Source organism: Hypanus sabinus, chromosome 21, assembly GCF_030144855.1.
Source record: "Hypanus sabinus isolate sHypSab1 chromosome 21, sHypSab1.hap1, whole genome shotgun sequence".
Taxonomy (NCBI): Eukaryota; Metazoa; Chordata; class Chondrichthyes; order Myliobatiformes; family Dasyatidae; genus Hypanus; species Hypanus sabinus.
In genome coordinates this window covers 66692541-66759474 of record NC_082726.1, presented here as the reverse complement: position 1 = coordinate 66759474, position 66934 = coordinate 66692541, and the positions used below count along the sequence as shown (strand labels likewise).

The window sequence follows — 66934 nt, the reverse complement described above, 5'->3', positions numbered from 1 at the left end:
ACTGGAGTAGCTCAGAGAGAAGAGCTGTCCTCACTGCGGAGTCTAGGACCAGAGGGCACAGCCTCAATATAGAGGGTCATCCATTTAGAACAGAGATGAGGAGAATTTCTTTAGCCAGAGGGTGGTGATTCTTTGCCACAGGCAGCTGCGGAGAACAAGTCATTGGGTATATTTAAAGCAGAGGTTGATAAGTCGATGGTAAGGATGCAGTGAAAGTGGGGTTAAGAGAGTAATAAATTGGCTATGATCAGCACTGTGACGGACAGGAGGGCTCTACAACTACCCAATGCATTAACGGCACAGGCACACCCGCCATCAGGGATATATACACAGAAAGGTGCTGGAAAAGAGCCAGTAACGTCGTAAAGGATCCCATCCTCCCTGAAAATAGTGATTGTGATTGCTCCCATCAGGGAGAAGGCTACATGGCATCCATGCCAGGACCACCAAACTCAAAAATATTTCAACACGTACAACAAGCTGGAGGAACTTTGTGTCAAAAATACTTCCTTTCCCCAAGCTGATCAACACCTCAACCCACTAACCCACTTCGCACCCCCCACACCCCAACAACTACTACTTTATTCTGTCAGACTCACCTTATGTACAGACACTTCTGTGCCAAGTGTCACTTTATGGACAAACAATCAATCTACATTTATAAACTATCTTCCAGTACATATTTATATTTATTGTGTATTTTTATTTTTGTGTTCTTTATCTTATTGTGTTTATTTTGGCCTGCATTGGATCTGGACCAACAATTATTTCATTCTCTTTACACGTATCTACTGGAAATTCCATTAAACAATCTTGAATCTTAAACAAACACTCTGAAGCCTGGGCTTTCTCTTTATTTAGGAAAACTTTCTTCCTTGGACAAATATCAACATTTGCTGCTGTTAAACACACTCATGTTCTCAAAATGTCAAAGGCCTTACGTAACGAAGGATAAACAAGCAGTTTCTGATAACGTTGTACAGCAGATATTCAGCAACACAATGTGTATATTGTGTGGGCAGGTACAACTTCCTGCCAGCCCAGCCTAGATACTTATCAGAATTCCTTGTTATTTTTTGCTTTTTGTTGGGATTTATTAATTTGGTACTGTTATTTTGTTTGTTTGTTTGTTTATTTATTTAGCGATACAGCATTGAGCGGGCTCTTCCGACCCAACGAACCACACTGTCCAGCAGCCCACCTACTTAACCCAAGCCTAGCCACAGGACACACAAGCAGACGCTGGAAATCCAAGCAACACACACAAAACGCTGGAGGAAATCAGCAGCCCAGGCAGCAGCTATGGTAGAGAGTACAGTGACGTATAGGGCTGAGTGTTTGCTCTTTTCCATAGATGCTGCCTGTTCTCCTGAGTTCCTCCTGCATTTCGTGTGTATTGCTAATCACAGAAAATTTGCAATGACCGTTTAGCTTACTAACCGGGCTCTGGACCGTGGGAAGAAACCGGAGCATCCAGAGGAAACACACGCGGACACGGGGAGGAATGTACAAACTGCTTACGTAGACATCAGATTAAACTCTGAACTACGCCCACCAAGCTGTAATAGTATTACACTAACCACCGCACGACTGGCAGCAGCCATCTTGTTTCAAAGTACATGATCATTTTTAAATTGAAAGGCCCGCTGTTAATTGTGATTGAAATGTGACTGCATGGTGGAGCAGTGGGTGCAGTTTACAAAGCTCACACTGCAGGATGGTACTTTGGAAATGTGTGAATACTCCACACTTAGTTTTATAAAATACTCGGCTGACAAAGTAGCTGTGGTTCAGGCCATCGACAGGTTGGAGAGACTTTGGCTGTGCTGAGCTCCTGTGCCTGGCCAATGTGCTCCAGTCACTGGGATAGCTGAAGCCTGACAAAACTAGATGATAGGGTGGTTAAGATGGCACACACACACAGAGTCAAAAATACCCAGTCCCAATAAGGGTCTTGGCCTGAAATATTGACTCTTTATTCCTCTTCATAGATGCTGCCTGACCTGTTGAGACCCTCCTGCTTTTTGTGCATCTTACTAAGTAAGTGTATGTTGTGTTGGTCTTCATTAGTCAAGGTACTGGTTCCAAGAGCCATGAGGTAATGTTGCAGCTTTATAAAACTCTGATTAGACCACATTATGTCCAATTCTGGTCGCCTCATTACAGGAAGGATGTGAAGGTGGGAGAAAGGATGCAGAAGAGGTTTACAAGGAAGCTGCTGGGCTTAGAGAGCACATTTTATGAGCATAGGTTGAGTGAGATAGGACTCCTCTCTTTGGAGCATTAGAGGTGATAAGATGATAAGAGGCATAGTTAAAGTGGACAGCCAGAGACTTTACCCCAAGCTGGAAATGGCTATAATGAGGGGACATAATAGCCATTTATGGGTTGCCACAGTAGCACAGTGGTTAGCATGACACTATTACAGTTGGGTTGTTCTGGAGTTCGGAGTTCAACTCCAGCGCCATTCTGTAAGAAGTCTTTGTACATCCTCCCAGTGGAATGCATGGGTTTTCCCCAGCTGCTCTGGTTCCCTCCCACAGTCCAAAGATGCAGCATGTTGGTTAATTGGTCATTGTAAATTGTCCCGTGATTAGGTTAAGGTTAATCAAGGTTGTGGGGTTGCTGGGGTGGCATGGTTCAAAGGGCTAGAAGGGCCTGCTCTGTGCTGTATCACTAAGTGTGTAAAATAAAATAAAATAATTCTCAGATGATCAGAGGAGGGTATAGGGAGAATACTGGAGGGAGATTTTTTTCTACACAGAGTGGAGGATGCGTTGAGTGCTCTGCTGGGGTAATGGCAGAAGCAAATACATTAGAAGCATTTAAGAAACTCTTAGATAGGCACATGGATGAAAGATAAATGGGGGGCTTAATCTTACAATAAGTTAAAACAACATGGTGGGTAGAAAGGCCTGTACCATCACTGTGATGAGTTACCGTGTCCAGACGATGTGTCTCAGTCAGTGGGATACCTGTCACAGATCACTGAGTTACCGTGTCCAGACGATGTGTCTCAGTCTGTGTGATTCCTGTCACAGATCGCTGAGTTACCGTGTCCAGACGGTGTGTCTCTGTCTGTGGGATACCTGATGCCTGACAACAAAATGGGATCCTTGGGATTTTTGCCAAGATTTTCCCTCATGAAGATTATGAATCATGAAGATTATAAGGCTACTAGGAAGAAGCTTAAGAAGGAAATTAGGAGAACCAGAAGGGGCCTTGAGAAGTCTTTGGTGGGCAGAATTTAGGAAAACCCCAAGCCATTCTACAAGTATGTGAAGATCAAGAGGATAAGATGTGAAAGAATAGGACCTATCAAGTGTGACAGTGGGAAAATGTGTAATGGAACCAGAGGAAACAGCAGAGGTATCTAATGAATACTTTACTTCAGTATTCATTACAGAAAAGGATCTTAGTGATTGTAGTGATGACTTGCAGCAGACTGAAAAGCTTGAGCATGTAGATATTAAGTAAGAGGATGTGCTGGAGCCTTTGGAAAGCATCAAGTTGGATAAGTCTCCGGGACCGGAAGAGATCTACCCCTGGCTAATGTGAGAGGTGAGGCAGGAGATTGCTGAGCCTCTGACAATGATCTTTGCATCAATTGGGATAGAAGAGGTTCCGTAGGATTGGAGGGTTGCGGATGTTGTTCCTTTATTCAAGAAAGGGAGTAGAGATAGCCCAGGAAATTATAGACCAGTGAGTCTTACGTCAGTAGTTGGTAAGTTGATGGAGAAAGTCCTGAGAGGCAGGATTTATAAACATTTGGAGAGGTATAATATGATTAGGAATAGTCAGCACAGATCTGTAAAGGGCAGATTGTGCCTTATGAGCCTGATTGAATTTTTTGAGGATGTGACTAAACACGTTGATGAAGGAAGAGCAGTAGATGTAGTGTATATGGATTTCAGCAAGGTACCCCATGCGAGGTTTATTGAGAAAGTAAGGAGGCATGGGATCCAAGGAGACATTGCTTTGTGGATCCAGAACTGGCTTGCCCACAGAAGGCAAAGCGTGGCTGTAGACGGGTCATATTCTGCATGGAGGTCAGTGACCAGTGGTGTGGCTCAGGGATCTGTTCTGGGACTTTTACTCTTTGTGATTTTTATAAATGACCTGGATGAGGAAGTGGAGGGAGGGGTTAATAAATTTGCTGATGACCCAAAGATTGGAGGTGTTGTGGATAGTGTGGAGGGCTGTCAGAGGTTACAGTGGAACATTGATAGGATGCAAAACTGGGCTGAGAAGTGGCAGATGGAGTTCAACCCAGATAAGTGTGGTGGTTCATTTTCGTAGGTCAAATATGATGGCAGAATATAGTATTAATGGTAAGACTCTTGGCAGTGTGGAAGATCAGAGGGATCTTGGGGTCCGAGTCCATAGGACACTCAAAGCAGCTGCACAGGTTGACACTGTGGTTAAGAAGGTGTATGATATATTGGCCTTTATCAATCTTGGAACTGAATCTAGGAGCCAAGAGGTAATGTTGCAGCTATATAGGACCCTGGTCAGAACCCACTTGGAGTACTGTACTCAGTTCTGGTCGCCTTAGTACAGGAAGGACGTGGAAGCCATAGAAAGGATGCAGAGGAGATTTACAAGGATGTTGCCTGGATTAGAGAGGATGACTTATGAGAATAGGTTGAGTGAACTCAGCCTTTTCTCCTTGGAGCAACAGAGGATAGGAGGTGACCTGATAGAGGTGTATAAGATGATGAGAGGCATTGATCGTGTGGATAGTCAGAGGCTTTTTCCCAGGGCTGAAATGGTTGCCACAAGATGCCACAGGTTTAAGGTGCTGGGGAGTAGGTACAGAGGAGATGTCAGGGGTAAGTTTTTTACTCAGAGAGTGGTCAGTGTGTGGAATGGGCTGCCGGCAACAGTGGTGGAGGCAGATACGATAGGGTCTTTTAAGAGACTTTTGGATAGGCACATGGAGCTTAGTAAAATAGAGGGCTATGGACAAGCCTAGTAATTTCTAAGGTTGGGACATGTTCAGCACAACTTTGTGGGCCGAAGGGCCTGTATTGCGCTGTAGGTTTTCTATGTTTCTGTGTGTGCCTGCCTTTGTTTATCATCACTCATGTACCCAGATACTATCCATAGTCAGGATTAACCAGGTGACTCAAAGCAGTTTAACGGTTAGCGTAATACCATTACAGAGAAGGGCGCTGGAGTTCGGTGTTCAGTCCCAGTGTCCTCTGTACGGTGTCTCTGTACGTCCTCCCTTTGGAATGCATGGGTTTCCTCTGGGTCCTCTGGGTCCTCTGGCTTTCTCCCGCAGTCCATAGGTGTACTAGTGACTAATATAATTGGTCATTGTAAATTGCCCCATGATTAGGCTAGGGTTAAATCAGGGATGATGTCGTCATGGCTTGAAAGGCTGGAAAACCCTAGTCCACACTGTATCTGCAAATAAATAAATAGTCACCGTACAAGGTTACAGATTATGAATCAAAGTCTAAGTAGACAGTCGACCTCCGACTGGACTGAGATTGGGTGGGATGGGGGAGACGGGGGTGAGACTGTTCACCTCAGACTGGACTCTGAGATTGGGCTGGGGGATGGGGGAGATGGGGGTGAGACTGTTCACCTCAGACTGGACTCTGAGATTGGGTGGGGTTGGGGAGACGGGGGTGAGACTGTTCACCTCAGACTGGACTCTGAGGTGGGCTGGGGGATGGGGGATATGGGGGTTGGACAGTATACCTCTGACTGAGATGGGCTGGGGGATGGGGGATATGGGGGTTGGACAGTATACCTCTGACTGAGATTGGGTGGGGGATGGGGGAGACGGGGGTGAGACTGTTCACCTCAGACTGGACTCTGAGATTGGGTGGGGTGGGGTTGGGGAGATGGGGGTGAGTGTTCACCTCAGACTGGACTCTGAGATGGGGTGGGGTTGGGGAGATGGGGGTGAGTGTTCACCTCAGACTGGACTCTGAGATTGGGTGGGGTTGGGGAGACGGGGGGTGAGTGTTCACCTCAGACTGGACTCTGAGGTGGGCTGGGGGATGGGGGAGATGGGGGTTAGACAGTCTACCTCTGACTGAGGTGGGCTGGGGGATGGGGGAGACAGGGGTTAGTCTGTCCACCTCAGACTGGACTCTGAGATTGGGTGGGGGATGGGGGAGATGGGGGTGAGACTGTTCACCTCAGACTGGACTCTGAGGTGGGCTGGGGGATGGGGGAGTCGGGGGTTAGACAGTCTACCTCTGACTGAGGTGGGCTTGGGGGATGGGGGAGACAGGGGTTAGTCTGTCCACCTCAGACTGGACTCTGAGATTGGGTGGGGGTGGGGGAGACGGGGGTGAGTTTGTCCACCTCAGACTGGACTCTGAGATTGGGTGGGGTTGGGGAGACGGGGGGTGAGTGTTCACCTCAGACTGGACTCTGAGGTGGGCTGGGGGATGGGGGAGATGGGGGTTAGACAGTCTACCTCTGACTGAGGTGGGCTGGGGGATGGGGGAGACAGGGGTTAGTCTGTCCACCTCAGACTGGACTCTGAGATTGGGTGGGGGATGGGGGAGATGGGGGTGAGACTGTTCACCTCAGACTGGACTCTGAGGTGGGCTGGGGGATGGGGGAGATGGGGGTGAGACTGTTCACAGACTGGACTCTGAGGTGGGCTGGGGGATGGGGGAGTCGGGGGTTAGACAGTCTACCTCTGACTGAGGTGGGCTGGGGGATGGGGGAGACAGGGGTTAGTCTGTCCACCTCAGACTGGACTCTGAGATTGGGTGGGGGATGGGGGAGACGGGGGTGAGACTGTTCACCTCAGACTGAGATTGGGTGGGGTTGGGGAGACGGGGGTGAGTGTTCACCTCAGACTGGACTCTGAGGTGGGCTGGGGGATGGGGGAGACAGGGGTTAGTCTGTCCACCTCAGACTGGACTCTGAGATTGGGTGGGGGATGGGGGAGACAGGGGTGAGTGTTCACCTCAGACTGGACTCCCAGGTGGGCTGGGGGATGGGGGAGATGGGGGTTAGACAGTCTACCTCTGACTGAGGTGGGCTGGGGGATGGGGGAGACAGGGGTTAGTCTGTCCACCTCAGACTGGACTCTGAGATTGGGTGGGGGATGGGGGAGATGGGGGTGAGACTGTTCACCTCAGACTGGACTCTGAGGTGGGCAGTTGGGTGAGGGAGATGGGGATTAGCCTGTTCACCTCAGACTGGGCTCTGAGATTGTGTGTGGGGTGGGGTAGATGCGGGTTAGGCTGTTCACTTCAGACCAGACTCTGAGTTGGGGTGCGGGAGATTGGGGGAGATGGGAGTTAGACTGTCTACCCCAAACTTTAACTCCTGGGATGGGGTGGGGTCCAGATGGGGGAAGGACTATCCACCCCAGACCCTGACTCCTGGACTGGGGTGTGGGGGCCAAATGGGGGTTGGACTGTCCGCCCAAGACCGGACTCCTGAGATGGGGTTAGTTGGGGGAAGAGTGATGGTTCAAACATAAAAGTAAGATAATGAAATTCCCAGTAATGAATATTCCCAGATATCTGCTCACTCCTGTACCTAATAAAGCAGCCACTGAGGGTATGTTCATGATCTTCTGCTGCTGTAGCCCATCCACTTCAAGGTTTAGTGTGTTGTGCATTCAGAGATGCTCTTCTGCACACCGCTGTTGTAACGTGTGGTTATCTGAGTTACCATCACCATCCTGTCAGCTTGAACCAGTCTGGCCATTTGCCTCTGACCGCTCTCATTAACAAGGTCTTTTCACCCTCAGATTTGCAGCTCACTGGATATTTTTGTTTATTTCTTGAATCATTTTCTGTAAACTCAAGAGACTGCAGTTTGTGAAAATCCCAGGACATCAGCAGTTTCGGAGATACTTAAATCACCCCATCTGGCACCAACTATAATTCCATGATTAAAATCACTTGGATCACATTTCTTCCCCATTCTGATGTTTGGTCTGAACAACAGCTGAGCCTCTTGACCATGTCTGCATGCTTTTATACATTAAGTTGCTGCCACATGATTTGCTGATTAGATATTTGCATTAATGAGCAGGTGTACAGGTGTACCTAATAAAGTGGCCACTGAGTCTATGTTTTCCATTGTGTGTTGCTGGAATCCTCCAGAATTTTCCTCGGAATTAGAGAACATTTTCTGTCAGCAATGCAATTACTCGGTCAGGAAGAAACTGCAGAATAGCTGTAAATCTGTTGCCAGCTCCGCGTTGTTTGCCAAACACCATGCTCAGGTCTGGAAAACTTCCCATTACAATTTATGTCCCTTTAACCAACTGTTGGCAGGGAAACAAAAACACAGTGCATCAGGAGCAAAATAACATCTTTACTAAAGCATGTTCAAAAAGACATTTCCTGCAACAGTCAGCAGTTGGCAATGGGAACTTAATTCCAATTTTGTTTTTAAATCTATTTGTACCTTTTACGCCAGTTTCCTTTACGATTTAAGAAGAACAATAAGGCCTGTTTTAAGTGCAGTCTATCTCCTATCAAAAGTCTCAAAGTAATTCTCAAAACAGAAGTTAACATCTTACTGAGCACTCCATACAGTTTTTAAATTTTCAAATTCCCGGTGGTCAGTTTTCTTACAATATTCATCTACCATGTTGCATTAACATTTATTTTTAACTCAAACAGACAGGTGGTCTTGAAATCTTTCAACTGCTTGCAAGCGCATCAGGCAGATACCTGTTGAATGTAAGTCACAGTAACTGGTAACATCAGTAACAAGATCGAGATCTCTAATTTAACAGAGTGCATTTAAAAAAAATCCCTCTCACTGGTAACAGTGAGATGTTTTAATCTAACCCCCAGTGCTTGCTCAGTGGAAGATAAGAGCCCATGGAATTATGGGAAATTTACATACATGGATAGAGCGTTGGCTGATTGGCAGGAAACAGAGAGTGGGAATAAAGGGATCCCATTCTGGTTGGCTGCCGGCTACCAGTGGTGTTCCACAGGGGTCCGTGTTGGGGCTGCTTCTTTTTACGTTGTATATCAATGATTTGGATTATGGAATAGATGGCTTTGTGGCTAAGTTTGCTGATGATACAAAGATCGGTGGAGGTGCCAGTAGTGCCGAGGAAACAGAGAGTCTGCAGAGAGACTTGGATAGATTGGGGGAATGGGCAAAGAATTGGCAAATGAAATACAATGTCGGAAAGTGTATGGTCATGCACTTTGGTAGAAGAAATAAACAGGCAGACTATTATTTAAATAGGGAGAGAATTCAAAGTTCTGAGATGCAATGGGACTTGGGAGTCCTTGTGCAGGATATCCTTAAAGTTAACCTCCAGGTTGAGTCGGTGGTGAAGAAGGCGAATGCAATGTTGGCATTCATTTCTAGAGGAATAGAGTATAGGAGCAGGGATGTGATATTGAGGCTTTATAAGGCACTGGTAAGACCTCACTTGGAATACTGTGTGCAGTTTTGGGCTCCTTATTTAAGAAAGGATGTGCTGACGTTGGAGAGGGTTCAGAGAAGATTCACTAGAATGATTCCAGGAATGAGAGGGTTAACATATGAGGAACGTTTGACCGCTCTTGGACTGTACTCCTTGGAGCTTAGAAGAATGAGGGGGGACCTCATAGAAACATTTTGAATGTTGAAAGGCATAGACAGAGTGGATGTGGCAAAGTTGTTTCCCATGGTGGGAGAGTCTAGTACCAGAGGACATGACTTGAGGATTGCAGGGCGCCCATTCAGAACAGAGATGTGAAAAAAAATTTTAACCAGAGGGTGGTGAGTCTATGGAATTTGTTGCCACGAGTGGCAGTGGTGGCTAAGTCATGGGGTGTATCTGAGGCAGAGATGGATAGGTATCTGAGTAGTCAGGGCATCAAAGGTTATGGTGAGAAGGCGGGGTAATGGGACTAAAGGGGAGATTGGATCAGCTCATGATGAAATGGCGGAGCAGACTCGATGGGCCGAACAGCTGACTTCTGCTCCTTTGTCTTATGGAAGAATAAGCCAGACCAGGAAGGTGGGCTATGTTACTTCTTCTCTTTGTGACTGTACGTCTTTCTGAAATTGTAATCAGATGTGCTATTTGTGCTGTGTGCTGCTGGTAATGTGATTTGCACCTTGGCCCTGGGTGAGCCCTGTTTCACTTGGCTACATTCATGTACGGTTACATGATAATTAAACTTGAACTTGAAACTTCAAGTAAGCCATAGTCTCAAAGAATTTTAAAACACAGACATGTGCTCTTTTAGCCACCTTCTTTTGCACATTGGATGCTTGTCAGATTTTGTTTGTTTTTGTATAATTTCTTTTTAACTTACTTATTAAGAAATGCAGTACAGTAGCAGGTCTTTCCAGCCTGCCAAGCAGCAGTGTCCAATTATACCCATGTGACCAATTAAGCTGTTAACTCGCATGTCTTTGCAATGTGGGAGGAAATCAGAGCACCTGGAGGAAACCTGCATGGCCACAGGAAGATATTACAAACATTATAGCAGCAGAAAATGAACCCAGGTCACTGGTGCTGTAATAGCATTATGCTAACCACTACACCAACATGCTGCCCTTAACTTTGTTCGCATTTCTTTTTCACTATTAATGCCTGCAAGAAAATGAATATCAAGGTATTGTATAGTAATATACACATATTTTCATATTAAATGTATTTTTAACCTTGTCCGCGCTATGTGGTGGGCTTTGCATCATGATGTCTATCTACACAAATCCAAAATCCCTCTACATCTTTATCATCTAAATGCACCTTAAATGTGTTTTAAATTTACTGCTTTTCCCTATGGTGTGTGACCAGAGCATGTGCCCCACTCTAAGCTGGGTGGTGATAGGTGGATCCAGGTGAGGGAGAAGGCGGGTGGAGGAGGGGGTGAAGTGAGAAGCTGGGTGGTGATAGGTGGATCCAGGTGAGGGAGAAGGCGGGTGGAGGAGGAGGTGAAGTGAGAAGCTGGGTGGTGATAGGTGGATCCAGGTGAGGGAGAAGGCGGGTGGAGGAGGGGGTGAAGTGAGAAGCTGGGTGGTGATAGGTGGATCCAGGTGAGGGAGAAGGTGGGTGGAGGAGGGGGTGAAGTGAGAAGCTGGGTGGTGATAGGTGGATCCAGGTGAGGGAGAAGGCGGGTGGAGGAGGGGGTGAAGTGAGAAGCTGGGTGGTGATAGGTGGATCCAGGTGAGAGAGAAGGCGGGTGGAGGAGGGGGTGAAGTGAGAAGCTGGGTGGTGATAGGTGGATCCAAGTGAGGGAGAAGGTGGATGGAGGAGGGGGTGAAGTGAGAAGCTGGGTGGACTGTTGAAGAAGAAGGAATCTTCATGGACAGGAAAGTTGACCATGGGAGAAAGGGAAGAAGGGGAACCGGAGGGAGATGATGGGCAGATGAGGATAAGAGTAAGAGGAGAGCCAGAATGGGGAATGGAAAAAGAGAGTGGGGTGGGGGAGAGGGTGTGAGAAATTACCAGAAGTTAGAGAAGTCCATCTTAACGCTGTGCAGCTCTGCAGAGTGATTTAGAAAGGAGACTTGTGCACCTGGAGCAACAAACAGTGTGATGGAGGAACTCAACGGGCTGAGCAGCGTCTTTCAGAGGAAAGGAATCATTACATTTAGGGGCAAACATCTGCATCGGGACTTTGAGCCAAAATGTCAAAGCTTTCACACAGGTGTAACTGAGCAGAGCAGGTTCTGTTACTGCACTGGGTGGTGTGGTATAGTAGTGTAATGCTGTTACTGCACTGGGTGGTGTGGTATGGTAGTGTAATGCTGTTACTGCACTGGGTGGTGTGGTATGGTAGTGTAATGCTGTTACTGCACTGGGTGGTGTGGTATGGTAGTGTAATGCTGTTACTGCACTGGGTGGTGTGGTATGGTAGTGTAATGCTGTTACTGCACTGGGTGGTGTGGTATAGTAGTGTAATGCTGTTACTGCACTGGGTGGTGTGGTATGGTAGTGTAATGCTGTTACTGCACTGGGTGGTGTGGTATGGTAGTGTAATGCTGTTACTGCACTGGGTGGTGTGGTATAGTAGTGTAATGCTGTTACTGCACTGGGTGGTGTGGTATGGTAGTGTAATGCTGTTACTGCACTGGGTGGTGTGGTATGGTAGTGTAATGCTGTTACTGCACTGGGTGGTGTGGTATAGTAGTGTAATGCTGTTACAGCACCAATTCCTGCCGCTGTCCGTTTAGAGTTTGAATATTCTTCCCACGACCATGTGGGTTTCCTCCAGGAGTCCAGTTTTCTTCCACATTCAAAAGATTAGTAAACTCTTAAACATGTTTATGCTGGGTAAGTGCAGATCAGTGGGTTAGTTGGTTGTTGCTCCAAATTCTAGCGCCAGCAGACTCTCACATCTCCTGTGAGCTCAGCAGCCCATGAGAGTGCGGGTTGACAGATCCTTGGACTCTGAAGATGAGTGTACAAAGGCTGATCTTCAGTGTGAGTCCTGCACTGGTGTTGTCTCAGTGCAATGGCGCTCTCCCAAAATGTAGTTCAACCGCCCCGTGCTGGATACTGGAAAGGAGGTTCATCAGAATTGTTCTGGGAATGAAAGAGTTAATATATGAGGAGTTTTTGATGGTTTTGGGCCCGTACTCACTGGAGTTCAGCAAAATGAGGGGGTGGAGGGGATCTGATGGAAACCTGCTGAATACTGAAAGGCCTTGATAGAGTGGACAGCAGAAGAGGTTTCCTATAGCAGGAGAGCCTAGGACCAGAGGGCACAGCCTCAGAATGGAAGAATGTCTCTTTAGAATGGAAATGGAATAGGAATTGCTTTAGCCAGAGGATGGTGAATCTGTGGAATTCATTGCCACGGACAGCTGTGGAGGTCGAGTATGTTTCAAGGAGAAGTTGATAGACTCTTGGTTAGTCAGGATGTCACAGGTTATGAAGAGAAGGCAGAAGAATAAGGCTGAGAGGGAATATTAAATCGAACATGATCAAATGGTAGAACAGACTCGACGGGCCAAATGGCAGATTCTGATCCTATGTCTTATGGTCTTGCGGGTCTAAGACTTACACAGCAACTAGAATGGTGTGCGTGAATTCAGAGTCAGATCAATGCTGCCCTGGTTTGGGATCACCACACAGAAATTTGTACAGACTTGGGACTCCTGTGTTTGAGGGAGTATCATTGGAACCAGCCTGAGACTTCAGACTGATGAGAGTTCATTGCATGGCACTTGAATGAAGTGTATTCCGTGTGAATTTGCTAGCACATTGATGGCATTACAACAACTGAAGTGAGGCCAGTTCAGTTGTATCGGGAGACATGGCCACCTGGAAATCTTTAGCACACAATCTGTTACTGGAATTATGCTCTGTACCATAATCAGCAGCAGCAAACCGCTGGAGATGTGAACTGCTCCCCCGCTGGACTGTTGTGTAAGGAATGCGACTCACTGAAGCTGATAATTGGTCACTTAGAGCCACCGTATCCTCAGGGCAGCCATGTGCTACTCTGCCTGGGTGTTTCAAAAGAAAACCACTGATGTAAACTTTTACCGGCAAGCGCACTGCAGATATTTTACATGGATCTCGAGTATTGCATAGAGTCCTGGTCGCCCCTTTATAGGGCGGATGTCAAGGCTTTGCAGAAGGTGCAGAAGAAGCTTCCCAGGATGCTGTCTGGATTAGGGGGCATGTGCTAAAGACCAGAAAGTATAGGAGAAGAATTAGGCCATTTGGCCCATCAAATCTGCTCTACCATTCCATCATGGCGAATTTATTATCCCTCTCAACCTCCTTTCTCCTACATTCTCTCAATAACCTTTGACATCCTGACCAATCAAGAAACTATTAACCTCAGCTTTAAAAATACTCAATGACTTGGCCTCCTCAGCCATTCATGGCAATGAATTCCACAGATTGACCAACCACTGACTAAAGAAATTCCTCCTCATCTCTGTTCTAAATGGACGTTACTCTATTCTGAGGCTGTACCATCCAGTCCTGGACTCACCCACTGTAGGAAACATCCTCTCCAAATCCTCTCTGTCTATGCCTTTCAATATTCAATATATTTCAATGAGATTCCCCCTCCCCACCACGCCCACCCATTTTTCTCAACTCCAATAAGTACAGGCCTAGAAACAGGAGAATGAAAAAACTTGGGTTGCTTTCACTGGAGCGGCCGAGTCTGAAGGGAAATCTGATTAAGGTTTTTAAGATTATGAGAGGCATAAAGTAGACAAACGGTATCTTTTTCCCAGGGTCAAAAGGTCTAATACTAGAAGGTATATTTCAAAGGAGATAAGGGCAAGCTTTTTTTTAATAACACACAGCGTGGTGGGTGCCTGAATGCACTGCCTGGGGCGATAGGAGAGGCGGATATATTAGGGACTTTTAGAGGCGTTTAGATGGGCACATGAATGTGAGAATAGAAGCTGGGGACCGGTTTGGCTGGCCATTTGATCACTAATTTAATTGGCTCGGCACAACATTGTGATCTGAGGGGCCTGTCCCTGTGCTGTACCGTTCTGTAGGCAGCACAGTAGTGTAGTGCTTAGCACAACGCTTTACTGTACCGACGACACAGGTTCGTCTCCTGCCACTGCCTGCAAGGAGTCTGTACATTCTCCCCGTGACCGCATGGGTTTCCTCCCGCAGTCCAAAGCTGTACCTGTTTGGTAGGTTAATTGGTCATTGTCTCACGACTAGGCTAGGAATAAATCGGGGCTGCTGGGCGACAACGGCTCAAAAGGCTGGAAAGGCCTGTTCCACACCGAGTCTCAATAATCATTTCATCAGAGCTGCTGAAGGGTCTCAGCCTGAAACATCAACTATTTATTCCCCTCTACAAATGCTGCCTGACCGGCTGAGTTATTTATTTATTTGTTTATTTAGTGATACAGCAGGGTAACAGGCCCTTCCAGGCCAACGAGCCCCACTGTCCAGTTGCACCCATTGACTAATTAGCCCACTAACTCATGCATCTTTGGAATGTGGAGGAATCTAGGGCACCCGGAAGAAACCCATGTAGTCACAAGGAGATCGTACCAATACGTTATAGACAGTGGGGGAAATTTCTCCAGCGTTTTCTGTGTTGCTCTACATTTCCAGCGTCTGCTGAATCTCTGAGGTTGCTGATCTGGTGACAAAACTGTTATGTTATTTCAAATACATATTCTGATATTGACTTAAATGTTTCAAAAGTGGGTGTCCACCAAATAAATTGTTAGAAAGGGGATATTTGCTGCTTTGTACTTGTGCTTCAGTTTGATACACAAAGGGTTAATTTGGTTGACACATACTGAACTCTCACCAGTCTGGGTTCGATCCAATTACCCTCTCTGTTATTGCAGCTGGATTCTGATTGTTAATTACACAATGTCTCACCCGGCGAACATGTGCCTTCTTTTCCCCAACACCTTGGCCATACTAACAACATCAGAAGGGTGTTGGAGGGGCACAGCGAGTAAGAGGCTTAAACTGGTTAATGCTGGTAATCCCTAACAATACATTAATAATATATATTGACTAATCGATCAGTTAGTCCATTGTTGACCCCTGATCCCCATATACGATGTGATATATGAACCAGTCAAAGGGCACCATTATTTGCAGACATTCAAAGGTGCTGGATGTTTGGAACTCACATCTGAGAGAAGAGAGAGGCAGAAACACAGAACCTAGAACCGTGCAACAGTAACTTGGAAACAGCACTTGGATGTGGATTTGAAGATTTTCGATCTGCAGAGATGTGGACTCAATGCTAGTGCAAGCCTTTGTTAATCATCACAGACACAATGAACATGGAACATCACAGCACACTACAGGCCCTGTCACCCACTCTGTTGTGCTGACCTTTAAACACACTCTAAGACCAATCTAACCCTCCCCTCCTATATAGCCCTCCATTTTTTTTCATCTATGTGGTTACCTAAGAGTCTCTCAAATGTCCCCGGTGAATCTACCTCTACCATCACTCTGTCAGCAGATTCCATACACTCTTTGTAAAAACCCTGCCAGCACCCCTCCCTATACTTTACTCCAATTATCTTAAAAGTATGTTGTCTCACATTAGCCTTTTGCACCCTGGAAGAAAGGCATTGACAGTCCATTCTATCTATGCCTCTTATCACCTTGTACATCTCTATCAAACCTCCTCTCATTTTCCTAAGAGAAAAGCCCTCACTCACTCAACCTACCTTCATAAGACTTGCACTCTTATCCAGACAGCATCTTGGTAAATCCCCTCTGCACCCTCTCTAAAGCTTCCACATCCTTCCTATAATGAGGTGACCAGAACTGAACACAATACTCCAAGTGTGGTGTAATCCCCTCTGCACCCTCTCTAGATTTTCCACATCCTTCCTATAATGAGGTGACCAGAAATGAACACAATATTCCGAGTGTAGTTTAACTAGTTTTATAAAGCTGTAACATTACGTCGTGGCACTTAAACTCAATCCCCTGACTAATGAGAGCCAACATACCATACGCCTTCTTAACCCGCTGTCAACTTGCATGGCTACTTTGAAGAATGTATGGACGTGGATCCCTCTGTTCCTCCACACTGCTCAGAATCCTGAAATTAACTCTGAATTCCGCCTTCAAGCTCCACCTTCCAAAGTGAGTCATTTCACACTTTTCCTGAATGAACTCCGTCTGGCACTTCTCAGCCCAGACTGGCATTCTGTCAATGTCCCACTGTAACCTACAGCAACCATCTACTCTATCCACACAGCTTCAGCATTCGTCCATCTGCAATGAAAGACTGGTCTCATGTCATTAATTCCCACGGCTCCTGCAACAGCTCACACGCTGAAGTGATAGGGGTGAGGAATGTGGTTAATTGGTAGGTTAGGGTTCCTATGCCAAGTGACCTATCAAACTTTTTTCACCATTTATAATCTCGGCCAGCTCCATCACTTGCACAACCCTTCTCAGCATTATGGACGTCTCCAAGAGGCAGTGCCTCAGGAAGCAGCATCCAACATTAAAAACCCTCGCTATCCTCTTCTCATTGCTACCATCTGGAAGGAGGTACATTTATGAACAGCTTCTTCCCATCTGCCATCAGTTTCCTGAATGGTCCTTGAGCCCACAAATACGATCTCCTCATCCCTCCATTTACTTATTTTTGCATTTTATACTAATGTTATACTTTATACTAATGTCTTTGCATTTTATACTAATGTCTTTTACATTTTATACTCATGTCTTTGCACTGTACTGCTGCCACAAGACAATACATTTCACACCACCTAAATCACTGATAATGCATCATTTTCATCAGCAACTAACACACTCTGAGGATGTGCTGGCGGCCCACGACTTCCTAACCCTTACCCAGATGTCTTTGGACTGTGGGTGGAACGAGAGCACCCAGAGGAAACCCACATGGTCACAAGGAGGACAGGGTAAACTCCTTACAAACTGTGGCAGACATTGAACCACAATCTCCCAATCACTGCTAATGTGCCACCTTTACTAATAATGAGATATAATAAAACCACTCCAAAGATAAGTTACAATGTAAATACTTGTTTATAAAAACAAAAAAAGAAATTACAACAGAAGCAATTGTACAAGTTAATTTAAGCGCTAATATTGCCTAAAGTAAAGACATCAAGAATCAACTAGATTCCCCCACGCACCTCTCATACAAACTCTTCCCCCTCCTGCCATCTGGGAAAAGGCTCCGAAGCATTCGGGCTCTCACGACCAGACTATGTAACGGTTTCTTCCCCCAAGCTATCAGACTCCTCAATACCCAGAGCCTGGACTGACACCAACTTACTGCCCTCTACTGTGCCTATTGTCTTGTTTATTATTTATTGTCATGCCTGCACTGTTTTGTGCACTTTATGCAGTCCAGTGTAGGTCTGTAGTCCAGTGTAGTTTTTTTTTCTGTGTTGTTTTCACCTAGTTCAGTGTAGTTTTTGTACTGTTTCTTGTAGCACCATGGCCCTGAAAAACATTGCCTTAATTTTATTGTGTACTGTACCAGCAGTTTTGGTCGAAATGACAATAGAAGTGATTTGACTTGACTTGACTTGACTTTATTCATATATACATTTACATGTATTAGGAATTTGCTGTGGTGTGTTGGTCAATATTCAATTATAAGGAATACAGAATTCTATAAAAAGTAAACTTTGGATAACAGTGATCATACAGGCTGACATCGGTGTGATAGGCTAAATGCACCATTTTTGCACCTGAGTTCCTGTTATAGTCTTCTTCCCCACAGGGCTAATTCCAAATCACCATCGGAGACCCAAGTCCAGATCTAATTGGGCAAGGTGTCCAGTGGATAACCCTTCAATCTTCACGTCGTCACATAAAGCAACGTTAGAATTGCCAACAACACCCACAAAATGCTGGTGGAACAACAGCAGGCTAGACAGCATCTATAAGGAGAAGCACTGTCGACGTTTCAGGCCGAGACCCTTCGTCAGGACTAACTGAAGGAAAAGGTACTAAGAGATTTGAAAGTAGTGGGGGGAGGGGGAAATGCGAATGATAGGAGAAGACCGGAGGGGGTGGGATGAAGCTAAGAGCTGGAAAGGTGATTGGCGAAAGTGTTACAGAGCTGGAGAAGGGAAAGTGTCATGGGACGGGAGGCCTCTGGAGAAAGAAAGTGGGGGGGAAGCTCCAGAGGGAGATGGAGAACAGGCAGAGTAATTGACAGAGAGAGAGAGAAAAAAAACAACTAAATATGTCAGGGATGGGGTAAGAAGGGGAGGAGGGGCATTAACAGAAGTTAGAGAAGTCAATGTTCATGCCATCAGTTTGGAGGCTACCCAGCCGGTATATAAGTGTTGTTCCTCCAACCTCAGTGTGGCTTCACTCCCCTTCTTACCCCATCCCTGACATATTTAGTTGTTTTTTTCTCTCTCTGCCCATCACTCTGCCTGTTCTCCATCTCCCTCTGGTGCTCCCCCCCTCCCCCTTTCTTTCTCCCGAGGCCTCCCGTCCCATGATCCTTTCCCTTCTCCAGCACTGTATCACTTTCGCCAATCACTTTTCCAGCTCTTAGCTTCATCCCACCCCCTCCGGTCTTCTCCTATTATTTTGCATTTCCCCCTCCCCCCACTACTTTCAAATCTCTTACTATCTTTCTCTTCAGTTAGTCCTGACGAAGGGTCTCAGCTCTAAACGTCGACAGTGCTTCTGCCTATAGATGCTGCCTGGCCTGCTGTGTTCCACCAGCATTTTGTGTGTGTTGTTTGAACTCCAGCATCTGCAGATTTCCTTGTGTTAGAATTGCCAGCTTTCCACAGATGTTGTCAACTCTCTGACACTTGAACCAGCAGCCCTCCCTCACCTATCAATATGTCTGTGCCAAGGATTTTGTTCTGTCCATTGTCCACTCACTGACCACAGAGGGAGCTGGTTCAGCAGTCAAGATCCAGGATCAGGACGGACTATTTACATTTCACTTGAGGGACGACGCTGTCAGTTGAAGTGCTCCCATTGGTTTTGAGGTGAAATTAATCAATTCAACACAGCACAGAGATCAAATTAAAACTTCCAATAATTTGTCTAAGCAATACCAACATAAATTAGAACAATTTCCAAGATTTATACACAATATTGAATAAATATACTCCAAGCCAAGAACCTTGCGGTTGGTGCTGTTTTGATAAAAAGATCTAGCTCTGTGTTTTATTACTTGCTGCCTGTTGTCTAGCACTGCCGGTATTTTTAATTTCAGCTTGAAGTGCATGAAAACAAAGGCTTTCCTCACTTAAATAGTTACCCCTCCTCCTTTTCTAAGCTTTTGCAGTACCCCAGTGATGCCAAAAACAACATTTGTCAAAAATGTAGTTACCTCAGTCTCCTCTTGGAAATAAATTCATCTGACCCTCCTTGAACCTGCAAATAACTGCAATTTGAGAAGCTCGGATCTGATTGCACCCCCCCCCCCACCCGCCAAATGAGCTCCTTTCCCTCACTCAATTCCAATGCAGTGTGAAGTTTTGTACCTTTACTTGATGACTAAGCCAATCACCCTCCTGGGCACAGTAGTTGACCAGAATCCTCTGTCCTGAGCCAGTCTTTCACGTTATCCCAGGAGTAGCCCACCTTCTCCTTCCTCTCCCAGGGATGAGGTCATTGGAGCTTCTGTTGGCATTTCTGTAGCACTGGAATTTTATGGGATGGGGTTGCCAGCCCTAAACTCAACCCTCCTCCTTTCACAGCTGGGCTTGGGACAGAGTTAGTTCTGTGCTCACCTTACACAGTTACTGGTGATTGCTTAGCTCCTGGAGCCATTTCATTTCCAAATATTTGGCTGGTTCTTGTAAATAAAGACAGATGTTGTTAACAAGTGATGGCTGACCCAGAAACAACTCCCCGTCAGTGTAACAGAGACACATGAAGACAGAAGGCAAACCACCTGCTAGAAAGGAGAGCCGAGGACCCTGGCACCTGCATAGAATATTCTCAATGTCCCTCTCACACAGCTTCCAATTACACACTATCTCATCAAGTTAGTAAGCAATGCATAACCAGAATCAGAATCAGAAACAGGTTTATGCCCATACACTCACTGGCCTCTTTATGAATTACCACCTGTACCTATTTAAGTGGCCACTGAGTGTACTTTTGTGGTTTTCTGCTGCTTTAGGCCACCCACTTCAAGGCTCGACATGTGTGTTCAGACATGCTTTTCTGCACACCACTGGTTACTTGAGTTACTGTGGCCTTCCTGTCAGCTTGAACCAGTCTGGCCATTCTCCTCTGACCTCACTCGTTAATGAGGCATTTGCACCCACAGAACTGCCACTCACTGGATTTTTTTTTGTTTTTCACACCATTCAAGTTAAACTCGAGACTGGGAGTTCCCAGCCTGGGGTCCACTGACCCTTTGGTTGATGGTAAGGCTCATTGGCATAAAAAAAGGTTGGGAACCCCTGCTCTAGAGACTATCGTGCATGAAGATCCCAGGAGATCAACAATTTCTGAAATATTCAAACCACCCCATCTGGCAACAACAATCATTCCAGTCAAAGTCACTTAGATCACATTTCTTCCCCATTCTAATGTTTGGTTTGAACAACAACTGAACCTCTTGACGATTTCTGCATGTTTTTTCTCACAAGCACGGATTTGGTAGCATAGTAGAAACGGCAATTGCGCTTGTGAATTTGCACATGTAAGCTAATTATTATTTAATCATGATAGTATTTAATTCCATACTTGTCACCTTGGTGCTTGTCGAGACTTGGACAGAGCACAACAACACTTCATTGCCTGATTGCTTTTGACCTTCCCTGAGAAATTGGAGTTTCGAGTCAACTGGCTCTGAAGATTAGCAATATTCGTTTAGTGTTTAGATTTTCTTTTCCTCCAAGACAGAGATCACAGGATCATCGGGTGCAGCAGGGATCTTCACAGCTCTGTAAACACAAAGTACATGGCAGATGCTGCGGTCAAATCAACACGAACAACACGCTGGAGGAACAGGTCTCGGCCCAAAACGTTGACTGCTCGTTTCCACGGATGCTGCCCGACCTGCTGAGTTCACAGCTGTAGTTACATTCAAAGCAAGCAGAGAAGGCGTTGAGTTCATCTGGTAGTGAAGTATCACTGTCATTCATGTTCATGCTGTTGGGTTTTGCTTTGTAGGAAGTAATATCTTGCAAACCCTGCCCGATTTGTTGTACATCCAGTTGAACTCAGTTTGCTGGCGTTGTAATAGTGTTACGCTAACCACCACCCTCCCATGCTCCCCTGAAATATATCATGAAATTTGTTCCTTTGCAGTTGAAGTACAGAGCAAAGACAAAATTACAATGAATTAAGGAATCAGTAAATAGATCCAAAAAGGGAATAGCAAGGTAGTGTTCATGGGTTCATAGACCATCCAAAAATCTGATGGCAGAGGCGAAGAAGCTGTTCCTGAAACGTTGAGTGTGGATCTTCAGGTTCCTGTGTTTCCTTCTTGATGATAGAAATGAGAAGAGGACATGCCCTAAATAGTGAGGGTCCTTGGTGATTGTTGGTATTTTCTTGAAGCACCACATCTTGAAGATGTGCCTGATGATGGGGAGGATTGTACCCGTGCTGGAGCTACAATCCTCTGCAGCATAAATTAGTGTGTAAAGGCCACCTCCCCTGAGGTGTTATTAAATCCACATCTGTCAATACTTCAGCTCCAGCCAGTCCCTGCCTGACCAGGTTAACGTAAAACAGCATCATCTGGTGAGCACAAAGGAGCTTCATTAATCCCGATATTAACCATGATCTCTATGAAGTCACCTCTCATCCTCATCCACTCTGAAAGGAAAATCTCTCGCTCACTCTGCCATTCCTCAGCCTATAACCAGTGACTGAGGGCTTCTCTCGCTTTGCCATTCCTCAGCCTATAACCAGTGACTGAGGGCTTCACTCGCTCACTCTGCCATTCCTCAGCCTATAACCAGTGACTGAGGGCTTCACTCGCTCACTCTGCCATTCCTCAGCCTATAACCAGTGACTGAGGGCCTCTCTCGCTTTGCCATTCCTCAGCCTATAACCAGTGACTGAGGGTTTCTCACGCTCACTCTGCCATTCCTCAGCCTATAACCAGTGACTGAGGGCTTCTCTCGCTCACCCTGCCATTCCTCAGCCTATAACCAGTGACTGAGGGCCTCTCTCGCTCACTCTGCCATTCCTCAGCCTATAACCAGTGACTGAGGGCCTCTCTCGCTCACTCTGCCATTCCTCAGCCTATAACCAGTGACTGAGGGCTTCTCTCGCTCACTCTGCCATTCCTCAGCCTATAACCAGTGACTGAGGGCCTCTCTCACTCTGCCATTCCTCAGCCTATAACCAGTGACTGAGGGCCTCTCTCGCTTTGCCATTCCTCAGCCTATAACCAGTGACTGAGGGCTTCTCTCGCTCACTCTGCCATTCCTCAGCCTATAACCAGTGACTGAGGGCTTCTCTCGCTCTGCCATTCCTCAGCCTATAACCAGTGACTGAGGGCCTCTCTCACTCTGCCATTCCTCAGCCTATAACCAGTGACTGAGGGCTTCTCTCGCTCTGCCATTCCTCAGCCTATAACCAGTGACTGAGGGCTTCTCTCGCTCTGCCATTCCTCAGCCTATAACCAGTGACTGAGGGCCTCTCTCGCTTTGCCATTTCTCAGCCTATAACCAGTGACTGAGGGCTTCTCTCGCTCACTCTGCCATTCCTCAGCCTATAACCAGTGACTGAGGGCTTCTCTCGCTCACTCTGCCATTCCTCAGCCTATAACCAGTGACTGAGGGCCTCTCTCACTCTGCCATTCCTCAGCCTATAACCAGTGACTGAGGGCTTCTCTCGCTCACTCTGCCATTCCTCAGCCTATAACCAGTGACTGAGGGCCTCTCTCGCTCACTCTGCCATTCCTCAGCCTATAACCAGTGACTGAGGGCTTCTCTCGCTCACTCTGCCATTCCTCAGCCTATAACCAGTGACTGAGGGCTTCTCTCGCTCACTCTGCCATTCCTCAGCCTATAACCAGTGACTGAGGGCTTCTCTCGCTCACTCTGCCATTCCTCAGCCTATAACCAGTGACTGAGGGCTTCTCTCGCTCACTCTGCCATTCCTCAGCCTATAACCAGTGACTGAGGGCTTCTCTCGCTCACTCTGCCATTCCTCAGCCTATAACCATTGACTGAGGGCCTCTCTCGCTTTGCCATTTCTCAGCCTATAACCAGTGACTGAGGGCTTCTCTCACTCACACTGCCATTCCTCAGCCTACAAGCAGTGACTGAGGGCTTCAGATGAGGGCTGTGTGTCATGGAACATAGAACATAGAAGAGTACAGCACAGGAACAGGCCCTTCAGCCCACAGGGTTGTGCTGAACCAATTAAATTAGTAATCAATAGTCATGTTGTCTGGTATGATACGTCACTCACTGAGCATGGCAGGCAGGTTCCAGACCGAGAGGGTTCGGAATCAGACAGGATCAGGTTTATTATCACTGACATGTGTCATGAAATTTGTTGTTTTGCAGCAGAAATACAGTGTAATACATAATAATTTTACAAAACTAAAATTTTTAAAAACCTACAGTTAATTGGTCAACCTCCACTTTAAATATACCAATGACTTGGCCTCTAAGCCGCCTGTGGCAATGAATTAATTCCACAGATTCACCACCTTCTGGCAAAAGAAATTCCTCTTCACCTCTTTTCTATAGAGACATTGTTCTATTGTGAGGCTGTGTCTTCTAGCCCTAAACTCCCCCACTAGTAGAAACATCCTCTCCATTTCCAGTCTATCTAGGCCTTTCAATATTCAAAAGATTTCAATGAGATCCCTCACATTCCTCTAAACTCCAGTGAGTACAGGCTCAGAGCCATCAAACACTCCTCATACATTAACCCTGTCATTCCCAGAATCATTCACGTGCACCTCCTTAGGGCCTTCTCACTGCCAGCATGTACCTTCTGAGATAAGGCTCACAGAACTGCTTACATACTCCAAATGCAGACGAATGCCTTATAAAGCCTCAGCAGTACATCTTTGCTTTTATCTTCTAGTCCTTGCAAAATAGCGCTAACATTACATTTGCCTTCCTTACTACTGACTTAACTTGCAAGTTTACATTTGAGATTATCAGTTGATCACTGTTATGAATTAGATTCTCAATTTCAAAGCCATATCTTCAGTAAGAACCACTTTATTCAACATTAATCTGTCAACACTTCTTGGGCTGAAGCTGTTCTCTGAATTAGGACTGCCTCCTTCCACTAATGCACGTTGCACGGCTGTTAATTGTTTCCATGAGTAAATGAACTGGAGAAATTAATGAGTGGGTGAACCAAAGATCAGGCAAGCACTTTAACTATTGTCTGCATAATTACTGGTACTGGGACTCTAAAAGCAGGAAATGGCAATTTATTTGACTTACAGTGTGTATTTTCCTTGCAGAGTTTTGACAAAAGTGGAGCCTTTGATGCAAACCTCTTTTGGCACAGCCTCCTGCAGCTGGGTTACCCCACCAGCCACGAGTGCTGGCTCCGGGTGGCTCACAGCAGAGGAGCTGTGGGAATACAGCTCAGGTCCTGGGTGCAGATACAGGAACACTTAAGAGGCATTTAGAGAGGTAAATGATCAGGCATATGGACCGTCAGGCATGTGGGATGAGTTTAAACTGGCAACAAGTTTGAGTTCAAGTTTATTGTCACTCAGTCGTACAGATATATGCCACTAAACAAAACGATGTTGCTCTGGACCAAGGTACACAACACAATATATATAGCTCACATACAACGCATAAAGTAATAATACCACAAATAAACTAACAAATAATAAAATATATTCCAGAAGACTGACGTTTAGGATAAGGTGCATTTACAACACAAGTTAAGAAGTAAACAGTGTAACACTACTGGCGCTTCACACAGGATGAGACCTGGGAAGAGACAGGGAGCTCACTCGTCTCACAGCCTGGGGGAGAAAGCTGTTTCCCATCCTAACCATCCTTGTCCTAATTCTGCTGTACCTCCTGCCTGATGGCTGTGGTCAAAGAAACTGGGGGACGGACGGGAATGGCCCTTCACAATGCTAAGAGAACAGCAAACGCAGCACTCCTGATAAATATTTCGGATCAGTGGAAGAGAGTCATCAAAGGTTACTATAGATATATTGGGCTTAAAGTCCTGTACCTTCATCATGCTGTTCTATGTTAACACCAGCTTTTCTCAACAGCCAATGCTGCCCTGTGTAACTCCATATATTACTGGTAACACAACATGTTCAATACTTGCAAAGTGCAAAACTGGTCACCATGAATCTTTTGGAAATGCACAAAAGGCTGGAGGAACTCAGCAGGTCCGTCAGCATCCACAGAAGGAATGGTCAGTCAACATTTCAAAGTTCAAAGTAAATTTATTATCAAAGTATGTATGCAATATGTCACCATATTCATTTTCTTGTGGGGATTCACAGTAGAACAAAGAAATACAATGGAATCAATGAATACACACAAAGACTAACATACAACCAATGTGTAAAAGAAGAAACTGTGCAAATACACTAAATAAATAAACAAACAAACAAACAAACAAGAAAATAATACTGAGAACATGAGGCGTAGAGTACTTGAAAGTAAGTGTAGGTTATGAAGTCAATTCAGGGTTGAGGTGACTGAAATTATCCACATTGGTTCAGGCGCCTGATGGGTGGAGGGTATTTACTGCTCCTGAACTTGATGGTATGGGAGCAGGACTCCTGTACTGCCTTCCTGGTGGTAGCAGTGTGAAGAGAGCATGACCTGGATGGCGGAGGTCAACTCCAGCCAGCAACAATAAACAATCCACGGATTGTCCTGAGTACTGATGATGGGACTCGACCTGAAATGTCGACTGTCCATTTGCTCTGTAGGTTAATTCCACCCACCCACCCTCTCCTTCACCACCACAGTGCTGGTCGTAAACACTCTGTCTGTAAGACAAGCAGGAGAAACAGCTGGGAAATATGAATCAGCTGCCTCAAAAACAAAAACACCTTGAGATGCCAAGGCTGGAGCGTGACACTCCCCTCCAGGATGTCCCCTGACATTGGAGAGGAAGGATTTGATGTTGAGTGTTGCTGTCTGGCAGAGATTCAGAGAGACATTGTGTCTGCTGCAGAAACCACCCAGATCACTGTTCCGATTTTAAAACACTGCTCAGCCAGTTTCTGGCACCTTCATGACTCCCTGATTAGAGCTGCTTCCAATACAGTTTCTCCAATTTCAGGTAATTTATTCAGCACAAATCTTTATTTGTCTCAAAAAATGAAGCACAGATTCTAATGGCTCAAAAAGATGAACGCTTTATTTTATATAGTTACTAATCCACACCTGTCTAACAATTAAATAATCCTGCTAGTGTTACTCTATGTGTTATTGTGCAGGGGAAATGTATTTCCAACTTTAAGATCCTAGTAGGAAACCTCATCAACTAGAATGAAATGTTGAAAATATTTGGAAAATCAGACCATGCCAGAATTTCCATCAAAGATCCCTACCGTCCGGGCCATCCATCATAGAGAATGGAGGCTGAAAATTACCTGTTTAAATTCTTCCATTTGCTTTCAAATCCCACTGTGATCTTGCAAAATCTCCTCCAGCAATTCACCATTCTGATCTCTTCATCAATGCTAAATTTTATTATCCCATCTCTAATGGCCAGATCTTTAGCTGTCAAGGATAGGAGCTCTTGAATTCCACCCAAACATCTCCACATCATCCCTTTCTGTCCTTCCTTACAATACTTTTAAAAATCTATCTCATTGACTACATTAATGCTGACAGAAGCCCTGTGGCTTGCTGTAAGCTTGTGTCTACTATCATTCCTGTGCTCAGTAATCAGCTTCCCCTCTCTTTACTGTGCTTGGCATGAATATTCCTCATACAGAGAAGTTAAGCAGCTTATTTTCAATGTGTTAGGATTCAGCCAGTGTGTTAGACACAAGGATGTTCTCATACTTTGTTTGAAAAAAATTCCTTAAATGAAAATACCATCAGAATTAGAATCTCTTCAGAATCCCTTAGATTGGGTGTTGTGTAATAACCCAGGTCTTATTAGGGAGCTTAACATAAAGGAACCTCTAGGAAACAGTGATCGTAATATGATTGAATCCATACTGCAATTTGAGAGAGAGAAGCATTAAGTCACATGTCTCAGCATCACAACGGAATAAAGGGAATTACAGAGGGATGAGAGAGGAGCTTGCCCAGGTGGATTGGAGAAGGATACCGGCGGGGATGGCAGCAGAGCAAAGGTGGCTGAGGTTTCTGGGAATAGTTCACATGGCGCAGAATAGATAAGTCCCACAGAAGAAGTTGTTCTCAAATGGCAAGGCCAGGCAACCGTGGCTGACAAGGGAAGTTACTGCATGAAGTTACTGCATGAAAGCCAAGGAAAGGGCATATAAGTAGCAAAATAAGTTAGAATATTGGGAAGCTTTTAAATTCCAAAAAAACTCAACTGAAGGGAAAAGATGAAATATGAGGAAAAACTAGCCAATAATATAAAGCAGGATACAAAAAGTTTTTTCAGTTACATAAAGATTAAAAAGGAGGTGAGAGTTGATATTGGACCACTGGAAAATGATGCTGGTGAGGTAGTGATAGAACATAGAACATAGAATACAGGCCCTTCGGCCCACAATGTTGTGCCGACCCTCAAACCCTGCCTCCCATATAACCCCCCCAACCTTAAATTCCTCCATATACCTGTCTAGTAGTCTCTTAAACTTCACTAATGTACCTGCCTCCACCACTGACTCAGGCAGTGCATTCCACGCACCAACCACTCTCTGAGTAAAAAACCTTCCTCTAATATCCCCCCTGAACTTCCCTCCCCATACCTTAAAGCCATGTCCTCTTTGGGGGACAAAGAAATGGCAGATGAACTGAATGGGGACTTTGCATCATTCTTCACTGTGGAAGACACTAGGAGTGTGCCAGAGGTCCGTGAGTGTCAGCGAGCAGCAGTGAGTCTCATTACATCGGAAAAAGTGCCAGGAAAACTCGAAGATCTCAAGGTTGATAAGTCATCTGGACCAGATGGATTACATCCCAGTGTCAAGAGAGAGGCTGCTGAAGAGATAACTGATGCATTGATTTCAAGAGTCACTTGATTCAGCCGTGGTCCTGGAGGACTGGAGGTTTGTAAATGTCACTCCACTCTTTAAGAAGGGAGGAAGGCAAAAGAAAGGAGATTATAGGCCAGTTAGCCTAACCTCAGTGGTTGGGAAATTGTTGGAGTCTATTATTAAGGATGAGTTTTTGGGATACTTGGAGACTAATGGTAAAATAAATCAAAATCAGTGTAGTTTCTGTAAAGGGAAATCTTGCTTGACAAATCTGTTAGAGTTCTTCGAGGAAGTAACAAACAGGGAAAGAGGAAAAGCAGTAGATGTCATTTATTTGTATTTTCAGAAGGTATTTAATAAGATGCCACACATGAGGCATCCTATGGTGTTACAGGAAAGGTATTGGCATGGATAGAGGAATGGCTGACGGGCAGGAGGCAGTGAGTGGGAATAAAAGGGGCCTTTTCTGGTTCGCTGCCAATGACTAATGGTGTTCCTCAGGGGTCAGTATTGGGACCACTACTTTTCACATTTTGGATTTGGATAATGGAATTGATGGCTTTGTGGCAAAGTTTGGGGATGATACGAAGATGGGTGGAGGGATAGGTAGTGCTGAGGAAGCAATGAGATTGCAGCAGGACTTAAACAAATTGGAAGAATGGGCAGAAAAGTGGCAAATGGAACACAAGTGTTGGGAAATGTATGATAATGTATTTTGGTAAAATGAACAATAGTGCAGACTATTATCTAAATGAGGAGAAGGTTTAAACATCAGAGGTGCAGAGGGACTTGGAAGTCCTCATGCAAGACTCCCAGGAGGTTAATTTACAGGTTGAGTCTGTGGTAAAGAAGGGAAATATAAATATTGGAATTTATTTCGAGGGGAATAGAATTTAAAAGCAAGGAGATAATGCTGAAGCTTTATAAGACACTAGTCTGTCCACAACAGTTTTGGGTCCCATATCTCAGAAAGGATGTGTTGTCATTGAAGAGAGTCGAGAGGAGGTTCATGAATATGCTTCTGCAAATGAAGCGGTTAACATACGAGGAGCATTTGCTAGCTTTGGGCCTGTACTCTTTGGAATTTAGAAAAATGCAGGGGAGAATCTCATTGAAACCTGCCAAATGTTGAAGGGACTAAATATAGATGTGGAGAGGATGTTTCCTATGGTGGGGGTATCCAGAACTAAAGGGCACAGTGTCAAAATTGAGGGGCAACCTTTTAGAACAGAAGTAAGGAGGGATTTTTTTTAGTCAGAGAGAAGTGAATCTGTGGAATGCTCTGCCACAGATTGCAGTGAAGGCCGAGTCCGTGGGTATGTTTAAGACAGAAGTTAATTGTTTCCTGATCAGTCAGGGCATCAAAGGATATGGTGAGAAGGCAGGTGCATGGGGTTGAGTAGGATCCAGGATCAGACATGACAGAATGGTGGAGCAGACTTGATGGGCTGAATTGCCTAATTCAGCTCCTATGTCTTATGGTCTTTGTTGCTAGTATGTGAAACAGACCAGAATTAATTGTGGTTCGGTGCCAAGCATAAAACTCAGGACAATACCATAACAGACAACACAACAGCAACCAGCAACTTACAAGACAATAGTGCACACAGCCATGAGCAATCAACAATTAGCAGAACAAATGTCAATAATCAAACTTAAATACATGTGAATATGTGAACAGACTTAATAATTATCAACAGAACAAGGAGAACAGGAAAGGCCATTTAACAGGACGTTCTTAGATATCCCAGCTATACTGAAGCTTGAAGTGAAAGGTTTAACTTTGACTGTTCTGAGGTTCAGTGGAGGATTTAGTTATAGCATCTGCTGTGATTCTATATGATCTCAGCTGATGTACTATCCTACTAGAAGTAAATCTGAGACCCAAATATCAACAACTTTAATACTGATCAAAGTCAAAGCAAACTTATTGTCAAAGGTTCAAAGATTCATTTATTAGCGAAGGATACGACTTTGAAATTCTTCTTCTTCAGACAGCCACAAAATCAAGAAAGAAAAGAATACCTGTACAATCATCAACCCCCAAATTTCTCCTCCCAGCACAAAGTAAACAAACGAAAACTGAACAGGCACATCATCCCCCAAATCACCACCCCCCCCCCCCAAACACAAAAAATGGGAAAGGGATTCATTTTCTCGTAGGCATTTACAACATAAAATTTACAACATTTACAACATTAAATTTAAAACATACTATAGAATTGATGCAAAAACATCATCATCAATATGTGCCATGTCTCATGATGTGGGCGATCATAATTATTCTTTCCTACACAGGTGACCCTAGCCGTTATCAATAGTCTTCAGAGATTGTCTGCCTGGCGTCAGTGGTCGCATAACCAGTATTTATGATATGTACCAGCTGCTCATACAAAAAGACATTTATACACGTTATAAACATAGGCTGTCAAACAAAAGACAATTTGTGAAAATATAGAACAAGTACTGAGACACCCAATCTCCTCATAGACTGATATAACATGTAAGAAGAATGTGTTGTGTTACCATGAAAATAGTATCTAATGAAAGACAAATTCTGGAAACCTTCTCTTTAATTCAGTTTACATAGAATTATGTTGGATTTGTAGCAAACCTCCGCTTCCCAAACTGTCCTTTCCAATCAGGTTCTTCCTTCCTCAGTCCCTTATTTCTTCCACCGATCACATCCCAATTTCTTACTTCATCCCCCCACCCCCACCCACCTTCCCCCTCACGTGTAATCCATCCACAAAAAGCAGAATTTCCCAGTGGTTAACCATTTCAATTCCTATCCCCATTCCCATTCCGGCATGTCGGTCCTCTTCTGCCACAATGAGGCCACTCTCAGGTTGGAGGAGCAACACTTCAAATTCCATCTAGGTAGCTCCAAACTGTATCAATTCCTCCAACATCCTGTAATTTTTCACCTCCCCCTTCCTTCTTCTTCAATTCTCCACTCTGGCCTCTTACCTCTTCTCCTTTGCTGTCTATCACCTCTCCCTGGTGCCTCCCCTTCCTCCCATGATCCACTCTCCTCTCCTATCAGATTCCTTCTAGTCCAGCCCTTTACCTGTTCCACTGATTGCCTCCCTGCTTTCTGCTTCATCTCCCTCCACCACCCACCTGGCTTTGCTTATCACAATCTAGCTTGTTCTCCCTACTGTCTCCCCACCTTCCACCTTCTTATTCTGGCTTTGCCCTCTTCCTTTCCAGTCCTAATGAGGCATCTCAGCTTGAAATGTCAACTATGTATTCCTCTTCATAGATGCTGCCTGACCTGCTGAGTTCCTCCAGCGTTTTGTGTGAGTTGCTTTGTAGAATCTCCTGTGTTTATGAATATTATTTCAGTTGTTTTATGTCAACATATTTGGCCATTTTAGCATTACTGAGTTGCCCTTTAATATCATTAACTCCTACACAGGTTGATTGATTGCTGCTCCTTCTATGCTCCAGCAATGATCGTACTCCACAAGTATTTGCTTCAGACAAAGGTGCCCTCAGCGCAGAGGCCAGTAGATGTGATGAGGGCTTCATGAACGAGAGTTGGAATGTTTGTTTTCTTTTGTGTTGTGCTGGCTCAGTTGCTCAGGCATTAGTTACAGTGTGAAGAGGCAGAGCACCCTTAGTGCTAGCCCAGTTGACCTCAGGAATACAAGCAAACCAGTGCTAAACATTCCTGGCAGTCTGCTTACTTCGCAAAACAGCAACAAATCAGAAACACAAGAGATTCTGCAGATGCTGGAAATCCAGAGCAAGACACACAAAATGCTGGAGGAACTCAACAGTATCTACTAAGGGAAATGCACTTTAAGGGTGTTGATCTGAAACACTGATTGTCCATTTCCTTCCACAGATTCTGCTTGACCTATTGAGTTCCTCCAGCAATTGTTCGAGCATCTGTAGTCTCTTGTAGCCCAACAGGATTCATGATTCATAGTCACATCAACAATAATTTAAGAAGACAGGTCATGGACTAGGAAGCTTAATTAGTTTGGCACAGACTTGTTGGGCTGAATGACTTGTTTCTGTGGTGTACTTTTCTATGACTCTACAATTCTATTCTAAGATATATACTGGCCAATGAGAGGTAAGAAAGAACTTAGTTTTACTAAGTTTTATAAAGATAAGGTAAGTTTTATTTGTCACATATACATCGAAACACACAGTGAAATGCGTCATTTTGCATCAAGGACCAACACAGTCCGAGGATGTGCTGGAGGCAGCAACATAGCATCCCCACAATTTACAACCCCCAACTTTGACCATTCGTCTTTGGAACGTGGAGCACATGGAGGAAACCCACACGATCACAGGGAGAATGTGCAAACTCCTTACAGACAGCTGCAGGAGCTGAACCCCAATCAGTGATCACTAACATTGTAAAGATTTGTGCTAATCACTACTTTGTCCTGCCACCCTGCAATTTATCCTTTTGGGAAGCACAGTGATTGCATTTTTAAACATAGAGTGCTCATTGCATCAGTAAATAAGTTTAGGTCCCCAGCAAGTACAACAACCTTCCTGGGCAGAGATAGAGCATGGCACAATCGTGGAGCAAGGAGAGACACAGACATCAAAACACAGCAACAACTTGGAAAGGCCTTTGTCAAAGTCGGAGTTAATTGTCATCTGCACAATTGTCACGTCATGTGTGTCCATGTGTGCACAGGTACAATGAAAAACCTACCTGCAGCAACATCACTGGTGCATAGCATCAGATAAGCAGTGTTCACAGTATAAATCATACATGATTTTACAAGAAAGAGCACAATCAGAACAAAAAGAAACAAGGTCCATTTTAATGCAAAGTGATCATTGTGCTGCTAAACTGTGGTGATTAGGGTTTTGCGGGTTAGTTCAAGAATTGAGTGCATTTATTTTTTATGTCAGTCCCCTTTCCTCACCCATTCCCCTGCAACCTTATCTCCCGCCAAACAATTCATCCAGCTACATTCCTTTTATTTACTTAATTGCTACACTCATTATTCCAACAGAGACTATGGTATGGAAATACTACTGTAATACTTCACAGCTAAAGTGTCTGCATACCCATGGGCTTCAAATCCAAGAACATGCAATTTTTTGAAAGATGTTGTCATTATTCAAGCTAAATAAACTAAATTATTTAATTGTCCAATTTATATTACAAAGTGATGTGAATAAGATAGGAATCATTTCAAAAGGAATGCAAATTGAGCAGCACTAATCGCCTTTGCTAACAGATCCTCAATGTCCCTTGCTGTGTGTAGTTTTCCTTGATTCTGAGACCATAAGACATAGGAGCAGAATTAGGCCATTTGGCCCATTGAGTCTGCCCCTCCATTTCAAAGAACAAAGAATAATACAGCATAGCACAGGCCATTCGGCCCACAATGTTTTAAACTTCACTAGTGTATCTGCCTCCACCACTGACTCAGGCGGTGCATTCCATGCACCAACCACTCTCTGAGTAAAAAACCTTCCTCTAATATCCCCCCTGAACTTTCCTCCCCTTACCTTAAAGCCATGTCCTCTTGTACTGAGTAGTGGTGCCCTGGGGAAGAGGCGCTGGCTGTCCACTCTATCTATTCCTCTTAATATCCTGTACACCTCTATCATGTCTCCTCTCATCCTCCTTCTCTCCAAAGAGTAAAGCCCTAGCTCCCTTAATCTCTAATCATAATCCATACTCTCTAAACCAGGCGGCATCCTGGTAAATCTCCTCTGTACCCTTTCCAATGCTTCCACATCCTTCCTATACTGAGGTGACCATATTTCACCATGGCTGATCTAATTCCCTCTCAGCCCCAATCTCCTGTCTTCACCCCATATCCTTTCATGCCCTGACTAATAAAGAACATATCAACCTCTGCCTTAAATATTCCCAATGACTTGGCCTCCACTAATGCCTCTGGCTAAAGAAATTCCTCTTCATCTCTGTTCTAAATCAACATCCCTCTATTCTGAGGCTTTGCCCTCTGGTCCTAGAGCCCCCCACCATATGAAACATCCTCTCCACATCCACTCTATCAAGGCCTTTTTAACATTTGATAGATTTCAATGAGATCCCACCTCGTTCTTCTGACTTGCGGTGAGTACAGGTCCAGAACCATCAATCAGTGCTTATTCTGTAACCCTTTCATTCCCTGAATCATACTTGTGAACCTCCACTGAACCCTCTCTGATGTCAGCACATCTGTTCTTAAATAAGGGGCCCAAGACAGCTCACAATACTCCAAGTGAGGCTTCACCAGTGCCTTATAAAGCCTTAACATTACATCCTTGCTTTTTTATTCCACTCCTCTTGAAATGAATGCTAACATTTCATTTGCCTTCCTCACCACCCACTCAACGTGCAAATTAACCTTTAAAGAATCCTGCATGAGCACTTCCCAGTGCCTTTGCACCTTAAACTTTTGATTTTTTTTCCATTTAGAAAATAGTCTAGCCTTTTATTTTTTCTATGATGTAAGAGCATACAATACACTTCTCAACACTGTATTCCATCCGCTTCTTTGCCCATTCTCCTAATCTGTCTAATTCTTTCTGCAGCCTCCCTGCTCCCTCAATGTCCCTCATCAGCAAAAGTTTCTGGACTGGTTGCATCATGTCCACAAATGGGAAATCCTACACAAAGTAGCAGATACAGCTCAGTTCATCACAGGCAAAGCCCTGGCCATTATCTACAAGGAGTACAGTCACAGGAAAGTAGCATCCATCATCAAGGACCCCAAACATCCAATCAATGGTCTCTTTTCACTGCTGCTATCACCAAGGAAGTACTGGAGCCTTAGGTACCACACCACCAAGTTCAGGGTTATTACACTTCAAGAACCAGGCTGCAGAACCGGCGCAGATAACTTTACTCACTTCAACACTGAACTGATTCCACAAACCGTGGACTCTACAATGTATGCTCTCAATAATATTTGTTGCATGTTCATTAATTTTCATTATTAATATTCATCATTATTATTATTTGCATTTGTACAGCTTGTCTTCTGTGGCACGTTAGCTGTTTGTCTTTGTTTCAATAGGTCAATAGGTATGTTTAACATCAGAGAAATGTATACAATATACATCTTGAAATTCTTTTTCTTCATAAGCATCCACAAAAGCAGAGGAGTATCCCAATGAATGAATGTCAATTAAACATTAGTAACCCAAAGCCCCCTCCCAGCTCCCCCCTCCCACACACAAGCAATGGCAAGGGAATGACCTCCCCCCACCCCCCACCACCAGCAAAAGGTATCAGTGTTCCCCACCGAGCACTCAGGCGTGCAGCAAAGCATCAATAAAAACACAGACTTGCAGTACCCCAAAGACTACTCGTTCACCATTCACGTAGTGTGTAGTTCTTCATTGATTCTGTTGTGTTTCGTTCGATCTGCTGTGAATGCCTGCAAGAATATGAATCTCAGGGTAGTACATGGTAACAGAAAAGTACTTTGATAATAAATTTGCTTTGAACTTTTAATCTTACCTGCCTTGCCCTTCATTCTAACAGGAACATTCTGGCCCTGAACTCTTCCTATCGCACTCTTAAAAGTCTCCCTTTTACCAAACTTGAAGATTGGTCTGACCCCTAGTTCCTTTTCATCCTTACCCATAAACCCCAGCATACCCTTAACTCCCCACTCTGTCCCCAAAACAGTCCGTACAAACCCTAATAAACAATCAAGTCTGAGGTGTGACCTTGTTGGAAACTGCAGCTCAGTGCCATCTTGGCTGGAAGTTTAGACAGCAGACAGTGGAGTGGGCCACAAGGATCAGTTCATTATAAGATCATAATGTCGAGGAGTAGGATTAAGCCACTTGGCTCATCGAGTCTGCTCCACCTTTCTATAGTGGCTGATTTATTACAGAGCGTGGTGGGGGCCTGGAATGTGCTGGTGGTGGATGCAAATATGATGGAGACTGTTAAGAAGCTCTTAGATAGGCACAAGAATGTTCAGGGAATGGAGGAATATGGACCATATGCAGGCAGAAGGGATTAGTTAAGCATTGAATTACATTTCATCAGTTTGGCACAACACTGTGGGCCGAAGGGCCAGTTCCTGTATTATGCTGCTCTGAGTTCTGTGTCTAATGGTCTATGTTCTACGCTCTGTGCTCCATGTTTCATGTTCTACTCTACACTCCACACTCTACCACCCTTTTTGGGTGATTCTGAGTCCAGTGTAGAGAACGTACAGCAGGAAATTGGACTCCTGGTTGTTCACACCTCGAGTTTACAGCCCAAATCCTCAGTCCCAATCAGCAATGTTAATTATTTTCCATAAATCATTGAGAGGTATATGGCAGTCCACAGTTTCTGGAATTGTGCACTGTTCCACAATTCCTGTCTCCATTACCTTCCTTCTCCTCTCAGCCTTCTACTGGCGGATTTATCCTTGGAGTCACACATTCAGCAGAAGCCCTGAAGTGTTGAGCAGAACTGAGTTATCTCTCAGTCTGGTGATAGAGGAAGAATTATCAATCAACTTCAGCCTTAGGAATTTGGCTTTCTGCAGTGGCCAGACCTTCAACAGCTGACTGACATGACCATGACTACCGTCCAGTGGCTCTGACCTCACACATCTTGAAGACCCCAGAGAGGCTGGTCCTGGCTCACACTGGTCAGATTGCTCGACCCCCTGCAGTTTGCCTACCAGGAGCACATTGGAGTCGAGGATGCTGTCATCTACCTGGATAAGCAGGGCAGCACTGTGAGGATCATGTTTTTTGATTTCTCAAGTGCTTTCAATACCGTACAGCCCTCAATGCAGGTTGACTCTTCCATTGTATCCTGGATAACGGTAACCTAACTGGCAGACCACAGTTTTTTGCAGCTTCAGAGCTGTGTATCAGACGTGGCTATAAGCAGCACTGGGGCCCCACAGGGGAATGTATTGGCTCCCTTCCTGTTTACTCTGTGTACCTCGGACTTCAGATACAACACTGAGTCATGTCATCTGCAGAAATTCTCTGATGACTCAGCAATAGTTGGGGGTACAAAGGAAGGTCTGGAGGATGAATACAGGGCCCTGGTGGAAGACTTTGTCGTATGGTGCAGGTTGAATCATCTGCAGCTCAACATTAGTAAGACAATGGAGATGGTGATGGACTTTAGGAAGACTAAGCCTGCACTGCTCCCTGTTACTATTGATGGTGAGGATGTGGATGTGGTGAGGAACTACAAGTACCTGGATGACAGACTTGAGTGGAGCATCACCAGAGGCTGTGTACAAGAGCCAGAGTCACTTTTATTTCCTGAAGAGAATGAGGTCCTTTGGAGTCTGCAGGCCTCTCCTTCACATGTTCTACCACTCTGCTGTTGCCAGTACTATTTTCTATGCAGTGGTGTGACAAGAGGCTTAATAGACTGATTAGAAAGGCTGGCTCTGTTATAGGAGTCAAACTGGACACATTGGAGGCTGTGGCAGAACAAAGGACCCTCCGGAAAATCCTGGCAATTCTGCACAATGTTTCTCACCTTCTGTATGCCATCTTGGCTGAACAGAGGAATATTTTTAATAATAGGCTAAGACAACTGCATGTCTGCAGGCTTTTATGCATTGAGTTGCTACCACGTGATTGGCTGAGTAGATATCTGCATCAATGAGCAGGCGTACCTAATAAAATGGCCACTGAGTGTACTTTACATAATAAAGAAAACAGAATCGGGACATACCTGTTCCTCTGCAGACGTTGATGGGAGAGGTTGTGCAATAACATCTATATCATCACCCGAACTGCCAACTTCGACATAACTATAGGATCCCTTTGTGAACCGATCACTGTACCATTTTGATCGTACTATACCAGGGGTTGGCAACCCGTGGCTCCGGAGCCGCATTCGACTCTTTCATCTCTGTGCTGCGGCTCCCTGTGGCTTTGGAAAATAAATGATGAGTATTTAATTAAAATGTATTTTATGTTAGTTTGTTAGTTTTTGAAATGTAATTCTAAATTTGAAGATTATGGTGATCTTGTACAATCTAAATAAAACGTGTTTTTTGTCACTATTAATATACGTCACCACGGCCAATGCCTGATACCCGCCAGTGCGCGATTTCTTTAATTTTTCGATCCAAGGTAGGCTAACTATGGAGAATTCTAAAAAAAGAAAAGTGATTGAAGAAAACAGAACGTTTAATGATACGTGGGCAGATTCATGTGCTTTCACTGCTGACGAGACTGGTTTACTGGTATGCTTAATATGCAATGAGAAACTAGCAAACAACAAAAAGTCAAAAGTCGCAAGACATTTCCAGAATAAACACGCAGCCTTTGCTCAAAAATATCCGGATGGAGATGAGAGATAAAAAGCCGTTTCAGAACTGATGCGGAATGTTGATCTGAGCAAAAATCATTTCAAGAAGTGGATGATGTCTGGAAAATCAACGACATATGCTAGTTTTATTGCCGCTCAGGAAATAGTCAGGCACGGGAAGCAATTTACAGATGGTGAATATATAAAAGAATCTTTCATTAAGATTTCAGAACATCTATTCATGGACTTTAAAAACAAGAGTGAAATTGTGCAGAAAATCAGGGATCTGCCCCTCTCTGCAAAGACTGTCAAAGACAGAACCATAAAAATGGCAGAAGACATCACAAGACAGTAAATTAAAGACATCAATTCAGCTGTGGCCTACTCGATTGTCTGTAACGAGTCTAAAGACAAAGGTGATATTGAACAAATAGCGCTGTTCTGCCGGTATGTAAACTCTGCCGGGTCACAGGAAGAAATGATTGAGTTGATACCTCTAAAAGGCCAAACACGGGGGGAGGACATCTGTGAGGCTGTCTTGAATTGTTTAAGAGCCAAAGTAATAAAGACTACCCACCTAGTGTCAGTAGATACTGATGGGGCACCAAGTATGACAGGAGCGCACACGGGATTTGTGGCTTTACTGCAGAAGTCGCTGGACAGAAAGCTGCTGACTTTTCACTGCATCTTGCACGAAGAGGTGCTGTGCGCTCAAACATTTCCTCCGGAATGCACAGAAGTAATGGATGTTGTCATTCAGATTGTCAATAAAATAATGGCAAAAAGTTTAAATCTCCGTCAATTCCGTTTGTTACTGGATGAGCTGGAAAGCGCATATTCTGATCTCCTGCTGCACAACAAAGTCCGGTGGCTGTCCAGAGGGGAGGTGCTGAAATGCTTTGTCGCGTGTCTGGAAGAAGTGAAAACTTTCCTGGGCAGCAAAGGGCTCACCCTTCCTGAGCTGGAACAGCCAGAGTGCCTGTAAAAGCTACACTTCATGGTAGACATGACAGCGCACCTGAACACGCTGAACACAGCTCTTCAGGGGAAAGGACACACAGCCCTGCACGTGTTGGAGGATGTTTTGGCAGTCCAGCACAAGTTGACAGTGCTTGCCAGAGATTTACAGAAAGCCACATTATCTCACTTCCCCAATTTGAGAGAATTCAAACAAGCTCACGACATGATAAATTCAGAGTATTTACATTCTGCAATCATCGTAATGCAAACATCGTTTGGGAAACGCTTCTGTGAGTTCAGAGAGGTAAAAAACACATTATCCTTCCCAGTCACTCCCCTAAGTATCAATCCATCCCTACTGAATACGACTGCATTGGCAGGTGTGAGTCAACCTGATCTTGAGATGGAACTGGCCGACATAGCCGACAAAGACATATGGGTGTCCAAGTTTAGACGCTTGACCGCAGACCTTGAAGATGTTGCCCGTCAGAATGGAGTGATATTGAAAACCTCCCTAAACCGGACAAACTTGTGTTCGAAACATGGAATGCTATCCCCGACATTTATGTAAACATTAAAAAGTATGCGCTTGGAGTCCTGTCGATCTTTGGATCCACATATGTATGTGAGCAGGTGTTCTCCAACATGAACTTTATTAAAAACAAACATCGCGCACGCCTCACAGATGACAGCTTGCGATCCTGTGTAAAGATGAAGGTGACGTCATACAGCCCTGATGTTCAGACGCTGTGCACTGAGGTCCAGGAGCAGAAATCCCATTAACCAAGTATGATAAATATTTTAATTGCCTATTATTTTATGTGTATTCATATTTTTTTCATTGTTCAGTGAAATAGTCCTTTTATTTTTCAGGTTGACAGCTGGCTGACGTTATTTTTGGTTTGCTGCTGGCAGACAATTTAAGTTTGGCATTTTTCATAAATACAAGAAGGACTCAAATAGACATTGATTATTTTACTTAAAAGTAACCTTCAACCCAATGTCTTTTTTTCGGAGTTCAAAATGTTTTTGTTGCATGCAGAAATGTAATTTCGTTTTCTCTGCAGGAGTTCATTGATTTCATAAATGCAACACATTATAGTTTGTTTATACGTAGCATAAAGGCAAAAAAAATGTTGTATGCAGTGTTATTTCATATTAAATGTCAAACGGGTTTTGTGGCTCCCAGTGTTTTCTTTTCTGTGGGAAATGGGTCCAAATGGCTCTTCCAGTGGTAAAGGTTGTCGACCCCTGTACTATACTCTTTGGTGGAGGTATTGAGGGGTTTCCTAAATAAAAAAATATTTATCAGTATTTTGTAGGGTGTTTGACTTGTATTGATATGCAATGTGAGAAATTATACCTGTAAACTGATGTATGATTTGTGTCAAACAATCTTTAACATCAGAGTCTGATAACTGCTCCATTAGGTTGGCTTCCTGCCCCGTCAGCACAGCTAAGAGGACATGGCCATACCTGCAACCAGAAAACACAGTCATGAAGTCTGGCATGAACCTCGAATATCCTAGGTTCACTTCACAAACTTTACACAATATGCTTCACCTCTGCTCTATTAGTGTATTCAAAAATGTATATAATGTAAATTTTAAACTTTATTTTCAAATGCTAATTTCAAAAGATCAGGGGTTCCAGAACAGATAATTGCGGAGCACGAAAGGTAACCGACCTCCTCACAGAATATGTTCCATCTGCTACCACCCTCTGCTGAGCTCCTCCAGCACATAGTGTGTATTGCTTGATTTCCAGCATCTGCAGTACCTCGTGTCTATGATTTTCTGCTCTACTGCATACTCTCTTTGGAATATGCCGACCCTAAAGAAGTTTAAATCTTCTCCCTTCTTTCCCAGTACTGACAAAAGGTCTTGGCCCAAATGTTGATTGTTTATTCCCACCCATAGATGCCTCCTGACCAGCTGAGTTTCTCTAGCACCTTGTATATAGTGCTCTAAATTTCCAGCATCTATAGTACCTCTGTGTCCACCACCATCAGGTGTAGTGGGGATAAGTTCCCACTACCTATTAAATGTTCCCAATGATTTAATGATGTCCATCTCAAATAGCCTCTGACAACCAAGTCCAGCTCCTAGCCTTAATTACTAAGTCCGGCAGAACAATTTCTACTGACAGGGTTAAGGTGCCTTAAAACCAGTCACTTCGGGCAGATGGGGTTCATCAGCCGTGGTTGGCAGCTCATCTAAGAAAAGGGGAACTCTGATTTGAAACCTCTGCTGCCTTGTGGCTATAGCCACTCATGGAGAAGGCTTCGGAGTAACTGCCGAGGAAAAATCCGGAGCTGGAGTCCCCAGAACAGTCCTACGTTGAGTTCAACACTGACTGGCAACTCATTTGGCCTGCGATGCTGTGCTGATCTATACGATGTCCTCCTATTGTGTAGCATTCATCTTTGTATGGCTTCTTTAACTACCCTAAACTACTTGATTCCGCCTGTACCCTGGTAAGACATTCCAGGTACCGACCATTCCTTATCAAAAAAAACTTGCCCCCTCACATCGTCATTAAACAACCCCCAACTAACCCTAAAGCATGTCCTCTGCTGTTTAACTATTCTACTCTGGGGTACAGGTTCCAACTATCTACTCTCTCTATGATTCTCATAACTACAAACGCCTCGCAGGCCTCCATCAGCCTCTGACTCTCCAAAGAGAACAACCCAAGTTTGTCCAAGCTGTCCTTTTAGTTCAGGCCCCGTAATCCAGGAAGCATCCTGGTAAACCTCTACTGTGCCCTTTTCCATAGACATGACATCTTCCTGTAATGGAGGTGACCAAAAATGCACAAAATACTCCAAGTGCAGTGTGGCTAAAGTATTATACAAAAATACACAAAATATTCCAAGTGGAGTGTGGCTGAAGTTTTATACAGGCTGCATACAATGCTCCAAGAGGAGTGTGGCTAATGTTTTATTCAAAAAAGTCGCTTTCACTGTGTGCTGCGTCTGCGAGGCTGAGTCGGGCGGCATTGTGGAAGTCCATAGCGGGGGTATTCCCTTCTGCCGCCGGTGTGAGATGACGAGTCTGTCAGGACCCTGGGGACTTGTGGAAACTGTGTGGTGATTTCTTTTGAACTTATAGTCCTTTAACATCTTTGGACTATTTTTACTGAGCCCATGGTCTGTTTTTTTTAATCAATTATGCTATTGTTTGCACTGTTGTAACTATGTGGTTTTGTGCAGGTCTTGTAGCTTTAATTTTTGGTCTTGCTTTGTCTGGTGGTTTTGGAGCTCCTTCCCAGGGAATGCGCTAAGACAGTAGTACGATATTAATACGCAGCAGCCTCTCCGGACCCTGGATTGGGGATTGCCAAACATTATGTGGATTTTCTGGTGTTTTGTCATGTGTTTTTGTGATATCATTCTGGAGGAACGTTGTCTCATTCTTTAACTGCATTGCATTTGTGGTTTCTAAATGACAATAAACCGAATCTGAATCTGAATCTGAAAAATGCACAAAATACTCCAGGTGGAGTGTGACTGAAGTTTTTACTCTTAAACTCAACAGCTCTACCATGTCAATCATCTTCTTTACCCACTATCCACTTGTGTAGACACTTTCAGTGAACGATGGACCTGGACCGCATGATCCCTCTGGACCTCCATGTTACTAAGGGTGCTGGGGCATATTCTGGAGACATGGAATTTAGCAAATATTCATTGCAATAGCAACCCCAGTCTTCAGATCTGAACTTGGATTGTAGATTGAAGTAAAAATGCAGCTCAGAACAATGGTCTTCCTGGAGCTGCAGACTGAGATTGATTGCAAACCAGGAAACACCCTATTGACCTGAGATGTCTGCACATGCATGAGTGCAGTTTAGAGAGACCGGTGATTAACATTCATTTTGGGTGTCTGGAATGTTGGTGAGAAGATCTAGGTGTTTGGAAATTATATGTAATTCAAAGAAAGCATTATGAATGCATTGCAACTATAGTAATGGTCCTGCTGATACCTTTGATCTTTAGCATTTAAAAATGTGATGCAATATTAGCTCAGGGAGCCCCTCTCCAGAGTGACTCCAAATGTTATCAGCTTGTGTGTGCCAAGTAAAGGCTATCATACTACCAGCTGCCAATCTCTCTTCAGATATATGAAGTGTAAAAGAGAGGTGACAGGGGATATCAGACTGCTGGAAAACGATGCTGGAGAGGTAGTAATGGGGGAAAAGCAAATAGCAGACAAACTGAATAACTATTTTTCATCAGTGTCCACTGTGAAAGACATTGGCAGTATGGTGGAATTTCCAGGTGACAGGGGTCATGACGTTTGTGAAGTTATCATTACTAGGGAGAAAGTACTTTGGGAAATTGAAAATTCTGAAGGTAGATAAGTCATCTGGACCAGTTGGTGTACACCCCAGGGTTGTGAAAGAGGTGGCTGAAGAGATTGCTGAGGGATTAGTAATGATCCTTCAAGAATCACTAGATTCTGGAATGGTTCCAGAAGACTGAAAAATTGCAGGTGTCATTCCACTCTTCAAGAAGGGAGAGAGGCAGAAGAAAGGAAACTATTGGCCAGTTAGTCTGACCTCAGTGGTGGGGAAGGTGTTGGAGTCGATTGTTAAGGATGTGGTTTTGGGGTACTTGGAGGCACATGATAAAATAGGCTGAAGTCAGTATGGTTTCCATCCAAGGGGTCAGTATGGACATGGTGGAGGATTACAAATACCTGGGGATATGAATGGACAATAAACTGGACTGGTCAAAGAACACTGAGGCTGTCTACAAGAAGGGTCAGAGCCGTCTCTATTTCCTGAGGAGAGTGAGGTCCTTTAACATCTGCCAGACGATGCTGAGGATGTTCTATGAGTCTGTGGTGGCCATTGCTATCATGTTTGCTGTTGTGTGCTGGGGCAGCAGGCTGAGGGTAGCAGACACCAACAGAATCAACAAACTCATTTGTAAGGCCAGTGATGTTGTGGGGGTGGAACTGGACTCTCTGACGGTGGTGTCTGAAAGGAGGATGCTGTCCAAGTTGCATGCCATCTTGTAAAATGTCTCCCATCCACTCCATAATGTACTGGTTAGGCACAGGAGTACATTCAGCCAGAGACTCATTCCACCGAGATGTAACACTGAGCATCATAGGAAGTCATTCCTACCTGTGGCCATCAAACTTTACAACTCCTCCCTCGGAGTGTCAGACACCCTGAGCCAATAGGCTGGTCCTGGACTTATTTCCGCTTGGCATGATTAATTGATAATTTAATTATTTATGGTTTTATATTGCTACATTTCTTCACTATTCTTGGTTGGTGCAGCTGTAACGAAACCTAGTTTCCCTTGGGATCAATAAAGTATGTCTGTCTGTCTGTTTCCTCCCTCAAGGGAAAATCTTGCCTGACAAATCTGTTGGAACCACAAAGTATACTGCAGAATGCTGTGGTTAAATAACCTGTACAAATAAGCTGGATGAACTCAGCAGTTCGGGCAGCATCGTCAGGACTCAGGAGGGTCTCGGCCTGAAATGTTGAGGGCTCCTTTCAACGGATGCTGCCCGACCTGCTGAGTTCATCCAGCTTGTTTGTACGTGTAAATCTGTTGGAATTCTTTGAACAAATAACAAGCAGGTTAGATAAAGGAGAATCGTTTGATGTTGTGTACTTGGATTTTCAGAAGGCCCTTGACAAGGTGGCACACCTGAGGATCCGTGACAAGCTACGAGCCCATTGCTATTACAAGAAAGATTCGAGCATGGATAAAGCAGAAACTGACTGGCAGATGGCAGAAAGTGTGAATAAAGAGAGCCTTTTCTGGTTGGTTGCTGGTGACCTGTGGTGTTCCACAGGGGTCTGTGTTGGGACTGATTCTTTTTACATTATATGTGAATATTTTGGACGATGGAATTGATGGGCTTGTTGCAAAGTTTGCAGATGATATGAAGGTAGGTGGATGGGCAGGTGGTTTTGAGGAAGTAGAGTGGCTACAGAAGGTCTTAGATTAGGAGAATGGGCAAAAATGCAGATTGAATACAGTGTTGGGAAGTCTATGATCATGCACTTTGATTGAAGAAATGAAAGGGCTGATTATTTTCTAAATGAGAGAAAATACAAAAATCTAAGGCGCAAAGGAGCTTGGGAGTTTTGTGCAGGATTCGCTAAAGGTTTATTTGCAGGTTGAGTCTGCGGTGAGGAAGGCAAATGCAATGTTTTGGATTCATTTCAAGAGGACTAGGGTATAAAAGCAAGGATGTAATATTGAGACTTTATAAAGTACTGGTGAAGTCTCACTTGGAGTATTGTGAGTAGGTTTGGGTCCCTTATCTTAGAAAGGATGTGAAGAAACTGGAGAGGGTTCAAAGAATATTCACAAAAATGCTGGTTTGATCCTGTCCAACCCACTCTCCACATGGTTCTTGCTTTTTGACAGTTAGCTGGTTACAGCACTTAGCGGTGAAATCACTGCTTCTTATTAAGGCACATTCAGACAATTAAAATGTTCTCAAAACTACAACTCCAAATCTGGGTGAATCACAACAAACCGTTGACGTTAGACACTAAAATAGATCATGTGCATCATTACCTTTCAGCTGGTTTAAGGACAATAAAACCAAGGACCTTCCTAAACCAGGTCTTCTGCAGATCTGGCGGCCGATCATTTAACGGAGATTCATCCTCCCAGACCAGTTTGATTAAATCATATTCTGGCTCCCAAAATGGCTCATCAAATTCAAGGAAGATTTTATCAATTGTTCCAAAACCCATTTTCTGAATGGAATTGGTTTTGCTGGGAAGAAATGGGGGGTAGAAGAAAGCTTTGTAATGTTCCTTGAGGAAACCTGGAAAACAATTAGTGTGATCTTTAATAAGCAGTTAACCCCAAAACTCAAAGTTCAGAAAGTTCAAAGTAAATTTATTATCGAAGTCCATGTCACCATATACAACCCTGAGATTAGTTTTCTTGCAGACATTCACAGTGAAAGACCCCACCCTTGTGCTACTTTTGTGTTTGATGGACTCAATCAGAGTGAACTAACTGTGGGTCAAACCCAAGAACCAAAACTACACAGGCCCATGAATTAAACGTTATCTTAAACTGTCAGCTTCCAAAATGACCACAACCTTGCCTTGGGATTTGAAGGCTTGCATGTCTCAATGATCTGTAGAGGTATCTTGGCTAGAGGCAGGTCCATGTTCTTTGGCACTGGGCATGGTCACCCATGCCAAACAGGTCAAAGGGCAGAGGCAGACTAAGAGTGCTCCAGCGGTCCTTCAGGTTTGGGGGTTCAAACCAGGTTAACAAAACTGACTGGTCAAAAAAAATATTACCAGTACAGCAATGAAGGTTCTTTCTATATCTGTGTGCGATGCTACGTCAAGGACAGATGGAGAACTAGAAGCTTTATTGCTGCCCTACAAACCAGTGGTGTAACAGAGAGTAAGTTGTAAAGTCAGGCTCAGATTTAGGTTCATTTATCACATGGAAACACACAGTGAAGTGTGTCGTTTGTGTTAACAGCCTACACACCCATCAATGTGCTGGGACAGCCCGTGAGCGTCACCACACATCCCAGCACCAACATCATATGCCCACAATTCTCAGCATAAACATTGCTGGGCTCCCCCAGCAACTTGAGCTGTCTTGTGAAAGGTTAACAGGATTTTAAAATTGTAGGATTTCATGCAGTTCATTATCGCAAGAAATGTAAGGACTAGTGAGATGTGTTTGATTATTGAAACATTATAGAAGCCAAAGCTACGGCTTAATTTTTTGACTGGTACAAACAATTGCTTCCACTGGAAACCTAGAACATTTGTATGGGTGAATGTTATGTAAGAGCATTTTGACATCCAACATAAAACTCTGGACATTGTCAGTTTTACTTTTCCATATTGGTATTACACGGGCGTCGCAGTAGCACAGTGGTTAAGCGTGACACTATTACGCCTTGGGGTGCTCCAGGGTTCAGAGTCTCCGGTGTCGCTTGTCAGGAGTTTACCATCCTCTCTGTGAACAGTGTGGGTTTCCTCCACTGCTCCAGTTTCCTCTCACAATCCACAGATGCAGTGTTAGTAGGTTATTTGGCCATTGTAAATTGACCTGTGTTTAGGCCAGGATCAAATCGGTGGGTTGCTAGGCGATGCAGCTTGTTGGGCTGGAAAGGCAGACGGCAGGGAATGAGAGAGTGAGAGATGGAGTGAGGGAGTGATTCATTCATGACGGTGAAGATTTTGAGTTGCAGATTTTCAGTTTCGAGCCCGTAAAAGCTGATTTCCTCACACAAAATCTGTTCATTTATGTTTGTGAGGGACAAAATGAATCTCAAATGGGACATTACCTAAAGGGACAGTGACTATAACATGATCTGCTGGTATACTTTTGCCATCTTCGCACTCCACTACAACCGGGTAAGACTGTTTCAGAGCTGCTGGTGTTTCAAAGGAACCATTCCAATGGATGCATTTAACTGACTTGTTGAATGACACTAAGTTCTTTGGCAGGGGTTTCATCATTTCATCAATGAGGCTGTTAAATCCCCTAAAAAAAATCAATAAAATATTAATTGCAATCAAGATCATACCAAAGTAAAACATCAAGCTTGATCAATGATTTTGTCAAATAATTTTCATTTACTGTCATTTGTTAGAACATGGGACATTATAGCAGAGTACAGGCCCTTTGGCCCAAAATGTTGTACTGACCTTTTAACCTACTCTGAAATCAATCTTCCCCTTCCCTCGTTCATGGCCCTCCATTTTATCACCCACATACCAAGCTAAGAGTTCTTAAATGCCCCTTATGTATCTGCCTCCTCCACTACCCCTGGCAGTGTGTCCCACGTACCCAACACACATTATGTGAAAAAAACACCTATCTGACATTCCCCCTTATACTTTCCTCCAATCACCTTAAATTTATGTCCCCTTATGTTAGCCATTTCTGCCTTGGGAAAAAGTTCTATACTTCATTAGGGGTTTGAAGAGATTTGGTGGATCAACAAAAACACTCAAAAACTTCTACAGATGTGCCATGGAGAGCATTCTGACAGGCTGCATCACTGGTATAGAGGGGCTACTGCACAGGATTGAAAGAAGCTGCAGAAGGTTGTAAATCTATTCAGCTCCATCTTGGGCACTAGCCTACAAAGTACACAGGACATCTTCAGGGACTCCTGTCTCAGAAAGTCAACATCCATTAGTAAGGACCTCCAGCACCCAGGACATGCCCTTTTCCCACTGTTACCATCAGGCAGGAGGTACAGAAGTCTGAAGGCACACACTCAGTGATCTAGGAACAGCTTCTTCCCCTCTGCCATCCAATTGCCAAATGGACATTGAACCCTTGGACACTACCTCACTTTTTTGATATATATTATTTCTGTTTTAGCACGGTTTTTAATCTCCAATATACATAAACTGTAATTTATTTATTTCTTCCTTCTATATTATGTATTGCATTGAACTGCTGCTGCTAAGTTAACAAATTTCATGACACGTACTGGTGATAATAAACCTGATTCAGATTCTGAAGTCCCTGGCTGCTGCTCTCATCATCTTGTACACCTCTATCAGCTTCCTTCTCTCCAAGAGAAAAGCCCGAGTTCACTCGACTTAGCTTCATAATACATGCCCTCTAGTCCAGGCAGCATCCTGGTAAATCTCCTCTGCATCCTCTCTAAAGTTTCTACATCCTTCCTATAATCAGCACCTAAATGATTATTATGGAGAATTAATTAATAATTAAGACAATACATTTAAGTTGAATTATAAATAAACCCATGTGAATTATGATTCCAGACACCATGCTATAATATAGGTCTGCAGCCAATTAGAAAATAGCAAAATTAATTTAGGTGAGGCTCCACCTCTTTGTGTACCTCCAAACCTCCAGCTTGGTAAAGAAGTTCTGCTGTGTCACTAGCGTTAAAATTATACCCACCACACCACAGCTGATGCTCAATCCCTCGGGCAGGGTGTATGCACTGTGGACGATCATAATTAAATCAGTTGTAGCAATAGCAGAGAACGGGGTCCTTAAGAGTCCTTGAGGACCCCAAGACTTCAAATGTTGACCTAATGATTTGCTTTGGAAAAATATGTTATCTTTTGAGTTACTTATTAATTTTTAATTTCTTCTTGGCTGCAGTGCGAAAGGGTTGGCGATCAGGCAAAATTCACTTTTTTATAGGCTTGGAAAATGGGTAAAGTAACATTAATTACATAACTGCCTGTTTCTGGTGTGTCTGACAAGAAATGATAAAGTGACATGTGAGTCTTGGCATGAACAACTCTTTCAGGTAGCATGCAAGGCGTGAAATTACAGTAGCACAGTGATCGTGCCCAGGGCATAAGGAGTGGAGTGATAGTGACAGTGAATGGGGGGATGAATGGGGTAGTGAGGGACTGTGGAGAGGAGTGTGTCAGTGTAGGGATGAGGTGTGGAGTGATAGTGACAGTGAATGGGGGGTGAAGGGGTGGTGAGGGACTGTGGAGAGGAGTGTGTCAGTGTAGGGTTGAGGTGTGGAGTGATAGTGACAGTGAATGGGGGGGATGAAGGGGTGGTGAGGGACTGTGGAGAGGAGTGTGTCAGTGTAGGGATGAGGTGTGGAGTGATAGTGACAGTGAATGGGGGGATGAAGGGGGTGGTGAGGGACTGTGGAGAGGAGTGTGTCAGTGTAGGGATAAGGTGTGGAGTGATAGTGACTGAATGGGGGATGAAGGGGGTGGTGAGGGACTGTGGAGAGGAGTGTGTCAGTGTAGGGATGAGGTGTGGAGTGATAGTGACAGTGAATGGGGGGATGAAGGGGGTGGTGAGGGACTGTGGAGAGGAGTGTGTCAGTGTAGGGATGAGGAGTAGATAGTGACAGTGAATGAGGGGATGAAGGGGGTGGTGAGGGACTGTGGAGAGGAGTGTGTCAGTGTAGGGATGAGGTGTGGAGTGATAGTGACAGTGAATGGGGGGATGAAGGGGTGGTGAGGGACTGTGGAGAGGAGTGTGTCAGTGTAGGGATGAGGAGTAGAGTGATAGTGACAGTGAATGGGGGGATGAAGGGGGTAGTGAGGGACTGTGGAAAGGAGTGTGTCAGTGTAGGGATGAGGAGTGGAGTTATAGTGACAGTGAATGGGGGATGGGATGAAGGGGGTGGTGAGGGACTGTGGAGAGGAGTGTGTCAGTGTAGGGATGAGGTGTGGAGTGATAGTGACAGTGAATGGGGGGATGAAGGGGGTGGTGAGGGACTGTGGAGAGGAGTGTGTCAGTGTAGGGATGAGGTGTGGAGTGATAGTGACAGTGAACGGGGGGATGAAGTGGGTAGTGAGGGACTGTGGAAAGGAGTGTGTCAGTGTAGGGATGAGGTGTGGAGTGATAGTGACAGTGAATGGGGGGATGAAGGGGGTGGTGAGGGATTGTGGAGAGGAGTGTGTCAGTGTAGGGATGAGGTGTGGAGTTATAGTGACAGTGAATGGGGGATGGGATGAAGGGGGTGGTGAGGGACTGTGGAGATGAGTGTGTCAGTGTAGGGATGAGGTGTGGAGTGATAGTGAATGGGGGGATGAATGGGTGATGAGTGTGTGTGGAGAGGAGTGTGTCAGTGTAGGGATGAGGTGTGGAGTGATAGTGACAGTGAATGGGGGGATGAAGGGGGTGGTGAGGGGCTGTGAAGAGGAATGTGTCAGTGTAGGGATGAGGTGTGGAGTTTTAGTGACAGTGAATGGGGGGGATGAAGGGGGTGGTGAGGGGCTGGGGGGAGGAGTGTGTCAGTGTAGGGATGAGGTGTGGAGTGTCAGTGTGGAGTGACAGTGAATGGGGGGGATGAAGGGGGTGGTGAGGGGCTGGGGGGAGGAGTGTGTCAGTGTAGGGATGAGGTGTGAAGTGTCAGTGACAGTAAATGGGGGGAGGATGAAGGGTCTGGAGAGGTTGTGGAACAGCACGATTGAAATAATGTACATGAAGGAAAAACAACCTCCAGAACTTAAACTTAAAGCTTTAGGTCTGCATAAAAATAACACAAACCTTGGAAAAGTGCAGTCAATCCCAGGCAGCATCACATATTCACCATACGGCTGTAGTGCCAACAGATCCAAGCTGTCAGTGCCTGCCACACAACATTCCAGTTTAAATTCCACATTCAGCAGGGCCAGTTTAAGACTGCACAGTTCCTCATTGTCTTTCCAACTTTCTGCACACTGAGCTATTTCACACTTGAGAAATTCGCCCAGGCTCTGGACAGGTTCTTTCTTTGATTGGAAGAATTCTCTGCTTTTCAGGCACAGCGTTGAATATAGATCTTCCATGGAAGCTGCTATCTCTGGGTCTATTCTCTTCCCAGAGCTGGTGTACCAGGTTGTCATGGCCGGCAGGTGAGTGTCTAGTTGTACTGCCTGGTTCTCCTCGGACATTGCTGTTTCATCCAGAAGACCGTATTGGCCAGCTAACTGAAATACAGCGTTCCGCTTCGAGGGGCCATGGATCCACTGTGCTCCAATTTCAACCAAACCTTTCACTGAAAGAAATTTGCACAGAAGCATTTTCATTATAATGGAAATTGCAGAGGGCACAGTCTCAGAATAGAGGGACATCCATTTAGAACAGAGATGAGGAGAAATTTCTTCAGAGGGTGGTGAATCTGTGGAATTCATTGTCATAGGCTCCAGTGGAGACCAAGTTGTTGAGTATATTTAAGGTAGAGGTTTATATATCCTTTATTAGTCAGGGCGGCACAGGGAGAAGGCAGGAGAATGGGATTGAAAGGGATAATCATTCATCTATGATGGGACAGCGGAGCAAAATTGATGAGCCAAATAGACCAATTCTGCTCCGTTACTTTATGGTCTTATGATATGTTATCTGTTCAGTCTTGTCAGTAGATGTTTTAATACGTCATAGATCACTGAAACTGGCTCTTCTGCCCAACTTTTCTAGGCTGACTGTGTTGCCCAGTGAGCACATGGCATCTGACTGCACTTGGCCCACAGCCCTCTAAACCTCTGCTATCCATGTACTGATCCAGAATGTTTCTTTTCATCAGCCATAGTGATGTCCTAGAAACATAACCAATTGCTGTATTTTCCTATAAATCTGATCCAGAAGGTGGCTATTTGACCATAAGACCATAAAATATAGGAGCGGTATTAGGCCATTTGGCCCATCGAGTCTGCTCCACCATTTAACCATAGGAGATCCTTTTTTTCCTTTTTCTTATTTGGTACATTGAGTCTCTGCCAGCTCTGGATCTGTTCCATGTCTCCACTCTTCCCATGGTTTTGTCAATTATTTTCCCTCAAGCGTCGACCCAGTTCCATTTTAAACACTGATTGATTCTACTTCCACCAGCTTGCAAACATCAAATCCTGTATCAGATTGTATGCTAAAGGTTTTCCTTACGGTCCACTTGTATGTTTGTCTTTGTTCCATATTATTTCTGCCCCTTTAATTGAACTGTTCTTTAATGGGAGAATGGCTTCCTTCAATTTACTCCATTTCACTTAGTCCTGATCTTCCACAAACAAGGATGTGCATGTATGCCTGATTTTAATTTTATTTATTCATGGGATCATAAGACCATATGACCATAAGAATTAGGAGTAGAATTGGGCCATTTGGCGCATTGACTCTACTCAGCCATTTCATCATGGCTGATCTAAATTTCCTCTCAGCCCATCTCTTTCAAACATTGTTAATGGGCCTCTTCAACCACCACTTCTGGCAAAGAAGGGTTCTATTCCTGCTGCTGTTTGTAATGTTACGAACCCCGTAACTGGGTCACTTACCAGCAAAGACAGAGAGGTCCGTTGAAGTCTGATGGTACTATTTTTAACAGTATGTATTGATAAAAATAATATCAATGCAAACATATACGTCATCAATACTAAACCTAAAAGCGCGGGTATAATAATAATCAATAAGAAATAGCTCTATCGTTGTCTAGGGGATAATGTATTGTCCGATAGAAATATAAAAGTCACTTTAGTTCATTCAAGCTGCAGCGTTTTGGTTGGAGAGAAAGACGGGTTAAAACTTGCCCATTCCTTTTATGATGTCAATATCCTTCGAGAGTTGTTGGGAGTTGATTTCCCAGTTGTTAGCTAAAAACCGTTCTTCCGTGGTAAAGGCCCACCGATTCCGGGGCAAATGGAAACGGACGCATGTGGCCTTCCCACCGGCTTCCGCTATTACGGGATCGCTAGCGTTTCTTCTGGTGCGTCTGAGGTGCTGTTCCCACAGACCCTCTTTTATCCTGACTCACAGGGTCTCAGATGTCAATCAGGTTGGGATGATGCAATCCCTCCACCAACCTCCCCCTTGGTTCATTGCCTGGGGCTTTGATGCATCGTACAGGATGCAATACACAATCCCATCTCCAAGAGACAATAGCCGGTATCAATGGGTCCGCCTTTCGGAGGCCAGGACACATTCCAACTCTTTGTGGATTCTACATGTCTTTCTCTCATTTCCTGGGTCTCCTGAACTGACTCAATAGGGATCTTGAGATTCTCACAAAGGAGGGAGCTACCCCGTACCCTTCGGCCCCTCAGAGCTGTGGTACATTCATAACAGTAAGGAGTTTGTATGTTCTCCCCTTGACTGTGTGGGTTTCCTCCGGGTGCTCCGGTTTCCTCCCACATTCTAAAGACGTGCTAGTTACCAGGCTGTGGGCATGTGATACTGGCACCAGAAGCACGGTGACACTTGAGGGCTGCCACCAGCATATTTTCGACTGTGTTGGCTGTTGATGCAAATGACACTCTATATTTTGATGTACATTTGACTAATAAAGCCAATCTTTATCTTTTAGTTGATGAATCTTCAGTTATTTTTTTAGAAGATGTCAATGCACTGTTCTATTGGCAATGTACACCCAACCTTAGCCTTGTAGTTTCTCTCATTATTGTGTACTCATGAATTTCTCATCATACTTAAGAAATAGGAAAGCAAAACAACAGCCCCTTCCCCTAAGAAAACAGGCTTCCAACAAGGAAGTACCTTGCAGTACATGCCAAAGCTGTAATGAAGTACTTCACAGAGCACCACATAGCGCAATGGTTAGCCTGACATGATTACAGCTCAGTGTTTTGGAGTTCATTATCGGCAACAGCACCACCAACATCACCCACCCACCATCACCCACTCACTATTGCCACACCACCCACCTACCCACCCACCATCACTTGTCGTTAGACTGCACATCATCTCCTCCAACCCCTGTCTCAGGCAGCAGCACGATCTGCACCAAGTCCAGCTCTTTCAGATTCTCCACGAACAAGCAATTCTGCTCCTCAAGGCTGCCCAGACATTCAATATAATTCTGGTTCATCTATGTTGGGCTCAGCTTGCCTTCTGTTTCAGTCCCTCATACCCTCAATTCTTTGATCTTCCAAATATTTACCTGCCTCCTCCTTAAATAAATCCATTGATCCAGCCACCTCCACTCTCCAAGACAGAGAATTCCAGAGACTCACCATCCTCTGAGAAGAAATTTTGGTGACCTCTCTTTGTAGTGATTGGATGTTATTCTCTTGTTTTGTGACTCTCTCACTAATGGAAACAACTCAATGTTCAGTTGCAGAAATTTGGCCCAAAATATCAACAATTCCTCCCAGTTGCTGCTCCACATGCTGAGTTCTTCCAGCAGATTGTTTGATGCTCCAGATTCCAGCATCTGCACTCTGTTGCATCTCCATCTCAACATCTACCCTGTCAAGCCCCCTTAGGATAATACTTGCAAGAATAACATTGGGCATTGGAAAGCACAACAAGTTTGACCCTGAACCCTGAGTGCTGCTTGTGTATTCATACTGGTTTAATCAATGATCAATTGATCAATGATTTTGATGATGGTATAGATGTCTTTGTTGCCAAGTTTGCAGATGATACGAAGATTGGTGGAGGGGCAGGTAGTGTAGAGGAAATGGGTAGGATGCAGAAGGATTTATACAGATTAAGAGAATGGGCAAGAAAGTAGCAAATGAAATATCATGTTAGAAAATGCAGGGTCATGCACTTTGGAGGAAGAAATAAATGAGCAGACTGTTTTCTAAATGGGGAGAAAATCCAAAAATCTGAGATGCAAAGGGATGCAAGTCTTTGTGCAGAAGAACCTAGAGGTTAACTTGCAGGAAGAGTTGGTGGTGAAGAAGACAAATGCAATGTTAGCATTCATTTCAAAAGGTCTAGAATACAAGAGCAGGGATGTGGTGCTGAGGCTTTATAAGGCACTGGTGAGGCCTCACCTTGAGTATCGTGAACAGTTTTGGGCTCCTCATCTGAGAAAAGATGTGCTGGCATTGGAGAGATTTCAGAGGTTCACAAGGTTGCTTCTGGGAATGAAAGGGTTATCATACGAGGAATGTTTGATGGCTCTGGGTTTGTACTCACTGGAATTTAGAAGGGGGGGGGGGAAATCTCACTGAAACCTTTCGAATGTTAAAAGGCCCTGACAGAGTAGATGTGGAAAGGATGTTTCCCATGCTGGGGAAGTCTAGGACAAGAGGGCAGAGTCTCAGGATAGAGGAGTGTACTTTCAAAACAGAGATGCAGAGAAATTTCTTGAGACAAAGGGTGGTGAATTTGTGGAATCTGTTGCCACATGCAGCTGTGGAGGCCAGGGCACTGGGTGCATTTAAGGCAGAGATTGATAGGCTCTTGACTGGACATGGCATCATAGATTATAGGGAGAAGGCTGGGGGAGAAAAAAGATCAGTCTGATTGAATGATGAAGCAGATTCAATGGGCCTAATTCTTCTCCTAGGTCTTATGGTGTATTATTGTCACATGTATGGGTGGTGGGGTGGAGATACATCTCTATAAAAGGAGACATAATGTGTAACTTAACCCGCCCAATCAGGGTCACATGAAGCCATGGGAGCAGGTGGTGGATGCTCATATGAGCAGCTGGTGCAGATCACGAGTCCTTGTCATGTGACCACAGATGTCAGACAATCTCTGACGAGTATTGAGAATGACTGGGGACACCCGTCTTGTAAAGACATAGCCCAGAAGGCAATGGCAAAGCACTTCTAAAGAAAAAATTGCCAAGAACAATCAAGTTCATGTGACCACTATCACTCAGATCATCCAGACACGGCACATAATGATGATGATGGTTGTCACATGTACTAAGACACAGTGAAAAGCTTGCCTTGCGTATTGTTCATACAGTTAAGACCATTACACAGCTTATTGAGATGGAATAATGTAAAACACTAACAAGGCAGAACAAAGTCTAATAGATAATGAAAAGTAAAAGATTAAATCAAGATCAAAACAATATAGATTGAGATCAAGACTCCATTTATACGATTCACTCGAGGGCAATTAAAAAAAACTTCCAGTGTAACAATCATCAAGTCACGTGCATGCTATCATTCAGAAAGCACACCAGTGCTTCCACTTCCTCAAAAAGCTAAGGAAACTCCCAATGATCCCATGACTCACCAATTTTTACAAATACATCTCAGCTTGGTGTGAGCCCTGAACACCGCTGGGTCTATCACACAAACTAGACACCCCTCTACTCTCTATCTACACTTCCCACTGCCTTACTAAAGTAGGCAGTGCAGGAACTCCCCTCCCACCTCAAGCATTCTCTCTTCTCCCCACTCCCAATGGGCAGAAGTACAAAAACTTCAGATCATGTTCCACCAGGTTGTGGTGAACTACATATACCTGTCTGGACATGCCCCTCTGCTGACTGCTCCAGTGGCTCCTCCCACAGACCCCTGTATAATGGCGATTGGAGGCATTGCTCCTCCCTCAGTCTCCAGGATGTTGTGTGGTGGTCTCTTACTGCTAATCGTGGTCTCTTGCAGCTAATAAAAGCCTATCGTTCACCTCCTGTCTCTGAGAGTTATTGATGGTGCATCAATTTTATTAGCTGCAATTTTAAAACATGGAGAACATTTTACGACCAGATAAATTGGACATTGATCCTCAATCTCCTGAAGCAGCCATTGCCTTTGAACTCTGGCTTGCGTGCTTCCAATCGTACCTGGAAGAGATTCCCGTTACTGAGCTTGCTACCATGCACAGAGTTCTGCTCTCCAGAGTCAGTCCGCAGGTATACTCCCTAATTAGGGACCTGCCGACCTACCAAGGGACACTGGAAGCCCTCAAAAGACAGTACCTGCGGCCGGTGAACACCGTCTACGCAAGACATTGCTTAGTGACACAGCGGCAGCGGGCCAGAGAGTCAAGCGCTGAGTTTGTCTGGGCCCTACAGACCCTCGTGCAGGCCTGCGACTGCAGGGGACTGACAGCAGAACAGCATGCAGAGCTCCTGGTACGAGACGCTTTCGTTACGGGGATCAGGTCAGTGTATATGCACCAGCGGCTGCTGGAAAACGCCGATCATACCTTACAGTCGGCGATCAAGCTGGTCAACATGCTGGAAGTTGCTCTGCACAACGCTGACGCTGTCCAGCCACGCGATCTCCCGCCGGTCCCATGGACGCTGCAGACCCCACCACCCGCCGGCGAATCAACCACAGCTGCTGCCACTCGCCAGTCCGTGAACTCCCCTCAACCCTCCGGTGAATCGACCATGGCTGCTGCCAGTTGCAAGTCCGCGCAGTGTTACTTCTGCGGACTCGAAAAGCACCCCCAAAAACGCTGCCCGGCCCGAGAAGCTACCTGCTCCAGCTGCAGAAAGAAGGGCCACTTCGCCAAGGCCTGTAAGTCTAAAGCATGAGCAGGGTCGAGCAGCGCCATGTGCGAGGCATGGGGGTCGCCATCTTGGTTGGCGCCACCTCGCCCCACCTCTGACCCACGGGTGCTTACCGGGCACCAAGACGACGATTCAACTCTGGCCTCCGTGACCCTCAACCAAAGCGCCCCACACCAGCTTGCAAGGTCAATGATGGAGATCCTGGTGGAGGGGCACAGGACTAGCTGCCTGTTTAATACAGGCAGCACTGAGTTTTATTCACTGGACACGGTGCAACGCTGCAGACTCGTGACACAGCCGGTAAGCCAGAAGGTCACCATGGCTTCTGGATCGCATTCCACAGACATCCGGGGGGGGGGGGGGGGGTTGTGTAGCGACATTGGTGGTGCAGGGCACAGAATATCGGTACTTTGCGTTAATGGTCATGCCTCAAATGTGCGCCCCTGTGCTATTGGGGCTGGACTTCCAGAGCCACCTGAAAAGTGTGACAATGGAGTATGACAGGCCCCTCCCACCAATCATTGTCAGGAATCCTCAGTTCTGTGGGGCTTCGTCATATACCCCACTACTGACAACACACACACACCGACCTGCACATCCCACCCAGCACCATGCCAACAGCTGTGCTACTGACACCAATTGCAGCCTCTCCACCCTCAAGATCCCTCCCCCACCGCTGTTCGCCAACCTGACCCCCGACTGTAAACCTGTGGCAACCAAAAGCAGGAGGTACAGCGCGGGGGACCGGGCCTTCATTCAGTCAGAGGTGCAGCGGCTGCTCGGGGAGGGGATCATTGAGCCAAGCACAAGCCCTTGGAGGGCCCAGGAGGTTGTAGTTCGGACAGGGCAGAAAAATAAGATGGTCGTGGACTATAGCCAGACCATCAATAGGTTCACGCAGCTTGACGAGTACCCCCTACCCCGCATCGCGGATATGGTCAACCAGATAGCTCAGTACAAGGTGTACTCGACCATAGACATGAAATCCGCTTATCACCAGCTCCCCATCCACTCAGAGGACCGCCCCTACACCACCTTCGAGGCAGGCGGCAGGCTCTATCACTTCCTGCGCGTCCCCTTCGGTGTCACGAATGGTGTCTCTGTCTTCCAAAGGGAAATGGACCAGATGGTGGACCAGTGCCAACTGAAGGCCACGTTCCCATATCTGGATAACATCACCATCTGCGGTCACGACTGGCAGGATCACAACACTAATCTCCAGTGATTTTTCCAAGCAGCCAAAGCTCTTAACCTTACCTATAACAGGGACAAGTTTGTGTTTGGAACCACCCGACTTGCTATCCTTGGGTATGTCATGGAGAACGGGGTCATTGGCCCTGATCCCGACCGTATGCACCCCCAGTTGGAACTCCCTCTTCCCACCACCCTCAGAGCCCTCAAACGGTGCCTGGGCTTCTTTTCCTATTACACCCAATGGGTCCCTCACTATGCAGACAAGGCCCGCCCCCTGGTCAAGTCCACCGCATTTCCTCTGTCAGCCAAGGCCCACGCAGCCTTGAGCTGCATTAAAAGGGACATTGCCAAAGCAACGATGCATGCGGTGGACGAGACCACTCCCTTCCAAGTAGAGAGTGACGCCTCCGACTTCGCGCTGGCTGCTACCCTCAATCAGGCAGGAAGGCCAGTAGCATTCTTCCCTCGTACCCTTCAAGGCTCTGAAATTCGGCACTCCACGGTGGAGAAAGAAGCCCAGGCCATAGTGGAAGCTATTAGGCACTGGAGGCACTATCTCGCCGGCAAAAGGTTCACCTTGCTGACCGACCAGCGCTCGGTTGCGTTCATGTTTAGCAACCAACAGCGGGGCAAAATCAAAAATGATAAAATTTTGCGGTGGAGAACAGAACTCTCCACCTACAACTATGACATCCTGTACCAGCCTGGAAGGCTCAATGAGCCTCCTGATGCCCTATCCCGGGGAGCGTGTGCCAGCACGCAGCTCGACCGGCTATACACCCTCCATGCAGATCTTTGCCACCCAGGGGTCACCCGATTTTACCATTTCGTGAAAGCCCAGAACCTGCCATATTCCCTTGAGGAAATCAGGACGATGACCAGGGACTGTCAAGTCTGCGCTGAGTGCAAACCACACTTCTACCGTCCTGAAAAGGCATAACTTATCAAGGCCACCTGCCCCTTTGAGCGACTGAGTATCGACTTTAAGGGCCCCCTTCCCTCCACCGACCACAATGTCTACTTTCTCAACATAATCGACGAGTACTCGTGGTTCCCCTTTGCCATCCTCTGTCTCAATACCACTGCCACGTCCGTCATAAAAGCCCTGCGCCAGCTCTTCACTCTGTTCAGATATCCCTGCTATATCCACAGTGATAGAGGGTCCTCCTTTATGAGTGACGAGCTGCGCCAGTACCTGCTGGCTAGGGGAATTGCTACTAGTGGGACCACAAATTATAATCCCCGGGGAAATGGACAGGTGGAGAGGGAGAATGCCACTGTGTGGAAGGCCACACTCTTAGCCCTTGAGTCAAAGGGATTGCCGGTCTCTCGATGGCAGGAGGTCCTCCCCAAGGCACTCCACTCCATCCACTCTCTGTTATGCATGTCCACCAATGCCACCCCTCATGAGCACCTCTTTTCTTTTCCCAGTAAGTCTGCCACTGGGACCTCCCTACTGGCTTGGCTGACGTCCCCAGGGCCAGTGCTGCTCCAGAAACATGCGAGGAGCAATAAATACTCCCCGATGGTCGAGAGGGTTCACCTACTTCATGCGAACCCCCGGAATGCCTACGTGGTCTTATCTGATGGGCAGGTGGACAAGGTCTCCGTCCGTGATCTGGCGCCCGCAGGAGCAGCAGCCCCCTACCTCGAACACTCCACAGTGACCACTCCACGTACCCACCGAGGTGTATACCCACGAGACACCGCGCACACCAAGCCCTACACAGACTCCTCACGACACTCCCATACTGGGCGCCGCACACACGCGTGAGGGATTACCGACGCCTAACGAGCTGACACCTCAAGTCAGGCTGGAGCCAGCCCAACCACCATCACCAGTGCAATCACCACCGGTGCTACGCAGATCGCAGCGACAGATTCGACCGCCTGATAGACTTAACCTGTAAATATACTTGTAAGAATCTTCGCCCCCATGGGGACTCTCTTTTAAAACAAAGGGGGGGTGAATGTGGTGAACTACATATACCTGTCTGGACACGCCCCTCTGCTGACTGCTCCAGTGGCTCCTCCCACTGACCCCTGTATAATGGCGATTGGAGGCACTGCTCCTCCCTCAGTCTCCAGGATGTTGTGTGGTGGTCTCCTGCTGCTAATCGTGGTCTCTTGCAGCTAATAAAAGCCTATCGTTCGCCTCCTGTCTCTGAGAGTTATTGATGGTGTATCACAGGTCAAGGACTATTTCCATTCTGTTATAACTTTGGCACTCCCAATCTCCCATGTTGCACCTTACTTATCTGTTTGCACTACCCTTCCTCTGAAACTGAGGTCGTTCCACCCTGATATATGAGGCACATGAGAGGCAACAGTGTATGGGGACAAATAGGAGAGTAGGACCGAGTAGGGTGAATGACTTGTGTCACAAAATGAAGACAGTCACCCTGCACTGAAAACGGCGCCGTAATGGAGAGCCTTGAAATCCCGCCCCCCTCCCACCGGCCCTATGCTCATTGGCCGCTGTCGCCCGACTCCGGGCTAGGCTGGCATGCTGTTTGGCCGCCGCTCTGTCCATCACCGCGCCGTTCTCACCGAAGCTGTGGCTCCAGATGCGGCCGCCGCACCGCTCCGTTGCCTCGATGATGCGCACCCGGCCGAAGCCGTGCTCCATCAGCCGCTGCGCTGCCGCTATCCCCGCGATTCCGCAGCCCACGATGACGATGTTGCAGTCCCGGCCCGGTCCGAGGTCACCATCAGCCGTCGCCATTCCGCTTGATCTCGGGTCTCGGCTTTGCGCCGCTTCTGCCAGTCGATTCTGCGCAGTGGCTGCACCGGTCTCGGATGCCCGCAAAGGTGGAGCTCTTCGAAGTTCAAAGTAGATTTATTACTAAGTTACATACGTGTCACCATACATTGGCTTACGTGCATATGAAATAAAATCATAAAATAATAACCATAACAGTCATTGAAAGGGCGCACCAACTTGGGAGTTCAACCAGTGTGCAAAAGACAATAAACGATGCAAAAAGAATGAATAACTAACGAATGAATTAAATATCGAGAAGACGAGTTGAGGAGACCTTGAAAGAGCGTCCATAGGTTGTGGGAACATTTCAGAGATGGGCCAAGCAAAGTTATCCTCTCTGGTTCGGCAGCCCGATGGTTGAGGGGTAATAACTGTTCATGAACCTGGTGGTGTGAGTCTTGAGGCTCCTGTACTTGTAGTTTGTGTGACCTGTAGTTTCTTTCTACTTCTAACATTTATTATCTGTGCATGTGTAACTGTGACACTGTAACTTCCTCTGGGATTAATGAAGTATCTACGTTTACTGAAGGCTCTGAATGCAAGACAGCAAGGAACAATGGGCAGCTAAATACAATGACCAGGTGGTGAGTTTATTACATACCCACACGGCAGATAGAAAATTCCTCCACTTTGCATGTTGAAAATGAATAAGGTGGTCTGGTCCCTGTTCAAAAACCACCAAGAGATGTTAAAACTCACCCTGCATCAAATTATAAACTGAAAATCTTTACACAAAATTCTGTAATTAATATTGGGATTATACAGGGGAACTATCAATCCCTCTTAGCCCAGATATCGCTGGTAATGTTATTCCTCCTTAGATGCTTTTCTTAAAGAGTTCTGCGGTAGCACACTGCCTTCTCGTAGAAACACTCAGATGATCAGTCAGGATCTGCAGAGGGAGTAGCAGATGGGTCATCTCCAGTTATGTTTCTAACCTTTAGCGTAGCCTTGTACTGGGATTGGAGCAGACAGTTTGAGGGAGGGCTAACTAATTAGGAAGGAATTTAGGATCATAAATTGGGAAGAGATGTACTCAGGGAAACACACAATTGAAATGTGAAGGTTGTTAGGGAGAATTTGTGTGGGGTTCTGTTTCCCTTTGATTCAGGGAAAGGATGGCAGGGTGGAAGAACCATCATTGAGAAGAGAAGTAGAACATTTAGTGAAAAGAAGAAAGAAGCGCAGTTAAGGTTTAGGAAGCAGAGTTCAGACAGGGCTCTTGAAAGTTACAAGGTAGTCTGGAAGGAGCTTAAGAATGCAGATGGGAGAGCTAGAAGGGGGCATGAGAAGGCCTTGATGAGTAGGATGAAAGACAACCCTAAGGTGGATGACTAGAGTGAGAGTAGGACTGAGGATAAAAGAGAAAACGTATTTCTGGAGTCGGAGGAGGTAGGGAAGGTCCTTAATAAATACTTTCATTCAATATTCAGCAGTGAGCAGGACTTTGCCAAATGTGAGGTCAGCATAGACAGGCTGATATATAGGAACATAGCCATGTTTAAATAGAGGATGTGCTGGAACTTTTTGAAGAACATTTGAATAGTTAAGTTCCCAGGGCTGGACTGCGTATACTGCAAATTACAATGGGAAGCAAGGAAGATATTCCTGAGGCATTGGTGATAATCTTTGCATCCTCACTGGCCACAGGAGTAGTACCAGAAGATTGTAGAATTATAGACAGTCACAGAAGATCATTGGAAGGGAAATGTTATTCCTTTGTTCAGGAAAGGGTATCAGGTTAATCGTGGGAACTATACGCTAGTAAGTCTTACTTCAGTGGTGGGAACATTATGAGAGAAGGTTCTTAGAGACAGGATTGATGAGTGTTTAAACATAGAACATAGAATAGTACAGCACATTAGAGGCCCTTTGGCCCACAACATTGTGCCGACCCTCAAACCCTGCTTCCCATATAACCCCCTCACCTTAAATTCCTCCATATACCTGTCTAGTAGTCTCTTAAATTTCACTAGTGTATCTGCCTCCGCCACTGACTCAGGCAGTGTATTCCACGCACCAACCACTCTCTGAGTAAAAAACCTTCCTTTAATATCCCCCTTGAACTTCCCCTCCCCTTACCTTAAAGCCATGTCCTCTTGTACTGAGCAGTGGTGCCCTGGGGAAGAGGTGCTGGCTGTCCACTCTGTCTATTCCTCTTAATATCTTGTACACCTCTATCATGTCTCCTCTCATCGTCCTTCTCTCCAAAGAGTAAAGCCCTAGCTCCCTTAATCTCTGATCATAATCCATACTCTCGAAACCAGGCAGCATCCTGGTAAATCTTCTCTGTACCCTTTCCAATGCTTCCACATCCCTCCTATAGTGAGGCGACCAGAACTGGACACAGTGTGGCCTAACTAGAGTTTTATAGAGCTGCATCATTACATCACGTCTCTTAAACTCTATCCCTTGACTTATGAAAGCTAACATCCCATAAGCTTTCTTAACTACCCTAACTACCTGTGAGGCAACTTTCAGGGATCTGTGGACATGTACCCCCAGATCTCTCTGCTCCTCCACACTACCAAGTATCCTGCCATTTACTTTGTACTCTGCCTTGGAGTTTGTCCCTCCAAAGTGTACCACCTCACACTTCTCTGGGTTGATCTCCATCTGCCACTTCTCAGCCCACTTCTGCATCCTATCAATGTTTCTCTGCAATCTTTGACAATCCTCTACACCAACCTTTGTGTCATCTGCAAACTTGCCAACACACCCTTCTACCCCCACATCCAGGTCATTAATAAAAATCACAAAAAGTAGAGGTCCCAGAACAGATCCTTGTGGGACACCACTAGTCACAACCCTCCAATCTGAATGTACTCCCTCCACCACAACCCTCTGCCTTCTGCAGGCAAGCCAATTCTGAATCCACCTGGCCAAACTTCCCTGGATCCCATGCCTTCTGACTTTCTGAATAAGCCTACCGTGTGGAACCTTGTCAAATGCCTTACTAAAATCCATGTAGATCACATCCACTGCACTACCCTCATCTATATACCTGGTCACCTCCTCAAAGAACTCTATCAGGCTTGTTAGGCACGATCTGCCCTTCACAAAGCCATGCTGACTGTCCCTGATCAGACCATGATTCTCTAAATGCCCATAGATCCTATCTCTAAAAATCTTTTCCAACAGCTTTCCCACCACAGGCGTAAGGCTCACTGGTCTGTAATTACCTGGACTATCCCTACTACCTTTTTTGAACCAGGGGACAACATTCGCCTCCCTAAATCCTCCGGTACCATTCCCGTGGACAACGAGGACATAAAGATCCTAGCCAGAGGATAAGCATAGTCTGATTAGGGATAGTCAGCGGGGCACTGTTAACTCTTTTTCTCATCCCACAGATGCTGCCTGACCTACTGAGTATCTTCAACATGCTCTGTTCTATTCCAGTTTTCCAATAGTTTGCATTTGTAATATCCAGGCATCTTGTGCATTCATCTGGATTCATGAGTAAGAGGCAGCAGAGAATTCACATCTGGGCCAGGGGTGTCTTGCGGGAACACAATCTGCTGTCCTTACTGACTCTAGCTCATTTATTGTGTACAGTTCTGGTCACCTAATTATAGGAAAGATGTCAACAAAATAGAGAGAATACAGAGGAGATTTACTAGAATGTTACCTGGGTTTCAGCACCTAAGTTACAGGGAAAGGTTGAGCAAGTTAGGTCTTTATTCTTTGGAGCGTAGAAGGTTGAGGGGGGACTTGATAGAGGTACTTAAAATTATGGGGGGATAGATCAAGTTGACGTGGATCGGCTTTTTCCATTGAGAGTAGGGGAGATTCAAACAAGAGGACATGATTTGAGAGTTAGGGGGCAAAAGTTTAAGGGTAACAGGAGGGGAAATTTCTTTACTCAGAGAGTGGTAGCTGTGTGGAATGAGCTTCCAGTAGAAGTGGTAGAGGCAGGTACAGTTTTGTCATTTAAAGTAAAATTGGATAGGTATATGGACAGGAAAGGAATGGAGGATTATGGGCTGAGTGCGGGCCAGTGGGACTAGGTGAGTGTAAGCATCAGCATGGACTAGAAGGGCCGAAATGGCCTGTTTCCGTGCTGTAATTGTTACATGGTTACACGTGTGATCTCAGAGTCGCCTTGTGTGCTGCTTCAACACACAATATGCTGGAGGAACTCAGCAGGTCAGCAGGGAAACCAAGAGAGAAGATACAAGGTGGAGACCCTTCATCAGAACTGCATGGGAAGCAGAGAGATAGCAGGTATAAAGCGGTGGGGAGAAAGGAGTTTTAGAATCAAAGGAACTACTGACACACAATAACTCCTCTCAGTTTGCATGAGGCATTCATTCACTGCCCAATACTCTGTGCTGCTGCTAAAATTTCTGTTGTTTCGTTTCATTTATTTGGTAACAGGCCCTTCCGGCCCAATCATCCCACCTTGCCCATGTGACTAATTAACCTAATAACCTTTGGAATGTGGGAGGAAACCTGTGGTGAACTACATATACCTGTCTGGACACGCCCCCCCCCCCCCCCCCGCTGACTGCTCCTGTGGCTCCTCCCACAGACCCCGGTATAAAGGCAGTTGGAGGCACTGCTCCTCCCTCAGTCTCTGAGATGTTGTGTGGTGGTCACTCACTGCTTGTTCCTTCTTCCAGTCAATAAAAGCCAATATCTTCTATTTGAATCGGGAGCAAGTTACAGCTTGTGATTCAGCTGG

General features: G+C 45.3%; 1 protein-coding gene across 1 annotated transcript; it reads right to left on the bottom strand.

Annotated features, from left to right (window-relative positions):
* Positions 1-35701: 35701 nt before the first annotated feature.
* LOC132378865 (peroxisomal N(1)-acetyl-spermine/spermidine oxidase-like) lies at positions 35702-62377 on the bottom strand. The gene is made up of 9 exons (XM_059946115.1): positions 61941-62377; positions 51641-52130; positions 47941-48166; positions 47729-47783; positions 46211-46466; positions 41018-41130; positions 40831-40943; positions 38113-38280; positions 35702-35839 (listed from the first exon to the last, which is right to left on the bottom strand). The coding sequence occupies exons 1-9, from the start codon at positions 62206-62208 to the stop codon at positions 35780-35782; spliced, it is 1749 nt and encodes a 582-aa protein (XP_059802098.1). The 5' UTR covers positions 62209-62377; the 3' UTR covers positions 35702-35779.
* Positions 62378-66934: the final 4557 nt, after the last annotated feature.

Coding starts and splice junctions, on each gene's coding strand:
- LOC132378865 (XM_059946115.1), bottom strand. CDS start 62,208: ATGGCGACGGCTGATGGTGACCTCGGACCGGGCCGGGACTGCAACATC. Junction 46,467..47,728: donor TGATCCTGGCCTAAACACAG/GTCAATTTACAA, acceptor ATTGTTTTCCAG/GTTTCCTCAAGGAACATTAC. Junction 40,944..41,017: donor AATCATACATCAGTTTACAG/GTATAATTTCTC, acceptor TTTTTTATTTAG/GAAACCCCTCAATACCTCCA.